Source organism: Heptranchias perlo, chromosome X, assembly GCF_035084215.1.
Source record: "Heptranchias perlo isolate sHepPer1 chromosome X, sHepPer1.hap1, whole genome shotgun sequence".
Classification (NCBI taxonomy): domain Eukaryota; kingdom Metazoa; phylum Chordata; class Chondrichthyes; order Hexanchiformes; family Hexanchidae; genus Heptranchias; species Heptranchias perlo.
The window spans coordinates 23,318,711-23,390,799 of record NC_090370.1 but is presented as its reverse complement, the minus strand read 5'-3'; the positions used below and the strand labels follow the sequence as shown (position 1 = coordinate 23,390,799).

The 72,089-nt window shown below is 44.8% G+C and overlaps 3 protein-coding genes, 1 long non-coding RNA gene, 2 other non-coding genes and 2 pseudogenes across 6 annotated transcripts; 3 read left to right on the top strand and 5 right to left on the bottom strand.

Moving 5' to 3' along the window:
- The first annotated feature begins 3,021 nt into the window (after positions 1–3,021).
- On the top strand, positions 3,022–3,111 carry trnar-ucg (transfer RNA arginine (anticodon UCG)). Its single transcript is given in 2 exon segments — positions 3,022–3,058; positions 3,076–3,111. It is a non-coding gene; the product is annotated as a tRNA-Arg (tRNA).
- Positions 3,112–9,594: 6,483 nt separating this feature from the next.
- On the bottom strand, positions 9,595–11,460 carry LOC137306971 (protein FAM200A-like; annotated as a pseudogene).
- An 11,784-nt stretch (positions 11,461–23,244) lies between these two features.
- On the top strand, positions 23,245–23,634 carry LOC137307296 (histone H2A.J-like). Its single transcript, XM_067976757.1, has one exon. The coding sequence runs from the start codon at positions 23,245–23,247 to the stop codon at positions 23,632–23,634; it is 390 nt and encodes a 129-aa protein (XP_067832858.1).
- Positions 23,635–26,104: 2,470 nt separating this feature from the next.
- On the bottom strand, positions 26,105–26,446 carry LOC137307071 (histone H4). The gene has a single exon (XM_067976409.1). The coding sequence runs from the start codon at positions 26,444–26,446 to the stop codon at positions 26,135–26,137; it is 312 nt and encodes a 103-aa protein (XP_067832510.1). The 3' UTR covers positions 26,105–26,134.
- Positions 26,447–27,454: 1,008 nt separating this feature from the next.
- LOC137307218 (histone H1-like) lies at positions 27,455–28,160 on the bottom strand. The gene has a single exon (XM_067976628.1). It carries the CDS (start codon positions 28,124–28,126, stop codon positions 27,482–27,484), a length of 645 nt encoding a protein of 214 aa, XP_067832729.1. The 5' UTR covers positions 28,127–28,160; the 3' UTR covers positions 27,455–27,481.
- A 7,631-nt stretch (positions 28,161–35,791) lies between these two features.
- On the bottom strand, positions 35,792–52,327 carry LOC137307069 (uncharacterized; annotated as a pseudogene).
- LOC137307070 (uncharacterized) lies at positions 39,248–49,438 on the bottom strand. The gene is made up of 4 exons (XR_010959016.1): positions 49,015–49,438; positions 48,553–48,638; positions 42,627–42,717; positions 39,248–40,338 (listed from the first exon to the last, which is right to left on the bottom strand). It is a non-coding gene; the product is annotated as an uncharacterized lncRNA (long non-coding RNA).
- A 580-nt stretch (positions 52,328–52,907) lies between the features above and the next one.
- On the top strand, positions 52,908–52,979 carry trnar-ucu (transfer RNA arginine (anticodon UCU)). The gene has a single exon. It is a non-coding gene; the product is annotated as a tRNA-Arg (tRNA).
- Positions 52,980–72,089: the final 19,110 nt, after the last annotated feature.

Genomic DNA, 72,089 nt, shown 5'->3' with positions numbered 1-72,089 from the left:
CCTCCTTTGCCATTTCATGCTTTCGCAAATCGCCCCTCTCTCCCGCCTATTAACAACTAAACTCACACCTGCTATTTCAATACGGCCGGCCAGAGGACCCAAAGTGCCCACATGAGAACAGTAAGGAGGAGATGCTTAATGGAACAGACCAGCTGTGCCTTGAACTCCGGTGGAAATATTCAGAGGCAAAAGGTTAAAATGCTCCAGGGGAGGATCGAATTCAACACTTCGGCATTCCTCGAGCCTGATACTATTATATAATACCGCGTGCTGACCGATTGCGCTGCGAAAGCTGCGTGGTATTAATACTCTCATTAAACACCCTCATTTTCGGCCTCGAAGTTTGGATGTTTTTTCAGACAGGTTTCCAAGTGGACACTTGCAGCCGATTGTCGTTCGGCTATTGGTGTTTTAGTTGTTGAATTCTTGCCTGCCACACGGGAAGCGGGAGTTCATTGCCGCCAAATGCAGGAACATTTTCTGCATTCATGACATCGCGTGAATTGGGATAAATTCATATTTAGCTTCAATCTGCAAAACATCTTGAGACATTTTCTTTTCTCCAGGTGTGTTGCGTTCACTTAACCTCGGCTTCTATACGCAAAGGGTGGGAGACGTTTGGAACGCAATTCTGCAGATGGTATTTAATGGTAGCTCACTTGTGAATGTAAAATCTGCGATTTATCGATTTCTGTGAACCAAGGGTATTAAGGGATATCGAGCTAAGCCGGGTGTCTGGAGTTAGGTCACAGGTCCATATCTAAATGCAACGGCCACTTGCTGCCTCCTGATATGCGCCACCTTCACCTGCAAGAAAGCGGGACGTGTGTCTGGGTGATGTTCCTGTCATGGTTTAATAGCTGCCAGTGTGTGTGACCTATCAGTTGTGGGTGGACGGCTTGCAACAGTGGTAATGTGTAAGAGTGAGAGGAATCCTCTGGTTACAATAGTTGAGTACTGATGGAAAGAGTTTGTTGGTTTGTGGGAGATGGGGGTGTATTGCATGGTGCAGTTGGTAGGTGATGCCACTTGAGAGTTGCCCTCACTCACCTTGACCACTCATGTCAAAGCATTGAACTTCTTCCTGCACTGCATCCATGTTCATGATGATGTGCGCCTGGCATTGAATTCGTCCCCCGCTGCCTCCCACTGCCTTTTGCATATATGTCTGGAGGGCCTCTTGCCCGCACCCACCCCTGCGGATACATCATGCTCCTCCTTCTGTTAATCTCCTGCACCACCGACTCTGAGCATCAGCAGAGAACCTTGGTGCATGCACCCTCCAGGCCTGGTACCAACTCAGATCGGCAGATTGGTGAGGTCTGGCGTGCAAATCGGAGGATGTGGGATTTCGTAGTGTGTAACTTTAATTCAATGTTTGAACATAACTCATCAGTGTGCAAACACAGGGATGGAACCTGCATCTGTGTTTTACGTGTGCAGCGTCTGATCTCCGTTCATACTCCGTTTCGACAGTCGGCTTTTATTTTAAGCAAATAACAGGTACCAGCTGCCTTGAAGCGATTTCCAAGAAACATCCTCCCTTTAAGAGATTGAGCTCCCCCAGGCGGTGGAAAATGTGAATTGAAAAGATTCTCCCTGCAAGGCCCGGAATGGAACGATGAATGCAGGTGACACTTCGGGCCAGCCGAATCTTGCGTCCTGCGTGCCCAAGGGTCATTGGGCGCGGAGTAACAGCGCATCACGCTACCTGCGCCCAAAAACTGCCCGTATCCAATTTCCCCCCAATGTTTCCTGTGTGCGCCAGCCGACAGGATTCGGATATGGTACCTGGCACATGGGGCCATACGAAAGAAGATTCCACTCAGATTGCGCTCTTCACCGCCTCGGACGTCCCAAAGTGCTTTACAGACAACGAACCACTCTTTGAAGTGCAGTCACTGCTGACATGTAGGAAACGAGGCAGCCAATTTGCACACAGCAAGATCCCAAACACAGCGATGTGACAATGACCAGATAATGTGTTATAGTGATGTTACTGGAGCGATAAATATTGAACAGGGTAGCAGGGAGAACTAATTACCATTAAAGGTGAAGACAAGGTGATTGTATCAGTTCGAGTTTGGACCTTTGTAATGTTTTTCTTTCGTCATTTTTATCTTCTTCAGATTCCAACTGATCAGAAAACTAACAACTGAACTCTCAATGAATTTTCGATCAATCTGTCACTCAAAATAAACAATGTTAGAAATAAATAAATAAACCGGATTGAGACGGTTCACTTCACTTCACTGAAACGTCTCATTCCAGTTAAACCGGCGCGGCGGAGTCACAGCAGCTCATCGCTGATCTGCACCTCAACTCCATTTAGCGAAATAGAAACTGGAAAATTCATGTTTCGAGACGAGTTTACTAATTTCCTGAAAAATGAATATCACTAAACCAGCAAAATATTCCCTGCCCTGATTAAACACACAGCAAGGGGATGTGTCGAACATATAGCAAGAAACCCGCGATTTTATTATTACACGGATGGAATACCGTGCTCAATATTAACATTAACACTGAGCGCTTTACCCCGTGGTGCGGGACCCCTGAAAATCAGAAAATCATAATCACACCCAGCAGAATTGGGGATTGTTCGTATTTTACAGGACAGACTGAGGCCACTCGGCCCGTCGGGCTTGGATAGTAAATTCTGTTCACATTCTCCGCTCGGTGTTGTTCTCCGTGTACATTTTTAGTTTACCGATTTGTCTTTTGTTTCATTTCCCTTCACTCTGTTTTGCAGACTGAGTGTGAAAGCGATTCGCATTGGAGGCGAAACATTTTGATCAAAGATTTGAACATTGTTTATTCTGATTGTCGGTTTCTCGGAGACCCGGCGGGAGTTCAGTTGTCAGTTTCCGGATCAGTCGGAAACAGCAGAGCCAACTTGCTGCAAGAGAGAAAACAACAAATGAACAACATCAACAAAGTGAAAGGAAGAGAAAGATACAAGCAGAGTCTTAACCATCCCTGCCCAGCGTTTAAGATCATTTCGTGAAGTAGATTGTCATCGGCCGCGTGGCCTAATGGATAAGGCGTCTGACTTCGGTGTTCCGTTAAGTTGTTATCAGAAGATTGCAGGTTCGAGTCCTGCCGCGGTCGTTTTACTCGCTGGGTGAAAATTTGTCCGACGTGCGCCCCAACTGTTTTGCACCCGACCGTTTCGAACAGTCGGATGGAACAGAAATCCCTAAATTACTTTGCTTTGAGAAATTGACTCCACATTTTCAACATTGTCGGTCTGGGTGCACGGGCAGGACATAGTGTCAAAGTGACTTTATATCTACTGTTTGGATTCAGAAATGGTCGGCGAATCCATTGCGCTCTTTCGGTATGGGTCCGAATCCCATCCGTGTCGTTATTGTATTGAACTTTTGTTACGGCCCTCCATAAGTTTTGTGCAATCAAAATGGGCTTGAAAGCTATTAATACCAATCCGACACCGGTGTTTTAAGTCTGTATCCCTGGATTGTTTCTATTTTGTTGAAATGGAGAGGGACAACTTGTCTTATCAACCATGATGTGGAGATGCCGGTGATGGACTGGAGTGGACGAATGTCAGGAATCTCACAACACCGGATTATAGTCCAACAGTTTTATTTTCAAATAAAACTGTTGGACTATAACGTGGTGTTGTACGATTCCTTGCATCTGTCTTATCAAGTAAGACTTTCTAAAATTTAAATGCTCTGAAGCAACATTGCCGTTTGTGTGAGAATAGATACACCAGGTTGACGAGCGCTGATACACATTTCCTAACGTAAAACACACACACATTAAACTATTGTGCAGAATTTGTAGGAGGTCACCCACAGGAGGAGGTCAGGGCCTGCTGTATCACAGACATTACTCACCAACATTTTGTGGGAAGAGATGAGAAATGTAATCGGATAAGACCAGATAGTCTGGAGAGAGTGTGGGAATACAACAGGATGAATAGAGCCAGATATAAGATGTACTGACAGGGGATAAGGAAGAGAAGATCATGACTGATACCCATGGTTTCCCATGCAGAGACCGATGAACAAATGATAGATGTTATTGCGCAGACGGATTGAGGGAGAAGGCTCAACAAAGTGGGTTGGCAAATGTATCAATACCATAACGTTTGGAAATAATTATAGTCAGGTGGTCGCCGTGGCTCAGTGGTTAAAACACTTTTCTTATTAAACCGAGTATCATAGATTCAAATCCCAGCGGTACCTTTCGCAAAGTATTCCTCAGTAACATCTGGGGACTTGTGTCAAAAATTCAGGCAGAGTTGTCCCACAGACTGGTCAAGTAATAGCCTGACATAAACATGCTCACAGAATCATAGCTTTCAGCCAATGTCCCCGACTTGTCCATCACCATCCTTGGGGAGCTCCTAACCAACCAGCGATGGCAGTACAGTCATGGAGAGCGAGAAGGGAGTGGCCCTGGGAGTCCTCGACATTGACTCTGGACCCCATCAGCCCAAATACGGGCGAGGGGGAGAGAAAGACGGAATGGGAAAGAGAGAGAGCGAACGGGGAGGGGAGAGTCTGGACTGCCTGTGTGGGAGGCTCGCGTTGGGAGAGGGAAAAGTGTGTGTTTGACGGAATGAGCGGGTGGGAGATTATGAACCGTCTGTGTCTGAGGTAACCGGCGTAACGGTGGGTGGGGCAGAGAGCGCAGTGGGTGAGAAACTAGTGCGAGTGTGTTGAATGGGGGAATCAAGCCGCCCACTTGGCTGGGGAGGGTAAGGCGGATCAACCTTCTGATGGGGTCTTCATATGCAGGAACCTCAATCTGCATATGGAACAATATTAATAAGACCCTTCCAGATTAACAGAGTTGTTTTTCAAAGAATTCCAGAAGGTCAGCTTGTTTTAACATCACTCGTCGATCCACGAGGCCCCTTCATCAAGGTTGTTTTCCAAGGTTGGCCAGTTTGTGTGACCGCGCTCGTCACGATCCCGGCCCACGCGCTGTCTTTGGGTTATTGTTCGGCTCCTTTGGGTCTTTGCGCCTCTTTGGTCACGTGGCTGCCTTGCCTCACACTGGGGGTGGGTGAGACGGGTCAGTCACCAATCAAAGTTTAAGAAAAAGACGTCAATATTTCCCTCCTGCCAATATTCTCCCCTGGGTCCCCACTCAGAGAGCCAGGGGACAGCTCCCTCAGACGGCTGGGCGAATGCACCGTCCAGCGCTGAGCCCCAGAGATTAGGAAAATCCCAGGCTCGAGCTCGGGCCTGCTGCTGAGGTTCGACTTCTTGCCTTTGACCTCGGCTGGACTTGGGCTCATTGGACTCGGGCTTGGTAGGGGGCGGGGGTTTGCGGGGACAACATGTGAGGAGGAGAGTGTGCCTGGCAGCTCTTTAAACTGAGGAGTGGGTGACGAGGAAATTGACTGGAATGGTGCCAGAGATGAGGGATTCCAGTTACGGGGAAAGACTGAAAAAGCTGGGGTTGTTCCCCCGAGAGCAGTGAAGGTTAATTACATGGAATCACTTTGAGAGTACAGAACAGGGACAGGCCATTCGGCCCATCAAGGCCATGCCGGTGTTTAAGCTCCACACGAGCCTCCTCCCTCCCTAATTCATCTCACCCTATTCTTCTATTCCTTTCTCCCTCATGTCTTTATCTGCTGTTCGCCCCAACCACTCCCTGTGGGAGTGAGTTCCACATTCTCACTACTCTCTGGGTGAAGAAGTTTCTCCTGAATTCCCTTCCTGTCTTAAATGTCTTTATATCTTCTTCGATCTCTCCTTCCAATGTCCTGCCCACCTTGCTGGTCTCTGTGATCAATAGAAACATCGAAAATAGAAGCAAGAGTAGGCCATTCGGCCCTTCGGGCCTGCTCCACCATTCAAAATGATCATGGCTGATCATCTAACTCAGTACCCTGTGCCCGCTTTTTCCCCATATCCCTTGATCCCTTACGCATTGAGAAATATATCCATCTCCTTCTTGAATACATCTAATGACTTGGCCTCAACTGCCTTCTGTGCAGGAGAAATCCACAGGTTCACCACCCTCTGAGTGGAGAAATTTCTCCTCGTCTCGGTTCTAAATGACATACCCCGTATCCTGAGACTGTGACCCCTGGTTCTGGACTCCCCAGCCATCGGGAACATCCTCCCTGCATCCAGTCTGTCTGGTCCTGTTAGAATTTTATATGTTTCGATGAGATCACCTCTTATTCTTCTAAACTTTAGTGAATATAGGCCGACTCGACCCAATCTCTCCTCATACGTCAGTCCTGCCATCCCAGGAATCAGTCTGGTGAACCTTCGTTGCACTCCCTCCGTGGCAAGGACATCCTTCCTCAGATAAGGAGACTAAAACTGCACACAATACTCCAGATGTGGTCTCACCAAGGCCCTGTATAACTGCAGTAAGACATCCCTGCTCCTGTACTCATATCCTTTTGCAATGAAGGCTGACATACCTTTCGCCTTCCGAACGGCTTGCTGCACCTGAATGCTCGCTTTCAGCGACTGGTGTACAAGGGCACCCAGGTCTCGTTGCACCTCCCCTATTCCCAATCCATCACCATTCAGGTAATAATCTGCTTTTCTGTATTTACAACCAAAGTGGATAACCTCACAAATACTGCGGCAAAGTAATTATTGAATATTCCCGCCATTTCCCTGTCATTACCTGTGAGTTTATCCTGTGTTTCCCTCAGTGGCCCGATCCCTATCCTGGTTTTTCTTCTGTAATTTATGTGTCTGTGGAATCATTAACTATTTTTATACTGCTTGATAATTTAATTTAATCTCGTCGTTCCTCTTTGCTTTCCGAATTATTTTTTGACGTCGTTCCCAATCTTCTCACATTCCCTTTTCCCATCCTCTCCTTTATTGTCTATGTACTCAGCGTAATCCTTTTTCTTTAGTTTTAATTTTATTCATTATTCGCGGGTGACTCACCTCCTGACTCCCCAAAGCCTATCCACCATCTACAAGGCACAAGTCAGGAGTGTGATGGAATACTCTCCACTTGCCTGGATGAGTGCAGCTCCAACAACACTCAAAAAGCTCGACACGGTGAAGGTTCCCATCTCTCGCTCTCTCTTCTCCCCTGAAGGTGCTGACGCTGGCTGGGTTCAGTTCTGCACTCACTGGTTCGCCGACTTCTCCTCCCCTGAAGGTGCTGGCTCTGACTGGGTTCAGTTCGACACTCACTGGTTCCCCTCTCTCTCCTCCCCTGAAAGTCCTGAATCTGACTGGGTTCAGTTCTGCACTCATTGTTTCGCTTCCCTCTCTCACCTCTCCCCCCTCCCCCACCAGGGAGGTCCAGGCTCTGACTGGGTTCAGTTCCACACTCAGTGGTTCCCCTCCCTCTCCTCTCCTGAAGAGGCTGACACTGGCCGGGTATATATGCTCTCCCCCTCATTTCGACATTACGTCCCTCCCGATTGCTGCCGGTAAGCTGTCCATCTGTGATATCTCCCACTTTTGGCGACGGACTCTCTCTGACCAGTCACCATGTCTCCGTCATTTAAAGACGGTCCCAAATCTGTCACTATTCTCCTTCATTTGCAGATTCTCCCAGACCCGTCACCATTTTTCCTTCAATTACAGACACTCACCGACCAGTAACTATTTCTCCTTCAGTTACAGACACTCCCTGACCCGTCACCATTTCTCCTTCATTTAAAGACTCTCCCTGACCCGTCAACATTTCTCCTTCATTTGAAGATTCACCCTGACCTGTCACTATTTCTCCATCATTTACAGACACTCCCTGACCCGTCACCATTTCACCTTCATTGAAAGACACTGCCTGACCCGTCAACATTTTTCCTTCATTTACAGACACTCCCAAACCAGTTCCCTCCTCTCTCCGCATCTCCCTCCAGATGTCCGTTCACTTGTGAACAAGGCCCTTGTCATCCACAACCTTATTGCGGGTGGCTGCATCTGGAAACATCGGGACAGGAGAAGGCCACTCCGCCCCACGAGACTGTTCCGTCATTCAATTAGACCATGGCTGATCTGTATCTTAACTCCATCAGCCTTGCTTGGTATCATAACCCTTAATACCCTGGACAAACAAAAATCTATCAATCTCAATTTTCAAATTTTCAATTGACCCCCAGCCTCAACAGCATTTTGGAGTGAGGAGAGTTCCAGATTTCCACGACCCTTTGTGTGAAGAATTGCTTCTGACATCACCCCTCAACGGCCCAGCTCTAATTTTAAGGTGATTCCACCTTGTTCCAGACTCTCCCAACACAGAAAATAGTTTCTCTGTATCTACCCTATCAAATCCTTTAATAATCTGAAACACCTCAATTCGATCACCCCTTAATCTTGTATATTCAAGTGAATACAAGCTTAGTCTATGCATCGATCCTCATAATTTACTGTAAATCACCCGTCCCACACTCTCCTTCCTTTTTCCTGTTGAGCTGTAAATCCCCCGTCCAATACTCTCCCTCCTTGCTCCTATTGATCTGTAAATCCCCTGGCCCACACACTCTCCCTCCTTGTTCCTATTAAACTGTAAATCCCCCGTCCCACACTCTCCCTCCTTGCTCCTATTAAACTGTAAATCCCCCGTCCCACACTCTCCCTCCTTGTTCCTATTAAGCTGTAAATCCCCCGTCCCACACTCTGCCTCCTTGTTCCTATTAAGCTGTAAATCCCCCGTCCCACATACTTTCCCTCCTTGACACGTCCTCGCTGTTTGAAATCCAAATTCATCGCAGCCTCTAATTTACTCCCTTTCTCTCCTGAAGGTGCAGCGTGATGGTGGGGTTCGGCCCCAGTCACTGTCTGCCCTCCAGTATTCGGCCAAGTGGTAATTCTGCACTTGTGAGCCGAAACAGCGACCTGCCGGTATTTCGACCATCGGTAGCCGCCGTCTCTGGCTGATTCTCTCCGGCAAAGCTGAGGCCAACGGTGGCAGATCTACAATAACCTGCATTCACACTGAGCGGAGTCTCAGCAACACCGAGTGCGGCTCAGGGCCCGAATCAGAGCAGGGGGACCCGGCGGACGGGCGCGCGGGGGACCCGGGCATGTATTAAACCGATCACCCAGCGCCTCACAAGTCCAACCCGCCGCTTCCCGATTTCTTCTCCCGTTTCCACCGAGTCCGACTCGAGACAAGAGACAGGGCAGAGGCGCTCCCAGAACGCGGGGCGGACCTGGGGAGCTTGCGCTGTCTGAGCTGGACGACAGCGCCTTGGAGAGATAGAGGGGTTTCTGGGGCGCGGGGGATTGTGGGGCCGGCGGCCGCCATTAGTCGCCGGGCGTCGTTCAGTGTTTTATTGCCCGCGTCGCGCACAGAACCGTTTCTCGAAATGCAGACTGAGGAGTTCAGAGCCGGTTAGCTGAACAGACACTGACCGTACAATGTCGAACAGCGTTTTTAAAACTATTTTTCTCGTGACCCAGTGAAAGAAAAACACTTCCCCCAGGGACCCAAAACAATAATATCTTCTGACTGGAGTTTTCATCAAATCCCAATGGAGGACAATCCATGCTCGCTCTTCACTTCACTTCACTTCACTTCAAGTAATAGCTAAAATTAGACATCGACGTTACTTGAAAAATATTTTAAATACAGTATTAATAAAGTAAAAAAAAGATCAGGTTGAGTTTCACTTTCTTAATGTGAAGGGTTGGACTGTCGCTTGTTCATGATCTCGTTCCAATCTGGATCACACGATGAAAGCTCCACACGCATATCAGGTGCGCTGTTGAGTCGGTTTCTTTCTCTTGTTTTTAACCTTGTCAAAGTCGAAAATCCAAGTTCGCTCATGTCGGTTGTTGTGAAGGGCAGCAAAAACAGAACACTAACCTTACTTAACAGAGAATATTCTTTGAAAATACTGATCCAAAATGATGACAAACTGAATGACTTGTGGCGTGTTTTCAGTGTGCGATCACAGGTGAGTCGCACCAGCTCGTTTTCTTGCTCAGGCATCAAGTTTAGCTTCATGATTGATTCAGGGTTTTCGAAAACAAAATTACCTTTTATTCAACACTTTGCCTTCAAATTTTCAAACCTCTCTGCAGGGAAGTAGCGACTAAAAATTTCAGACAGAGCATCGAGATGGAACTGTATGACACATTTCACTTCATTCCCTTTTTCTTCATTGATGCTGTTCTCCTCAGTGTGTTGTAACAATGTTGGGAACATGGAATAGCTCGGGCGATTACTTTTCACTCCGGCTTGCCACAGTTCTAATGATTTTTGAAAGTTTGTATCTGTTCACAATGTCGAAACAAATCATTGCCTCTTCCTTGTAACTTCAAATTCAGATCGTTTAAAATTGAGAACATGTCAGCCAGGTATGACAACTTCATTAACCAACTGTCATCGTAAAACAAATTTGTCATGTTAGACTGTTTATCTACGAGAAAAATGTGAATCCCTTTCCTGGGGTCGTACACCCTTGTAAGCACCCTGCCCCGTGACAGCCATCGTACTTCAGTGTGAAACAGTAAATGAATGAGCTCAGCTCCCATTTCTCAGCATCACGCTTCAAAAAAGTTTTTACTTCAGTGAGCTTCCTTCAATGAAATTAACAATTTTCATGACTTCCTTCATGATTGCCATAAGATCAGGGAGAATACACTTGGACGTCAAGGCTTCGTGGTGAATGAAACAGTGATTCCAAACATCATGATCAGCTGCCTCAGATATTCTTCTCATAATTCCACGATTTCTACCTGTCATATTTGCTGCTCCATCACTTGGAATTCCTTTGCAATTAGCCCAGTCCAATTTGTATTTTCCATCTACACAGTCATGCAGTGCTTCGAATATTTGTGCTCCTGTTGCATTTGTTGGTAAAGTTAGACAACACAGCCAAACTTCCATAAAGTCATCTTGCCCGACACATCTCACAGAAACTAACAGTGTTACACAATTTGAAATATCAGCACTCTCGTCAAGTTGGATCGCAAAATCCCCGGCTGACTGTAACCGAGTAATAATCTTGGCTTCTGAATCCTCAGCAATAGAACATATTCGCCGAGACATTGTGCTATCACTGAGAGGAACGCTTCTCAATTTTTCAGCAGGCTTCTCGTCGAAGATTTCCGCACCATATCCAGAGATGCTGAAATTCTTCCAGCATCTCTGAATAAGTTTTTCGGCAACTGTAAGGGCCATTTTCTCTTTTGCCACACTGTATGCGACCAAATATGACACCAGTTGTGCCTTATCATTCAGAGCAGTTGACCGATTAAGAACTGGTGCTGATAACTTTAATCCCCGTTGCTTCCTTTCAAAATATTCAAGCGGGTGATCAACGAGTTCCCCATGTTTTGTTTCAAAATGTCTTTTTAATTTTGACGGTTTTAAACTCTCGTTTACAAGCACCTCGCTACAAATAACACACTGGGGCTTTGGATCATGGTTTGCGTTTGCACAATTGATGAAACCACATTTCAAAAAAGCCTCACTCTCCTGCCTCGTCCACGATTTGTTTTTCTTCTCAGTGGACAGTTCAGGCCAGGACGACATGGCAGAAGTTTGTCCGTCATTTCTCGAACTTCCTGTTGCAGACGAAGCACTCACACATGTTGGTTTTATTGTCGGATGGAGATGGGTTTGAGAACTGTGTTTTTGAACTATTTTTCTTATTGTAAAATGATCAATTTTTGGGAATTAAGGTTTGGTGATTAAGCCGCCCCTGACTCCTTTCCCCGTGATACTGGGCCGAGACCAGCACCACTCACCGTGGCTTTGGTGGCGAGGAAGGGCGCGTCCTGGGTGATGCTCGGAAACACTAAACCTAACAGAATGACGATTCCACTGGAACAAGGTCATCGCTCCACAGAATGAAATGACTGTCTGTCATCTGCCCAACGGAAATTACCGAATAAAAACGTGAATGTAAACTTCAGTCCAACATTCAACCAATCAACGTCACGCAATCACAAGTTCTGACGACAAAACTGCCTGTGACATTTCATCTCTTTATGAAATAATTGTTTGTCCTTTTCTTATTTAATGTCCAGTTATGGTTCTTTTGATTTTCTTGGGTTTGTATTGTGACCGGACCCATTGAATGACAGTGAGCTGATATTGCCAATCGGGCTCAGCATTCTCTGGCGAGCAGTTACCTGCCCTATAAGCTCCGCTGATAACCTGATATCTGACGAATCTCCTTTCCTGTTCCATTACTATTTTGCTTTTCTTTTTAGGGTTCAAACGAGGGGGCACAAAGTTAAACACAAAACAATTTGGCAACATGCAGGTCTCCCTATCAATGCAAGAGCACGCAGAAGGAATCCCAATGGACCAAACCCCTTCACATTCACTGCCACTGGAAAAAAAATCCAAACAGACCAAACCCTTTCCTATTCCCTCTCATTGCATAGAATCAGAAAGAGAAAAACCCCTTCACAGTCCAAGCCATTATGGAGAGTGCGGTGCCCAGAACTGAACACAGTTCTCGAAATGAGGTCTAACCAGAGCTCTGTATAACTGTGACATAACTTCCACTCCTTTTCATTCCAGTTCCCTTGAGATAAAGATCAAAATTTAATCTCCATTTCACCTTATATTTTTTGTGAATTCTTTACTTGGACCCCGAAATCTCTCTCCTCCCCCACAGTTCCTTGCTTCTTGTCATTTAGAAAATACTCGGATCTATTTTTTAAGGTCCCAAGTGGATGACCTCACATTTCCCCACGTTGAACTCCATCTGCCACTGTCTTGCCCACTCACTTAATCTATCAATGTCCCTTTGCAACTTTCTGCTCCCATCTATAATGCTTACTGTGCCACCTAACTTAGTTTCGTCAGCACACTGGGTTATAAGGGTCTCTACATAAGAACAGAACAAATAGGAGCAGGAGTAGGCCCTACGGCCCCTCGAGCCTGTTCCGCCATTCAATCAGATCATGGCTGATCTTCAACCTCAACTCCACTTTCCCGCCCGATCCCCATATCCCTTGATTCCCCTAAAATCCAAAACTCGATCGCTCTCAGACTTGAATATACTCAACGACTGAGCGTCCAAATTCCTCTGGGTGAGAGAATTCCGAAGATTCACAACCCTTTGAGTGAAGAAATTTTTCCTCATGTCGGTCCTAAATGGCCGACCCCTTATCTTGAGACTATGACCTCTCGTTCTTGACTCTCCAGCCAGGGGAATCAGCCTCTCAGCATCGACACTGTCAAGCCGTCGAAGAATTTTATACATTGCAATGTGATCACCTCTCTTTCTTCTAAACTCCAGCGAATGTCGGCCAATTTTACACACTATCTCCTCACAGTAAAATTGCAGCAAGTCCTCCTTAATCTTATATTCCAACACCCTTGCAATAAATACGAATATTTTATTTGCCTTCCTCACTCTCATTAGACCCTTGGTAACTCACTATTTCCAGTATGTTTTTCCTCTATTCCTTCTGTTGGGAAAAGTAACCATTGTTGACAACATTTCACTCCAATTATACCCGTTTATGTTTGGGGAACAAAATCCAGCTGAACTGCAAACTTGGAGTTTCTGAACGTTGAATTGCGATGGCCGGGGATCGAACCCAGATCAATCACTTGGAAGGCAGCTATACTCACCACTATACCACCATTGCTGAAAAAAATCATCAATAATATGGTTCCCAACCATCAGATCCTGAACATCCACTGCAGGCTGTTGCATTTTGATCTTCATTTGAATTGGTTTCTGACGGATCTTTTCTCGCTCTATTCCAGTTCCCGTTTCCGCCCAGTTGATGATGCCAAGCCCCAATCAATGGAAATTACAAAACAGCCAGTAATTCTTCACCTAAAATCGGACTGAAGAGATAGTCGATACCTGCAATACTTGACCAGCTGGAAATACACATTGCTGCATCTCACATCAGCCATTGTGAAAAATTAAGTAATTTCTTTAAATCATTCTGGAGACCTGACTACGAACTGGGCACAAGTGGCAGCTTAATATTCAAGTCTATAAGATCTGTAGAAAGGACCGAGAAGTAGGGAAAGGAGGAGGAACAGCAATATTGCTAAAGGAAAATATTACAACAGTTGAAAGATAGAATATCAGTGAGGATGAGGGGGCAGTGTAAACACTCTGAGAGAGACTGATCAAAAGTGGCCCCACTGTACTCCTCCAGAAGGTATAAGAAGGGCGAGTTGGGGAGGATTTCTTCATTCTTTGTGAAAGTGTTTGTGAGATTGTGGAAATGTCTGAAAGAGGAAAATCCGGTGGAAAAACTCGGGCCAAGGCCAAGTCTCGCTCATCCTGGGCAGGACTGCAGTTCCATGTGGGCCGTGTTCACAGGTCCTGTGAAAGGGGAACAATGCTGAATGTGAAGGTGCCGGAGCTCCGGTCTATCTGGCTGCTGTGCTCGAGCACCTGACGGCTGAAATCCTCGGGCTGGTTGGTAATGCGGCCCGCGACAACAAGATGACGCGCATCATCCCCAGACACCTGCAACTGGCCGTCCGCAACGACGAGGAGCTCAACAAGCTGCTGTGAGATGTGACCATCGCTCAGGATGGAATGCTGCCTAATATCCAGGCCTGTTTCTGTGCCGTAATTTCGATGTAACCCGATGGAAATGCTCTTTTCAGAGCCACCCACTATATCTGTGAAAGGGCTGGTTACTGTCTGAAGGGAGACGCTGATATCATGCTACCAGTGTTGCTTTGAGCTGCTTTTTTCTCCTTGTGGACGAGATGAGGTATTAATGGGACTGGAGTCGGGGCACCGACCACATTCCGATACTTTAAACGGTAACTTATGGACCCCAGTCCACACATCACCCGATTTGTTGTATTTATTTAAACTACTTCTCATGCTGGGCTCGTAAAGCACCACCAGAACTGCTCGACTAAATTTTCCACATCTGTGGGATTCAGCGCTTCGCTCCGTTTCTGTTCTATTTTGTTGGATTATTCAAATAACTCATCAAACTCACTGGGGAATCACTGAAATGTAACTCTGTACAGAAACAAATGACAGTGAACGGCCTGGTGCCCAGGAGATCAGAAATATTATTCGCCTTTCGCCTTCTTGACGAGTAAACCGTGTTTCGAGTCCACCAACCCGCGTTGGTTCCACACGGGAATCAAATAGAGAGGGCGGGAGGGGAGGAGACAGAGTGACGGACAGAGCAGAGAGCGGCCTCTGATCTTCCAGCTCCACCTCCAGCTTTCTCCACTCGCCAATTTCAAACCGTTTATTGATAATAGAACCGAAACACAGCGGTCCGCACAAACCCTTACAGACTCGGGCTTCATATTCAAGGATTCCCAGGAACCCGGAGCTTTCAAATAAGCCGCGTTTCAATTAACAGACAGTAATATTCCTGACTAAATACAGTCCCTTCGATAACAAGTCAAACCGTCTCCTTCCATTTCAGTCTCACACCCGATTCTATCTCCCCACATATCCCCTCCCAGACGGGTTCAGCGTTTTACAAACACCTTATTCCAGCTGATTTGGAGAATCTCATATGTTGGGGTTTGAGTTATGACGCGGAGTTTCTCCGCCAGTGTTACCGTCTCACAGAGACTCTCGCCCTGAATCTGTGAAAAGAAAATGACCATGCACTGGGAGTGGAGCCGAACACACCCCCAGTTACAGTGAGGCTCGGACACCCCATTCTCTCTGTTTTATATCAGACAGTATCCGACCTTCGTGTCCAGCATTAGAGAGAGAGACACTGTCAGTCTTACACTTCCGATCAGTGTGTTCATATCACCCTCAATAACTGTATCCAACCTTCATATACAGCACCAGAGAGTGAGAGAGAAAGGGAGACAGATACGGTGACAGAGCGAGCAGAGAGGCACAGTATCAGTTCCAGACTGACCTGTAAAGTTGCGTTTTATCCAGAATATCCTGTTGGAGAAACAGAAGATGCATTCTTATCTCTCATGGATATACCAGAGACGGACACACTGTTAATCCCACACTCAAGGACAGTACAGAGAGTGACAAAAACAATGTGGGCCGAATTTAACCCTCTCTTGCCTGTTGTACTATATTCGGTTTTGCAGATCAGGTCCATTCGTTATTACTCTCAGTGACCGAGAGTTTCACTCTGATTATATTAATCTGGGACTGTTGCTGTCTGATATTCATCCTACACGGTCCCAGCAAATACACCGACTCCCGCTTTCCTCCAATGTTTCTCCAGGATTGGTTTGAGAAATCCTCCCTCCAGTTTCGGGTTCACGCGTTACTTTATCAGTAAAGGGACCAAGATTAAACAGAACCCATTGGCTCATTTCACAGCCGTCCACGTTATCTCTGATTGCCCCTTTACCATAACAAGATAACGAGAGAAACAGCAGGGATGGAAACATCTCGTTCAATGGTTGGAGATTGTAAAGTCAGTCTGGATTCCAGCGTCAGGCACTGGTGGAATCCCATCTGTTTCCCATTCTGGTGCCTGTTCCTGCACTGCCTGTGGACCCCATTCCCTCTGACCTTTCCCCCACTTCCTTTGCTCAGACTCTGAAAAATTCCAATTGGGGAAAGTTTCCATCGATTTTGGTATTGCGAATGGAACCAGATATCTGCGCATGCGTGACTCAGCCCCGCCCCCAGCGCTGCTTGCTGGTGAGCAGAAGAGCGCATGCGCGCTCCCCTCCCCCAGCTCGGCCTGTGGGCGCCATTCCCTCAGTGAGCGGAAGAAGATGGTTTAAAACAGCCGGGAATGGAGAGATCACGGCCCCCGGGGGAAGGGAGCAAAGAGCAGCCTCGTTACAGCAGCTCATCGCTTCGGGACCGTGTCCGCAGATGGGCTCAGAGATCGGCATTGAGTCCGGGGGAAGGTCAGGGGGAGTCCGGGGGCTGTTTGTAAGAGGCGGAGTGGATCAGGATCTCGTCCCGGAACATGGAGTGAGAGGGGGAAGGGAGAGGTCATTCTCGGGCTGTGTGTGTCCAGGGTGAGGGAGAGAGAATGGGAAGAGCAGGTTGCTTAAAATCATTGCTGCTTTCTCTCCCCAAACCAGTGGTGAATTGTTCCTGGTTTAGTTCCAGTCTCACCCTGTTTATTGTTATTGGACAGTGAACAGTGGAAACAGAGCCGGACAGTAAGGATATGGGGAGTTAAACAAAGAGCATCTATTGCAGGCACCAGGTGACAAGTGTGAACATATTTTAAACAGCGGCTTTATGTTTCGGTTGAACGGTTAGTCCCATGGTAGAGGGTATTAGAAACCTGACCTGTACAAAGGTCCCTGCCCCATCGGGTAGTGCCATTCATGGATCAGTGCAGGGGTTGTGTTGTGTCTGGATGTCACCAAATTGTTGTCAAACAGCCCAACACACCTGGTGTGCAGAAGCTGAGTGCTGCAGTACTGCAGTGGAGTACTGACACTGTTTGTATGTTTGTATCGCTGGTTTTCATTTTTGTCATTACAATGATTATGAACGGAGAGATTCAATTGATCACTTTTGTATTTTCTACTTCACCTGTTCTTGAGTTACAAGAGATACTTTTTCTTCCTACAGTCAAATCCTTGAAGGACCCAGAATCAGTGTAATGTTTACTCCACCCGAGCCACAAGGAGCAGTCAGTGCAGCCAGCTCCTTCTCACACACAGTAAGTACATTATCACTCACAGAGCACAGAGACACAGCCAGGTCATCAGTCCCACAGTCTCAGACAGCGGAAGTAGTCAGTCGCACACTGACCACAATCCAACACTCAAACAGAGCAGGAGAGACAGATGTAATTTCCATTTCACAACGACTCAGTACTGCTGACCGGCAGATAAATAATTCCCAGTCCAAAATCACACCCAGTATGAGATTGAAAGGTACTGTGTCAATCTCTCTTTATTTTAGCCTTAGCTACAAATTAAATACCAGATAGAACTGACACATGGCACTGATTGATCGGTACAGAATGAATCAGAATAGTGTGCTCCAAGATTCAAATTAAATACCAGCCCACAACTCTCACACATTATGAGTTTAAAGATGCAGTATTCATGCCACTGTTGTGCACTGAGATACAAATTAGATACCAGTTCAGATGTTACCCATTTTTGACTCACATATATGTCCAAAAACCTCATAGTGTCAGAATGAAATGTACAGTTTCAATTCATTCACTGCAGACTGAGGTACACATTAGATACCAGTCCAAAATTCTCATACAGTATAAGACTGAAAGAGAGAGTATCAAACCCATTAGTGCAGACTGAGCAACACATCACATACCAGTCCATAAATCTCAGTGTCAGATTGAAAGATACAGTATCAATTCCATAAGTGCAGATTGAGCTCCACATTATATACCAGTCCAAAATTCGCATAAAGTATCGTACTGGAAGATACAGTATCAATCCCATTAGTGCAGACTGAGGTGTACATTGGATACCAGTCCAAAAGTCACATTCAGTGTCAAATTGAAAGATACAGTATCAATTCCATTAGTGCAGACTGAACTACACCTTACAAACCAGTCTAAATATATTACACAGTAACAGACTGAAAGGTACAGTATGAATTCCATTAGTACAGACTGAGCTACACATTATATATCGTCCAAAAATCTGATATGTTATCATACTGAAACATACAGTATGAATCCTTTTAGTGTTGACTGAGCTACACATAACAAAGCAGTCCAAAAATCCCTCGCTGTGTCTGACTGAAAGTTAGAGTGTCAATTCCATTGGTGCAGACAGAACCACACATCACATATCAGTCCAAAAATAACATACAGTGTCAGACTGAAACATACAGTGTCAATTCCATTAGTACAGACTGAGCGACACCGAACACACCAGTCCAAAAATCTCATACAGTGTCAGACTGAAACATACAGTATCAATTCCATTAGTACAGACTGAGCGACACCGAACACATCAATCCAAAAATCTCATTCAGTGTCAGACTGAAAGATACAATATCAATTCCATTAGCCCAGACTGAGCGACACCGAACACACCAATCAAAAAATCTCATACAGTGTCAGACTGAAACATACAGTATCAATTCCATTAGCCCAGACTGAGCTGCACAATAAATACCAGTCCAATAATTTCACAGTAAAAGGTTGAAGTGAACATTATCTTCACAGAGATTAAGATAAAATCACACAACAAAACTCACACATTTTTTTGATTAAAACAAAATCCAAAATCGTATACATATTTACACATTAATGCTGGACAAAAGATTTGCATACATTTGTGAATTAAAGACACAGTTTCAAGCAGCATACTGCAACCTGAAATAAGAATACAGAACGAATCCAGACTTGCACTTTGCCCAGAGACTGAGTTACAGAATGAATCCCACACTGAGATAAAATACCAGAGATCGAGAGACACCGAATGAATCCCACACTCACAGATAGCACCAGAGATTGACAGATACCGAATGAATCCCACACTCACACACATTCCCAGAGATTGACAGAAACAGAATGAATCCCACACTTACAAATAGCACCAGAGATTGACAGATACCGAATGAATATCACACTCACACACAGTACCAGAGACTGACAGATACAGAATGAATCCCACACTCACACACAGTACCAGAGACTAACAGATACAGAATGAATCCCACACTCACAGACTGTACTGGAGACTGACGGATACAGAATGAATATCACACTCACATACAGTATCAGAGACTGACAGACAGAAAATTAATCTCACACTCTTATACAATCTGACATCTACTGGCCATAAGTGAGAACTGTAACAGAGTGGAATAAATTCACATTATCTGTCATTGTCACAGATTCAGGACAATGTGCAATGTGAGGAAATAGTTTCTCTCTGTAACTTCTACTCTCGTATTTTTTCATATTTTGTCAGTGAAAAATTGGACAATTGATTCATAATAAAGTTTTTGTTTTGCTCATTCGAAAGTTGCCCCATTGCATTTCACTCTGCATTGCGCAACATTTCTGTCTGATTTCTCAGGACACGATTTATATTAATCCAAATGAACCAAACTGAAACACAAATAAAAACTGAGCGCAAATCTGGAAGTTTGAATGGCGACCATCAAAAGTGAAAAGGATAAAATATAGAAAAAATTAAAACCGAAAATGCTGGAAAGACTCAGCAGGTCCTGCAGCATCTGTGGAGAATGGAAGCTCGGGTTAACGGTTCAGGACTATAACTCTTCTCTCGATCAGAAAGGTTAATCAGACACAAATTTAAATAAGGAACGGGAATCAGCAGAGGGAAAGCCTTCAGAAAATCAATTAATTTCACTGAATCCGAGGAATTGTGTCCCGTATCCACCATTCAGATCAGGGCAAATAATAATACAAAGAACAGAGTTAAATTCAACGTTATGGGGGAAATAAATGAATTTTAGAAGTATTTTTACACCAACACTGTCCCTCTGAACATCATCAAATTCAGTTCCAGTCTTGGTGTTTCTGAATTCAGCGTGCTGGGATTCAAACCATTTGGAATTAACTGCTTGGAAGGCAGCAACACTCACCATAAAAGCGCCTTATTTCACCAGGAGGGAGAAATAGAGTGTTTCTGTGGAGTTTCAGACTGAATTGCTCCCTTTGGGTTTCTGGCACTTTAATCATAGACAATAAATAGTTCCCAAACATCAGTCCCTGAACAGACACAACAAGCTGGTGGAATTTCTCATTCATAGATATTAAATAAGAGGATGGCAAAAGCGAATAGGAAGAGGTTCGGAAGAAGTCACCAAAACAATTAGGGAAGCAAACAGGAACCAGGTAATCAAATTATCAAGGAATATAAAAAGCAATAGTAAATTATTCCAATGACACAAAAATATCAAAAGGAAAATCAGAATATCTTGAGTGCCACTAAGGGATGCACAAGATAAACTCACAGATAACGTCAGCGAAATGGCAGACATATTGAATTGTTACTTTGCCTCAGTGTTTACCCGGGAGATTAACAGGGTGAATATATTAGAGGAAGAGGTCAATAAAGATATAAAGGTATTTAAGTTAGAAAGGGTGGTTAAACTCCTGGTCCAGATCGATTGCATCTGTGCATATTAAATGAAGCAAGGGTAGAGATAGCAGAGGCACTGTTACATATATAGGAAAAAATCATCACAAAAAGGAATAGTGCCAGAGGACTGGATGACAGCTAATGTGATTCTTATATTTTAAATCAGGTGATAGAACAAGTCCAGGGAACTATCGACCAGTTCACTAAAGGTCGGTGGTAGGATTGATCATGGAATCCTTCACTCAATGAAGCAACAGAAAAACATCCAGAAACCGAAAATATAATAAAACAGTTTGACAGAAGGTTGACAGTTTAATTGACAGTTCAACATAACTTATTTGATTTTCAATTCTATTCCGCTTGAAATAAACCCCAGTGCTGTGTTCGATTTTATGTCCTTATCATCCTGTGCTGCTACTTTTAATGATTTGTCAATCTGCACCCCGAAATCCCTTTGCTCTTTTACCCCATTTAGACTCTTATTTTCCAAGCAGTATGTGGCCTCCTTATTCCCGCAAGCAAAATGCACCACCTCACACCTTTCAATATGGAAATTCAATGGCCATTTACACCGCCTTTCGGCAAGCTTATTAATTCTTGAATTTTGTCGCATTCTTCCTCAGTATCGGCTATGCCCCCTAAATTAATTACAAGAATTTAACACAGCATTACAACTAATGTTTGATCTAACAAAATGTACTTGCAGCTCGTCTCCATTCCCAGTTTTTCTAAATCCCACTCGTGCATTATAATGTGAAGAATTAGTTTCTGTTCTGTCCCTCTCTCATCTGCAAACTTCACTGTCCCGGGGTTTGGGGACATCTACTGGCCGGAAGCAGAACTGCAACAGTTCGGAACAAATTGCTGAAACCGGACAATGTGCAGTGTGAGCGTGTTTGTGATTGGTGGCAGGTACTAAATCTGATTGGATATCTGAAGAAACCAATCAGAGAGTTACAGTTAATAATTATTATGACCTCACTCCCAATGACCCAATCACAATCATTAGCTTCCCCCATCCTTCATTACCATAGGGCTGTGGGGCTGCCTATTTAATCCGAGCTCGGAGCGGATTTGGGTCATTTCTCAGTCTGCAATTGAGTTTGAAAATGCCTGAGGACAAGAAAGCAGCTCCCAAGAAGGGCGCCAAGAAAACCTTGAGGAAAGCACCAGCCAAAGGCGGCAAGAAGCGTAGAAAGTCGAGGAAGGAGAGTTACTCCATCTACATCTACAAAGTGATGAAGCAGGTTCACCCCGACACCGGCATCTCCTCCAAGGCCATGAGCATCATGAACTCCTTTGTGACCGATATTTTCGAGCGCATCGCAGGTGAGGCTTCCCGCTTGGCCCATTACAACAAGCGGGCGACGATCAGCTCCCGGGAGATCCAGACCGCCGTGCGCCTGCTGCTGCCCGGGGAACTGGCCAAGCACGCCGTGTCAGAAGGGACAAAGGCGGTGACCAAATACACCAGCTCCAAGTAAAACTCCACAATGAACTGAAAAAAAAACAACGGCTCTTTTAAGAGCCACCCACAACCTCTCTGAAAGAGCTGCATTTTCTCTATATTTACTTAGGATCATTTTATTGCAGCAATATTATTATTCCAATCGAAAAGTGACTCAAACTGGCCCCAAGAATGAACACGAGTTTATGATCCGCTCCTTCCCATTTGCTTTGTTCTTAAAGCATTACTATTCTGGCCTCTCATCCTCTTAATGACCCCCTTCGCTGTTCCGTTCTATGAATGCAGTTTCTGAAATGTTTATGGACTGACGTGAAAATCCCCAGATTAACAGTAACCCCACCCCTTGCAGTAACAGCGGATTCGGGGCAGAATGAGAGCTCCGTCCTGGTCCCTCTTTTCACAGAAGCTCTCCCGGCTCTGAGAAGGGAACAATGCATAAAGTGTCACTTTTATAAAGACTAAATTCAAATGTGTCCTTTCACGGAATGCTGTGAATGGGGCTTTAGTCCCGTCCGGTGCAGTTTGAAAGCGATGGTCGAATGAGCCATAATTTGAAGCAGATTTTAAAACAGAGGAAGCGATTAGTGATGGGGAGCGCTGAATAAGACACGATACAAAGAACGGGTTTAAAATCTTGTGCTCAAGGCGACATTGATCGAAATCCGATCCTTCACTGCACTGAAATTGGCGGGCTTTTTGAAATTCATAAAATTCCTGGTCTGATCGTTGAGGCCGGTAAATCCCGCCCTCTTCTAATTTCCAGCTATCTGATTGGTTAACGAAATAGGCAAATGAGGTGTAATAAGGTACAACCAATCAGATGCTCTTTCAGACCATAAGAAGGGTAAATACAGAATTCATTCCTCATTCTTTGTGAGATTGTGGAAATGTCTGGAAGAGGAAAAACCGGCGGTAAAGCTCGGGCCAAGGCCAAGTCTCGCTCATCCCGGGCTGGACTGCAGTTCCCTGTGGGCCGTGTTCACAGGCACCTGCGAAAGGGGAACTACGCTGAACGTGTGGGTGCCGGAGCCCCGGTCTATCTGGCCGCTGTGCTCGAGTATCTGACGGCTGAAATCCTCGAGCTGGCCGGCAACGCGGCCCGGGACAACAAGAAAACCCGCATCATCCCCAGACACCTGCAACTCGCCATCCGCAACGACGAGGAGCTCAACAAGCTCCTGGGACGGGTGACCATCGCTCAGGGCGGGGTGCTGCCTAATATCCAGGCCGTGCTGCTGCCGAAGAAAACCAGCAATGTGAGCACCAAGAGCAAGTAAAGCGGCCAAGATTTAATCTGATAACCCAAAGGCTCTTTTCAGAGCCACCCACTGTATCCATGAAAGGGCTGGTTACTGACTGAAGAGAGTCAGGAATCAATTTAATAAGGACTTGATTCCGATTCTAGAACGAACAATAACTTGTTGATTATAAATGATCCAGATCGGTCTGTTGAAGTACTCGCTTCCGGACAGCAGATGTCGCCAACCTCCAATAGATTGATATTAGTTTTTATGGTCAATGAGACAAAATGTCAAAATTGTCATTAAACTGGGCGGGTGGGACACAGAAATACCAGGGCCGTTTGATCAACGGCATCAAGAGGCATTCTGTTGTGTTCCACCCAATATTATTCAGTCTCATCCTCCTACAACACTTGCTCGGTCTGTATTATTTTACCCAGATTTGTGCAACAGAAGCTGACTGATGTGTTGTATATTGTGTCAGCGATTGCTGAATCAAGAATGTGAGTGAAATTTGCCCGTGTTATTGGATGTGATTGAGGGATTAATTCTGCCCCTGTATCAGTTACGAGTGTTAATGAATGTTACACTCATGTTTTACACTGCTTCTGATTCGAGCGCTGATCGAGAGCAAGACACACTGCCTTTCGATCTATTGGTGCGAGTTGCATTGAAACAGCCTCTGCCACTATATCTGCAGGGGGACAACAGACTGAAACGTTATTTAATCCGAGTCTGGTTCCTCACATCCAGCATGGGTTTTCGGTCCCGTCCGATTGCACCTGTCCTTTCTGCAGCTGTTTGCCAGAACTTTCTCTGTCCGAATGAGGCACTGGTGGTGATGAGAGTCAGTCTGGTGGAATTCACCTCCCTCCAGTCCTGCGTGTGTGTGAAAATGAAACTTTCTCCGTTTCAAATGCCTCATGTTGGTTAGTCTGGAATTGGCACTCCTCTGTTTGGTGTTGGATCTTCGTCCAAAATGAACAGCTGCTGTTTCTGCCACAAAACGTGGATCGGCTCATGTTCCCATCTCTCCGCTTTTATGATGAGCCAACAGTCTGTCAGGCCTTCCCGTCTGACATCCGCTCACTCCCCTTTATGCATTTCCCGTTTAATCAAATTTCGGTGAACTGCACGGCCCTGCGATTTCAACCCGAGAGATCACAGCTCTTTCCTTTGCTGATTTGGTGGCTCTGAAAAGAGCCTTTGTTGCACTTGGTGCTGAAGGCGGGTCGGGTTTAAGCGCGCTCCCCGCGGATGCGGCGGGCCAGCTGGATGTCTTTGGGCATGATGGTGACTCGCTTGGCGTGGATAGCGCACAGGTTGGTGTCCTCAAACAGCCCCACCAGGTAAGCCTCGCTGGCCTCCTGCAGGGCCATGACGGCCGAGCTCTGGAAGCGCAGGTCTGTCTTGAAGTCCTGAGCGATCTCTCGCACCAGGCGCTGGAAGGGCAGTTTGCGGATGAGCAGCTCGGTGGATTTCTGGTAGCGGCGGATCTCCCTCAGAGCCACAGTGCCGGGTCTGTAGCGATGAGGCTTCTTCACTCCGCCCGTCGCTGGAGCGCTCTTCCGGGCCGCTTTGGTCGCCAACTGTTTGCGAGGAGCTTTCCCGCCGGTCGATTTACGCGCTGTCTGTTTGGTCCTGGCCATTTTCTGAACAGATCTCAACACAACCTGAGACACAGAAACTGTTAATAGCGAGCCGGCTCTGGGGCTGCATTTTAAAGTGTCTGTGAGGAACCGCCCCGGAACTGTGATTGGCTGCAGACCGACCCCAGTCAGGGAGGGACCGCCCCTGGCCTGTGATTGGCAGGTTTGAACCGAGCTCTGACAGTCAGAACGAAACGGCGGGAGGTCTTGAGCCCCAATTTCAAAAAGCCCGCCAATTTCAGAGCATCAAATAACAGTTTGAAGAAAATCTCATTTCCCTCGAGCAATTTAAGAATCTCTCTCTTTATAATCTCCATTATTTCCTACTCGTCAGCACAAATCTCAGGCTGATTCACATTCCGGTTCATTCTCTGACCTGTCTGTGAACGGGCGGGAATAAAGTCCCGGTCATTGCTTTCCGTCGGAAGCGGGACAAAGTCCAGCTTCGATTTCAAAAATCCCGCCAGTTCCGACCCGGTGAACGGCTCCTCAAACAGAAACTTCACATCGAACTGATAATTGAATGAGGGCAAGAAATAAACACCGAGCAGAGAGGACTCAGCGGGAGAGGGAGTGAGGAGGGATTTTACTCTGAGTGAAGAATGTAATGTCTGTGGAAAGACTCTGCATCCCCGCCTGTTCATTTATACCGTGAAACCGGGAATTCCGCTCCTTCTCTCGGGATGGCCGAGAACCCCGGCCATTTTTCTGATCTCCCTGTAACGAGTGCTGGAGAAATCTCCCCATAATAATAGAATATCGGAAACTACTTCCCCACCCCGAGATCGTCCCACTCCCCCTTCCCAGGTCACTGCTCTCTCTGTGAGGCGGTGGGTGGCTCTTAGAAGAGCCTTTGTTTTGTGTTTGGTTGGAAAGGGTCGAGTCGTTCAGCCGCCGAATCCATAGAGGGTGCGGCCCTGCCGTTTCAGAGCGTACACCACATCCATGGCCGTGACCGTCTTACGCTTGGCGTGTTCAGTGTAAGTGACCGCGTCCCTGATCACATTCTCCAAGAAAACCTTCAGTACCCCACGGGTTTCCTCGTAGATCAGACCCGAGATCCGCTTGACACCGCCACGGCGAGCCAGGCGGCGGATGGCTGGTTTGGTGATCCCCTGGATGTTATCACGAAGAACTTTTCGGTGCCGCTTGGCGCCACCTTTGCCCAGTCCTTTGCCTCCTTTACCTCTTCCAGACATGATAATTCTTCACTGAAATGAACAGCTAAATCGTGCTGGTTCCCTTTTTTATGCAGACTGCCCCGACCTGACTGAAACATGCACAGAGTGAAAGTGGGAGGGGAGGAGACAGAGTGAGAAATTAAACAGGGAGGGGAGGAGACAGAGTGAGATATTAAACAGGGAGGGGAGGAGACAGAGTGAGATATTAAACAGAGAGGGGAGGAGACAGAGTGAGAAATTAAACAGGGAGGGGAGGAGACAGAGTGAGATATTAAACAGGGAGGGGAGGAGACAGAGTGAGATATTAAACAGGGAGGGGCGAGAGAGTCAGAGTGATGAACAGAGCGGAGAGCGGTCTCTGATCTTCCAGCTCCACCTCCAGCTTTCTCCACCCGCCAATTTCAAACCGTTCATCGATAATAGAACCGAATCACAGCGCTCCGCACAAACCCTGACAGACTCGGGCTTCATATTCAAGGATTTACAGAAACCCGGAGCTTTTAAATAAGCCCCGTTACAATTATCAGTCAGTAATAATCCTGCCTAAATACAGTCCCTTCTATAACTGGTCAACCCGCCTGCTTCCATTTCAGCCCCAGACCCGATTCTATCTCCCACACATTCCCTCCCAGACGGGTTCAGCAGTTCACAAACACATTATTCCAGCTGATTTGGAGAATCTCATGTGTTGGGGTTTGAATTGTGATAGCGGCGGATCTCCGCCAGTTTTCCCCTGTCACGGACCCTGGCCCTGAATCTGTGAGAAAAAGAATGAACTGGGACTGGAGGTGAACACGCCCCCAGTTACAGTGAGGCCCGGCCCGGGTATCCCATTCTCTCTATTTTATATCAGACAGTGGGAGTGGGGCGGGGGGAGCGAATGTCAGCGAGTCACCAGGACCCTGTGTTTATTGTAAATGATTTCTATCTGAAATCTGAGCCCGGCCCCGGGACAGGAATCATCTGATTCCGGGATCAGCTCTTTTCTGAGAGACGTGGGTGGCTCTGAGAAGAGCCGTTGGGTTCAGATGGTCACAAGTTGCACTTGATTTTTTACTTCTTTTTGCCTGCTGCTTTCTTCGGTTTGGGCTTGGCGCTCGGTTTTTGTACCTTCTTCGCCTTCGCCTTTACTGGCTTGGGGGTCTTGGGCTTCTTCACAGCCGCTTTCTTCTTAATTGGTGATTTCGCCGCCTTCTTTGTGGTCGATTTCTTGACAGCTGTTTTCTTGACCGCTGGTTTCTTGGCCGTTAATTTCCTGGCCGCTGGTTTCTTGGCCGTTAATTTTCTGGCCGCTGGTTTCTTGGCCGCTGGTTTCTTTCCGGGAGATTTCTTGCTTCCTTGTTTCTTCACCTTCTTTCCCACTTTTTCCTGGGCTTCCTTCTTAGCAACTCTGAAGGAGCCCGAGGCGCCCGTGCCCTTGATCTGCACCAGGGAGCCTTTTTCCACATTTCTCTTGATACTTAATTTGATCTGGGTCCGGTGCTTCTCCACATCCAGGCCTTTGGTAGCCAGAATCTTCTTTATCGCGGCCAGGGATATCCCCTTGCGATCCTTGCAATCCGCCACAATCTTGAGGATCTGTTCGCCCAATTTGGGACCGGCTGTCTTGGGTCGGTGAACCGCCTTCTTCTTCTTCTTCGGAGCATTGGTTTGAGCGGCGGCGGGAGGTGCCGTTTCGGCGGCTGCAGTATCTGTCATGTCCGGGACTCTGAAGAAAATCTCTCTGACAGTCAGAGCTGGGTCAGAAATGAAACGAGAGGCGGCGGCACAGAGCAACTTAAAGGCCCAGAGCGGACGGGGCGGAGACACCCTGCTGTCAGCTCTCGGCACCTCCAGCCTCTCTGTGTTTCTCTCTCCTCTTAAACTACCCGATTCCAATTATAATCGGGCACTCCAGAGTCCCAGACTAGCCCCTTCTCATCTCCAACACCGGAATGTTTGCTGTCGAAAAACTTTCACCGGAATTAAAAGCACCAGTTTCGATTTAAACCCGTTTCATTGCTGCACTGATCGCGCTCTCTCACCCGATCGCTGACATGATTTCTGTTTTTCGGCTGAAATCTTGAATTGGACAAAAACCGTACCTTTAATTTTTACTTCGGGTCTCGGCAGGGGAGGAGGGCGATCCTTTGACAGGGATTTTTAAAAAAATACTCAAAAGGGACTGGGACATCTGGCGATGAGACCGGCCACACAAACACAGTGGCATTAATCTAACCCGCCCGCCCATTTCACACACTCTCTCTGACACAATGTTCACATCTGTACATTCACAGGACAAACTGTTCTCCAGATTGACAATTCCCGGGACAGACTTTCCTCCCCGCTCGGCCTGTGCTGCGGATTCTCGGGGGTTGGTTGTCGTTTCCCAGCTCAGGAACTGTTAAACACTCTGAGGCCGGCGCTCCTCACAGTCTCTGGTCTCCAGATTCAGGGACAGGAGCCAATCACAGCTCTGGCTGTGATAATCCATATCTGCTTTTACATTATTGTATTGTTCGCACACAGAAATATGTTTGGTTAAGTTGAAAATTCAAATTATCCGCTCTGGGCTCCTCCAGTCTCTCTGTGTTTCCTTCTCCTGCTAAACTGACTGACAGGCAATAGTAACTGGCGTCCGATCCATCCCATTCTCAACACACAGAGACGGCTGGTTACTGAATAAATTCAACACTCACAGACAATCCGGAGTCAGACTGTTACAGGCTGTTTCTCGCCACCTTTACTTTTCGGCAGATAAATGCACCGTCAGACCGGCTCATATACAGTAGAAGGGAGAGTAATCGTCTCACCAACAGCACACAGACACAGAATCAGTCTTTCACATTCCATCAGTGGGTCTATATTACGCTCAGTAACAGTGTCCCGCATTCATGTGCAGAAATTAAGCGAGAGAGAGAGAGAGAGACGGACCGGCTGATAAACGCACAGAGACACAGTCAGACAGACGCAGAATCAGTCTCACACATCCCATCAATGTGTCCGTTTCACGCTCAGTAAACATTATCGCAGCTTCATGTACAGCGCTCGAGAGAGAGAGAGATACAGACAGGCACAGTATCAGTCTCACACTTCCCATCAATGTGTCTGTATCATGCTCAATAACAGTATCGCACCTCCATATAAAGTACAAGAGAGACAGAGAAACTGAGCTGTAATGAGCGGTTTTCACCCAGTACCAAATAGGGAATCATTCCATTCCAATTACTATTCCAAGGTTGAATGACAGAAGATGCAGTCTCATCTCTAACTGATCTTATTCCAGAGACAGACACGTTATTAATCCCACTCTCAGGGACAGTGTCACACATTTAATCCTCTCTTGCAGATTGTACTCTCTGCAATCTTGCAGCAGAGGGCGGTTCAGTATTACTCTCAGTGACCGAGAGTTTCACTCCGATTGAAATAAACTGGGACTGTGGCCGTCAGATATTCATCCTGCACAGTCCCAGCAAATGCACCGAGTCCCACTTCCCTCCCATGTTTCTCCATGATTGGTTTGAGAAATCCTCCCTCCAGTTTCGGGTTAACGCGTTGCTTTATCAGTAGAGGAACCAAGAATGAACAGAACCCATTGGCTCATTCCACAGCCGCCCAAGTTATCTCTGTTAGACCCTTTACCATCAAAAGATACCGAGAGAAACAGCAGGGATGGAAACATCTCGTTTAACAGTTGGAGATTGTAAAGTCAGTCTGGATTCCAGCGTTCGGCACCGGTGGAATCCCATCTGTTTCCCATTCTGGTGCCTGTTCCTGCACTGCCTGTGGACCCCATTCCCTCTGACCTGTCCCCCACTTCCTTTGCTCAGACTCTGAAAAATTCCAATTGGGAAAAATTTCCACCGATTTTTGTATTGGGAATTAAACGAGATATCTGCGCATGCGTGATTCAGCCCCGCCCTCAGCGCTGGTGAGCAGAAGAGCGCATGCGCGCTCCCCCCCCCCCCCCCCCAGCTCGGCCTGTGGGCGCCATTCCCTCAGTGAGCGGAAGAAGATGGTTTAAAACAGCCGGGAATGGAGAGATCACGGCCCCCGGGGGAAGGGAGCAAAGAGCAGCCTCGTTACAGCAGCTCATCGCTTCGGGACCGTGTCCGCAGATGGGCTCAGAGATCGGCATTGAGTCCGGGGGCTATTTGTAAGAGGCGGAGTGGATCAGGAACTGGTCCCGGAACATGGAGTGAGAGGGGGAAGGGAGAGGGCATTCTCGGGCTGTGTGTGTGCAGGGTGTGTCCAGGGGAAGGGAGACTGAATGGGAAGAACCTGCTATTAAAAATCATTGCTGCTTTCTCTCCCCAAACCAGTAGTGAATTGTTCCTGGTTTAGTTTCAGTCTCACCCTGTTTATTGTGATTGGACAGTGAACAGTGGAAACAGAGCCGGACAGTTAGGGTGTGGGGAGTGAAACAAAGAGCATCTACTGCCGGCACCAGGTGAGAAGTGTGAAGGACACGATTTAAAAAGAGGCTGTTTGGTTTCGGTTGAACGGTTAGTCCCATTGGAGAGGGGATTAGAAACCTGACCGGTGCAAAGGTCCCTGCCACATCGGGTCGTCCCATTCATGGATCAGTGCAGGGGTTGGGTTGTGTTTGGATGTCACTAAATTGTTTTAAAATCGCCCAACACACCTGGTATGCAGAAGCTGAGAGCTGCAGTACTGCAGTGGAGTCAGACACTGACACTCTTTGTATCACTGGTTTTCATTTGTGGATATTCAAAATGATCATTAACAGATATATTAAATTGATCACTTTTGTATTTTCTACCTCACCTGTTCCTGAGCAACAAGATATAATTTTCTTTCTACAGGCAAATCCTTGAAGGACCCAGAATAAATGTGATGTTTCCTCCACCTGAGTCAGAAGGAACAGTGCAGCCAGCTCCTTCTCACACACAGTAGGTACATTATCATTCACAGAGCACAGAGACACAGACAGGTCATCAGGTCCACAGTCTCAGACTGCAGAAGTGGTCAGGCCCACTTAAATACTGGGAAAAATTATTTATACATTGAGGTATGAAAGATACAGTTTTGAACGCCATATTCTGAACTGAGATACAAATTAGATACAGATAAAGAATGAATCTCATACTCAGATCCAGTGCCAGAGACTGACATATGGAATGATTCTCACACTCACACAATGTACCAGTGATTGATAGATACAGAACAAATCCCACACTCACATACAGTAGCACAGACTGACAGATACAGAATTTATATCACTCATAGACAGTATCAGAGATTGATGGAAACGGAATGAATGTCTCAATCACATACAGCATCAGAGACTGACAGATATGGAATGAATCCCAAATTCACACACAGTGCCAGAGACTGATAGGAACAGAGAGAATCACAAGTACCACAGTCAGACAGATACAGAATGAATCTCACTTGCATACAGTACCAGGGACTGACCGAAATAGAATGAATCCCACACTCACACACAGTAGCACAGGTTGACAGATACAGAATGAATCTCACAGTCACATTATTGCAGACTGAGTTACACATAACAAGCCAGTCCAAAAATCTTACAGTGTCATATCGAAAGATAATGTTTGAATTCGATTAGTGCAGACTGAGCAAAACGTTACATAGCAGTCGAACAATTTCATACCATATCAGACTCAAAGATACAACATCAATTCCATTAGCATGCACTGAGCTATATGTTACACACCAGTCCAAAAATCTCATACAGTATCAGACTGAGATACTGAATTAATTCCATTATTATAGACTGAGTTACACATTATATTCCAGTCCAATAATTTCACCGTGAACAGATTGAAAGGTACATTGTCATTCACAATAAAGTTCAGAGATTAAGATGTAACACTACTCCAAAACTCTCACACATTGTTTGATTGAAGAAAATCCATAAGTGTCTCAATATTTACAAATTAAACACTCGACAAAAAAGCATGTACTTTAAAGTATTAAAGATATAGTTTCAAATACAATAATGTAAACTGAAATAAGAATACAGAGTGAATCCAGACTTGCACATTGCCTCAGAGACTGAATTGCAGAAATAATGCCACACTGAGATAAAGCAGCAGAGAATGGCTGATACAGAATGAATTCCACACTCACAGCCAGAACCAGAGAATGACAGATACAGAATGAATCCCATACTCACAGACAGTACCAGAGAATGTCAGTTACAGAATTAGTCCCACACTCATATATCGTATCAGAGACTGACAGATACAGAATAAAACCCACACTCATATACAGTATCAGAGAGTGACAAATACAGAATAAACCCCACACTCGCACACAGCACCGGAGACAGACAGATTCAGAATAAAGCCCACACTGGCTTACAGTACCAGAGAGTGAAAGATACAGAATAAACCCCACAAACATGTACAGTACGAGAGACTGACAGGCACAGAATGAATCCCACACTCACACACAGTACCAGAGACAGACAGATACAGAATAAACCCCACATTCATATACAGTACCAGAGACAGGGAGATACAGAATAAACCCCACACGCACACACAGTACCAGAGACAGATAGATACAGAATAAATCCCACATTCGCATAGAGTACCCGAGACTGACAGATACAGAATAAACCCCACACACATTGATAGTATCAGAGACTGACAGGCACAGAATAAACCTCACACTCGCATGCAGTACCAGAGACTGTCAGATACAGAATAAACCCCACATTCATAGACAGCACCAGAGACTGACAGATACAGAATAAATCCCACACTCATGTAAAGTACCAGAGACAGACAAATACAGAATAAACCCCACGCTCATATACTGTACAAGAGACAGGAGATACAGAATAAATCACACACAGCACCAGAGACAGACAGATACAGAATAAACCCCACACTCATATACAGTACCAGAGACAGGGAGATACAGAATAAATCCCACAATCACACACAGTACCAGAGACAGACAGATACAGTATAAACCCCACACTTATCTTCAGTACCAGAGACTGACAGGCACAGAATTAATCCCACACTCACACACAGTACCAGAGACTGACAGATACAGAATGAATCCCACACTCACACACAGTACCAGAGACTGACAGATACAGAATGAATCCCACACTCACACACAGTACTAGAGACTGAGAGAGACAGAATAAACCCCACACTCATATGCAGTACCCGAGACAGACAGATACAGAGTAAACCCCACACTCACACACAGTACCAGATGCAGACAGATGCAGAGTACACCCCACAATCATGTTAAGTGCCAGAGACAGACAGATACAGAATAAACCCCAAACTCATGTACAGTATCAGAGACAGACAGATACATTATAAAACCCACACTCACACACAGTAAATGAGACAGACAGATAAAGAATAAATCCCACACTCATGTACAGTACCAGATAACAACAAATACAGAATAAACCCCAAACTCATGTACAGTATCGGAGACAGACAGATACAGAATAAACCCCACTCTCATCTTCAGTACCAGAAACTGGCCTCCAATGGACGTAAGCGAGAACTGTATACGAGTGGAACAAATTCACTTTGTCTGTCGTGGTTGCAGAAACAGGACAATGTGCAATGTGAGGAAAGTTTCTGTCTGTAACTTCTACTCTCGTATTTTTGCACATTTTGATCGTGAAAAATGAGGACAATTTATTCATTAAAGTTTTGTTTTACTCATTCAATAGTTGTGAATTTTCCCCATTATATTTCACTGTACATTGCGCAGTATTTCTATCTGATTTCTCAGGTCGATTTACTTTGCTCCTCTACCCCGTTTAGACTCCTATTTTCCAAGCAGTATGTGGCCAACTTGTTCCCCTGGCAAAATGCACCAGCTCACACTTTCTATATTGAAATTCAGTGGTCATTAACACGGCCGTTCTGCAAACTGACTTTGTTGCATTCTTCCTCAGGATTGACTATAACCGCCTAAATCAATTATAAGAATGTAACACAGCATTACAACTAATGTTTGGTCTAACAAAATGCACTTGCAGCTCGTCTCCATTCCCAGTTTTTCTAAATCCCACTCGTGCAATATAATGTGAAGAATTAGTTTCTGTTCTGTCCCTCTCTCATCTGCAAACTTCACTGTCCCGGGGTTTGGGGACATCTACTGGCCGGAAGCAGAACTGCAACTGTTCGGAACAAATTGCTGAAACCGGACAATGTGCAGTGTGAGCGTGTTTGTGATTGGTGGCAGGTACTAAATCTGATTGGATATCTCAAGAAATCAATCAGAGATGTCTTTAGGGATGTCTTACTGCTGTTATACAGGTCTTGGTGAGACCACATCTGGAGTATTGTGTGCAGTTTTGGTCTCCTTATCTGAGGAAGGATGTCCTTGACATGGAGGGAGTGCAACGAAGGTTTACCAGACTGATTCCTGGGATGGCAGAACTGACGTATGAGGAGAGATTGGGTCGACTCGGCCAGTATTCACTCGAGTTAAAAGAATGAGAGGTGATCTCTTCAAAACATATCAAATTCTAACAGGACTAGACAGACCAAATGCAGGGAGGATGTTCCCGATGGCTGGGGAGTCCAGAACCAGGGGTCAGAGTCTCAGGATACGGAGTATGCAATTTGGAACCGAGATGAGGAGAAAATTCTTCACTCAGAGTGTGGTGAACCTGTGGAATTCTCTACCACAGAAGGCAGTGGAGGCCAAGTCATTAGATGTGTTCAAGAATGAGATAGATATATTTCATACTGCTGAAGGGATCAAGGGATATTAGAGCCAGACCTTTCAGGAGCGAGATTAGAAAACATTTCTCCACACAAAGGGTGGTAAAAGTTTGGAACTCTCTTCCGCAAACGGCAATTGATACTAGCTCAATTGCTAAATTTAAATCTGAGATGGATAGCTTTTTGGCAACCAAAGGTATTAAGGGATATGGGCCAAAGGCGAGTACATGGAGTTAGAACACAGATCAGCCATGATCTTATCAAATGGCAGAGCAGGCAGGAGGGGCTGAATGGCCTACTCCTGTTCCTATGTTTTTATATGGGGAAAAAGCGGGAACAGGGTACTGAGTTCGACGATCAGCCATGATCATTTTGAATGGCAGAGCAGACCCGAAGGCCGGAATGGCCGACTCTTACTCATATTTTCGATGTCAGGTGGCATCACTCCCATCCGTCCAATCACAATCATTGCCTTCACCCATCCCTCATTAGCATAGGGCTGTGGGGATTCCTATTTCATCCGAGCTCGGAGCGGATTTGGGTCATTTCTGGGTCAGAAATTGAGTTTGAACATGCCTGAGGACAAGAAAACAGCTCCCAAGAAATCCTTCAGTAAAGCACCAGCCAACGGCGGCAAGAAGTCGTAACTGACACAGGAACAGAATAATTCCCTCGCTCACATCCAATAACAGACAAATGTCATTCACTGATTCAGGATAAGACTGTAAATAATATTGGGTGGAACACAACAGAATGCCTCTTGACGCCGATGATCAAACGTCCCTGGTATTTCTGTATCACACCCGCCCAGTTTAATGACAATTTTGATATTTTGTCTCATTCACCACACAAACTGCAAATATCAATCTATTGGAGGTTGGCGACATCTGCTGTCCGGAAGCGAGTACTTCAACAGACCGATCTGGATCATTTGTCATCAACAAGTTATTGTTAGTTCTAGGATCGGAATCAAGTCCTTATTAAATTGATCCCTGACTCTCTTCAGTCAGTAACCAGCCCTTTCAAAGATACAGTGGGTGGCTCTTAAAAGAGCCTTTGGGTTATCAGATTAAATCTTGGCCGCTTTACTTGCTCTTGGTGCTCACATTGCTGGTTTTCTTCGGCAGCAGCACGGCCTGGATATTAGGCAGCACCCCGCCCTGAGCGATGGTCACCCGTCCCAGGAGCTTGTTGAGCTCCTCGTCGTTGCGGATGGCGAGTTGCAGGTGTCTGGGGATGATGCGGGTCTTCTTGTTGTCCCGGGCCGCGTTGCCGGCCAACTCGAGGATTTCAGCCGTCAGATACTCGAGCACAGCAGCCAGATAGACCGGGGCTCCGGCACCCACACGTTCAGCGTAGTTCCCCTTTCGCAGGTGCCTGTGAACACGGCCCACAGGGAACTGCAGTCCGGCCCGGGATGAGCGAGACTTGGCCTTGGCCCGAGCTTTACCGCCGGTTTTTCCTCTTCCAGACATTTCCACAATCTCACAAACACTTTTACAAAGAATGAAGAAATCCTCCCGAACTCGCCCTTTTTATACCTTCTGGAGGAATACAGTGGGGGCACTTGTGATTGGTCCAACTGTTCGCAATCTCATTGGGCTGTTCGTTGAACCAATCAGAGAGCTGCTTTATTCACCAATCAATAGCCGGCAATGAGAAAAGGGCGGAAAACACCGAACTGAACAGTTGATGAAATTTGAAAAGCCCGCCAATATATTTCCAACACAAGAAGCGGATTTAGTAAACAATGTCGCGTAAAGACAAAGATTTAAAAATCTCTCTCCTTTTACTCTGTTATTCCACATTTCCCGTCACAACTTCTAGAATCTTTTACAATCCGCCTTCATTCACCTTTCGCTTTCAATCGGGCGGGAATAAAGCCCCATTTTGTAACGGGACAGATTCCAGCTCAATCTTTGTAAAAGTAACAAACCACAGATTGTGGATTGATCCCTGTTCACAGGAGCTGCAGCGCGATCGAAACCGGAGCCGAGACTCCTGGTGCAAGAAGTCGAACAGTGACAGAGTCTTTAGACTGTTCTGTCCTCGGTGTGAACACCCTTTCGGGATTGCTGCTTCACAAAGGATTGCGGTTCTGAAAGTGATATTCCCGAATAATGAGCAAACAAAGGTGACAAGGAGAAAGAAATGACTGAAGTGTAATCCACCGCCTTAAAACGGCTCTGATGGGGCAGATGCGGGGGAAGGGGCGGAATATGAGCGGGAATGAGAGGATCAAGGACACGTTTTTAGTTATTGGGACTGATTAAAAAAGCGATCCACTGATTATACCGGGCAGTGATTGAGAGAATCTTACAGATTTCAAGAGAAATTTCAAAAGCACAAGAACATAGGAACAGGGAGTCGGCCATTCAGCCCCTCGTGCCTGCTCCGCCATTTGATAAGATCATGGCTGATCTGTGATCTAACTCCATACACCTGCCATTGGCCCATATCCCTTCATACCTTTCGTTGCCAAAAAGCTATCTATCTGATTTAAATTTAGCATTTGAGCTGGTATCAATTGCCGTTAGAGAGAACGTTAGTGTCAAATTATCTACAGTAAAATAATTCCATACAGAGGTGTCGGTACAGCGTCTTCAGAGAGACTGTGGGTGGCTCTTAAAAGAGCCTTTGTGTTTAAAATTTTTTCAGTTCATTGTGGAGTTTTACTTAGAGCTGGTGTATTTGGTCACTGCCTTTGTCCCTTCTGACACGGCGTGCTTGGCCAGTTCCCCAGGCAGCAGCAGGCGCACGGCGGTCTGGATCTCCCGGGAGCTGATGGTCGCCCGCTTGTTGTAATGGGCCAGGCGGGAAGCCTCACCTGCGATGCGCTCGAAAATATCGTTCACAAAGGAGTTCATGATGCCCATGGCCTTGGAGGAGATGCCGGTGTCGGGGTGAACCTGCCTCATCACTTTGTAGATGTAGATGGAGTAACTCTCCTTCCTCGACTTTCTCCGCTTCTTGCCGCCCTTGCCCGGTGCTTTATTCAAGGTTTTCTTGGCGCCCTTCTTGGGAGCTGCTTTCTTGTCCTCAGGCATTTTCAAACTCAATTTCAGACCCAGAAATGACCCAAATCCGCTCCGAGCTCGGATTAAATCGGCAGCCCCACAGCCCTATGCTAATGAAGGATGGGTGAAGGTAATGATTGTGATTGGGTCATTGGGAGTGATGCAACGTCGTCTATTATTTTCATTCTCTGATTGGATATCTGAAGAAACCAATCAGATTTAGTATCTGCCACCAATCACAAACACGCTCACACTGCACATTGTCCGGTTTCAGCAATTTGTTCCGAACTGTTGCAGTTCTGCTTCCGGCCAGTAGATGTCCCCAAACCCCGGGACAGTGAAGTTTGCAGATGAGAGAGGGACAGAACAGAAACTAATTCTTCACATTATATTGCACGAGTGGGATTTAGAAAAACTGGGAATGGAGAACATTTTGTCAGACAAATCATTAGTTGTAATGTTGTATTAAATGCTTGTAATTAATTTCGGGGTTATAGCCGATACTGAGGAAGAATGCAACAAAATACATGAAGACTTTTATAAGCTTGCTGAAAGGCGGTCGAAATGGCCATTGAATTTCCATATAAAAAGGTGTGAGGTGGTGCATTTTGCTCGGAGAAATAAGGAGGCCACATACTGCTTGGAAATTAAGAGTCTAAATGGGGTGGAAGAACAAAGGGATTTCGGGGTACAGATTGATAAATGATTAAAAGTAGCAGCACAGGATGATAAGGCCATAAAAAAGCAAACACAGAGGTTTATTTCCAGAGGAATAGAATTGTAAAGCAGGTAAGTTCTGTCGAACTGTAATTTAAACTGTCAAACCTTTGGCCAAACTGTTAAGCTTTCCTTTTCTGAAATCTGTGCTGAGTATTCTTTGTTATATTTTCGGTTTCTTGATGTTTTTCTGTTGCTTCATTGGGTAAAGGATTCCATGATCAATCCTACCACCGACCTTTCGTTAACTGGTCTTATGTTCCCTAGACTTGTTCTACATCCTGTTTTAAAATATAAGAATCACATTAGCTGTCATCCAGTCCTCTGGTACTATTCCTTTTTTGATGATTTTTTCCGATGCATGTAACAATGCCTCTGCTATCTCTTCCCTTGCTTCATTTAATATGTACAGATGCAATCTATCTGGACCAGGAGTTTAACCACACTTTCGAACATAAATGCCTTGATATCTTTATTGATCTCTTCCTCTAATACATTCACCCTGTTAATCTCCCGGGTAAATACTGAGGCAAAGTAACAATTCAACATTTCTGCCATTTCGCTGACGTTACCTGTGAGTTTATCTTGTGCATCACTTAGTGGCACTCAATCAATTCTGATTTTCCTTTTGTTATTTTTGTGTCAGTGGAATAATTTACTATTTCTTTTTATATTCCTTGATAATTTGATTTCCTGGCTCCTGTTTGCTTCCCGAATTGTTTTGTGACTTCTTCCGAACCTCTTCCTATTCGTTTTTGCCATCCTCTATGAATGAGAAATTCCACCAGCTTGTTGTGTCTGTTCAGGGGCTGATGTTTGGGAACTATTTATTGTCTATGATTAAAGTGCCAGAAACCCAAAGGGAGCAATTCAGTCCGAAACTCCACAGAAACACTCCACTTCTCCCTCCTGGTGAAATAAGGCGCTATAATGGTGAGTACAGCTGCCTTCCAAGCAGTTAATTCCAACAGGTTTGAATCCCAGCACGCTGAATTCAGAAACACCAAGACTGGAACTGAATTTGATGATGTTCAGAGGGACAGTGTTTCCAAAACACAAACGGGTTTAATTTATATTAAAAATACTTTTAAAATTCATTTATTTCCCGCATAATGTTGAATTTAACTCTGTTCCTTTGTATTATTATTTGCCCTGATCTGTACGGTGGATACGAGACACAATTGCTCGGATTCAGTGAAATTAATTGATTTTCGGAAGTTTTTCCTCTGATGATTCCTTTTCCTTATTTAAATTATATCGGATTAACCTTTCTGATCTATTGAAGGGTCATCGTCCTGAACCGTTAACCCGAGCCTCCCTTCTCCACAGGTGCTGCCGGACCTGCTGAGTCTTTCCAGCATTTTCGGTTTTAATTTTTTCTGTATTTTGTCCCTTTCACTTTTGACGGTCGCCGTTGAACCTTCCAGATTTGCGCTCAGTTTTTATTTGTGCTTCAGTTCGGTTTATTTGAATTAATATAAATCGTGTCCTGAGAAATCAGACAGAAATATTGTGCAATGGAGAGTGAAATATAATGGGGCAACTTTCGAATAAGCAAAACAAAAACTTTATTATGAATCAATTGTCTAATTTTTCACTGAAAAACATGAAAAAATCTGAGAGTAGAAGTTACAGAGAGAAACTATTTCCTCACATTGCACATTGTCCTGAATCTGAAACAACGACAGATAATGTGAATTTCTTCCGCTCTGTTACAGTTCTCACTTATGGCCAGTAGATGTCAGATTGTATGTGAGTGTGAGAGTAATTCTCTGTCTGTCAGTTTCTGGTACTGTGTGTGAGCGTGGGATTAATTCTGTATCCGTCAGTCGCCAGTTCAGTCTGTGAGTGTGGGATTCATTCTGTCTCTGTCAATCTGTGGGAATGTGTGTGAGTGTGGGATTCATTCTGTATCTGTCAATCTGTGGGAATGTGTGTGAGTGTGGGATTCATTCTGTATCTGTCAATCTGTGGTATTTTATCTCAGTGTAGGATTCATTCTGTACCTCAGTCTCTGGGCAAAGTGCAAGTCTGGATTCGTTCTGTATTCTTATTTCAGGCTGCAGTATGGTGCTTGAAACTGTATCTTTAATTCACTAATTTATGCAAATCTTTTGTGTAGCATTAATTTGTAAATATGGATACACTTTTGGATTTTGTTTCAATCAAACAACGTGTGGGAGTTTTTTTGTCGGATTATATCTTAATCTCTGTGAAGATAATGTACACTTCAGTCTTTTACTGTGAAATTATTGGACTGGTATTTATGGTGTAGCTCAGTCAGTACTAATGGAATTGACACTCTTTCTTTCAGTCTGATACGGTATGAGATATTTGGACTCGTGTGTAAGGTGCAGCTCACTCTGTACTCATGGAATTGACACTCTTTCTTTCAGTCTGACACTGTATGAGATTTTTGGACTGGTGTGTAATGTGTGGTTCAGTCTGCACGAATGGAATTGACAGTCCAACTTTCAGTCAGACACTGCAAGAGATTTTTGGTCTCGTTTTTAATGTGTAGCTTAGCCTACATTAATAGGATTCATGCTGTATGTTTCAGTTTGATAAAGTATCAGATTTTTGGACGGTATATAATGTGTAGCTCAGTCTGCACTAATGGAATTTATACTGTACCTTTCAATCTGATACAAACCAGCCTAAATATATTACACAGTAAGGTGTAGTTCAGTCTGCACTAATGGAATTGATACTGTATCTTTCAATTTGTTACTGAATGTGACTTTTGGACTGGTATCTAATGTATACCTCAGTCTGCACTAATGGGATTGATACTGTATCTTACAGTCTGATACTGTGTGAGATTTCTATACTGGTATGTAACATGTAGGTCAGTCTGTACTAATCACATCGATACCATATCTTTCAGTCTGATATTGTACCCGATTTTTGGACAGGTATCTGATGTGAACGTCTGTATGCAGTAAAGGAATTGATACTGTACTTTCAGTTTGACACAATGTGATTTTTGAACAGGTAACTAATGTGTACCTCAGTCTGCACGAATGGGAATGATACTGTATCTTCCAGTACAATAATTCATGTGAATATTGGTCTTGTATATAATGTGTAGCTCAATCTGCACTTATGGAAGTTATACTGTATCATTCAACTTGGCACTGTGATTTTTGGACTGGTATGTGATGTGTTGCTCAGTCTGCACAATTGGGGTTGATACTGTGTCTTTCAGTCTTATACTGTATGAGAATTTTGGACTGGTATCTAATGTGTACCTCAGTCTGCAGTGAATGAATTGAAACTGTACATTTCATTCTGACACTATGAGGTTTTTGGACATATATGTGAGTCAAATATGGGTAACATCTGAACTGGTATCTAATTTGTATCTCAGTGTACAATAGTGGCATGAATACTGCATCTTTAAACTTATAATGAGTGTGAGTTGTGGGCTGGTATTTAATTTGAATCTTGGGGTGCATGATTGTGATTCATTCTGTACCTATCAATCAGTCCAATGTGTCAGTTCTATCTGGTATTTAATTTGTAGCTAAGGCTGAACTAATGTGAGATTGACAGAGTGCCTTTCAATCTGATACTGGGTGTGATTTTAGACTGGAAATTATTTATCTGCCGGTCAGCTGTAATGAATCGTTGTGAAATGGAAATTACATCTGTCTCTCCTGCTCTGTTTCACTGTTGGATTGGGATCAGTGTGGGACTGACTATTTCCGCTGTCTGAGACTGTGGGACTGATGACCTGTCTGTGTCTCTGTGCTCTGTGAGTGATAATGTACTTACTGTGTGTGAGAAGGAGCTGGCTGCACTGACTGCTCCTTGTGCCTCGGGTGGAGTAAACATCACACTGATTCTGGGTCCTTCAAGGATTTGACTGTCGGAAGAAAAAGATTCTCTTGTAATTCAAGAACAGGTGAAATAGAAAATACAAAAGTGATCAATTGAATCTCTCCGTTAATAATCATTGTAATAACCAAAATGAAAACCAGCGATACAAACAGTGTCAGTGTCTGACTCCACTGCAGTACTGCAGCTCTCAGCTTCTGCACACCAGGTGTGTTGGGCAGTTTTACAACAATTTAGTGACATCCAGACACAACCCAACCCCTGCACTGATCCATGAATGGGACTACCCGATGGGGCGGGGACCTTTGATCATATCAGATTTCTGTTTCCCACTCCCTTGGGACAAACCATTGAACTGAAACAAAACAGACGCTGTTTAAAATGTGTCCTTCAACCTTCTCACCTGATGTCTGCCATAGATGCTCTTTGTTTCACTCCCCATATCCTTACTGTCCGGCTCTGTTTACTTTTCAGAAACAAACACTACAGGTTAATGGGCAGGTTTAAAAAATCAGATTTAGTACCTGCCACCAATCATAAACACGCTCACACTGCACATTGTCCGGTTTCAGCAATTTGTTCCGACCAGTTCTGCTTCCGGCCAGTAGATGTCCCCAAACCCCGGGACAGTGAAGTTTGAAGATGAGAGAGGGACAGAGCAGAAACTAATTCTTCACATTATATTGCACGATTGGGATTTAGAAAAATTGGGAATGGAGGCGAGCTGCAAGTACATTTTGTTAGACCAAACATTAGTTGTAACGCAGTGTTAAATTCTTGTAATTGATTTAGGAGGTATTGTCAACACTGAGGAAGACAGCGGCAAAATAAACTTGCAGAACGGCTGTGTAAATGGCCAGTGAATTTCAATATCGAAAGGTTTGCGGTGCTGCATTTCGCTGGAGGGAATAAGGAGGCCACATACTGCTTGAAAAATTACAGTCTAAATGGGATAGAGGAACAATGTAAATCGTGTCCTGAGAAATCAGAGAGAAATACTGCGCAATGTGGCAAATTCACAACTATTGAACGAGTGGAACAAAAACTTTATTATGAATAAATTGTCTTCATTTTTCACTGTCAAAAAGTGCAAAAATTCGAGAGTAAAAGTTACAGACAGAAACTTTCCTCAAAATGCACATTGTCCTGTTTCTCTCACCACGACAGATAATGTGAATTTGATCCGCTCTTTTACAGTTCTCGCTTACGTCCATTAGAGGTCAGTCTCAGGTACTGTATATGAGAGTGGGGTTTATTGTGTATCTGTCTGTCTCTGGTACTGTGCGTGAGTTTGGGATTCTTTCTGTATCTGTCAGTCTCTGGTGCTGAGTGTGAGCATGGGGTATATTCTGCATCTGTCACTCTCAGGTACTATATATAAGTGATGGATTCGTTCTGTATCTGTCAGTCTCAAGTGCTTTATGTGAGTTTGGGAATAATTCTGTATCTGTCAGTCTCTGGTACTGTCTGTGTGTGGGGGGGATACATTCTGTATCTGCCATTCTCTGCTACTTTATCTCAGTGAGGGATTCATTCTGTAATTCAGTCTCTGAGACAATGTGCAAGTCTGGATTCATTTTGGGTTCTTATTTCAGTTTACAGTATCGTATTTGAAACTGTATCTTTACCACTTCAAAGTAGATACAGTTCTTCGTCGAGTATTTGATTTGTTAATATAGATACACTTTTCGATTTTCTTTAATCAAGCACCATGTGTGAGTTTTGGCTCAGTGTTACATCTTAATCTCTGAACTCTATTGTGAATGATAATGTACCTTTCAATCTGTTCACGTTGAAATTACTGGACTGGTATATAATGTGTCGTTCAAACTGCAATAATGGGATTAATTCTGCATCTGAGTCTAACACTGTATGAGATATTTGGACTGGTGAGTAACATATAGCTCAGTCTGTGCTAATGGAATCGATATTGTATCTTTGAGTCTGATATTGTATGAGATTGTTGGAATGCTCTATAATGTGTGGCTCAGTCTGCACGAATAGAATCGATACGGTATCTTTCAGTCTAAAAGTGTATGAGATTGTTGGACTGTTATATAATGTTAAGCTAATAGAATTTAAACGATATCTTCCAGTCTGATCATCTATTTGATTTTTGGACTCGTATGCAATGTGTAGCTCAGTCTGTACCAATGGTATTGATAATGTTTATTTCAGTATAACACGAGTATTTACCAATATATCGAATATGTAGCTCAGTCTGCACCAATGGAATTGATACTGTATCTTTCAATCTGACCCTATGAGATTTTTGGACTGGTATGTAATGTGTAGCTCAGTCCGCAGTAATGCGAGTGTGAGATTCATTCTGTATCTGTCAGACTCTGGTACTTTGCGTGAGTGTGAGATTCATTCTACAACTGTCAGACTCTGGAACTGTGTGTGAGTGTGGGATTCATTCTGTATCTGTCAGTCTCTGATGCTGTGTGTGAGTGTGGGATTCATTCTGTATCTGTCTGTCTCTGGTGCTGTGTGTGAGTGTGAGATTCATTCTACAACTGTCAGACTCTGGTACTGTGCATGAGTGAGATTCGTTCTGTTCCTGGTACTGTATGTGAGTGTAGGATTCATTCTATATCTGTCAGTCTCTGGTACTGGCTGTGAGCATGGGGTATATTCTGCATCTCTCAGTCTCAGGGGTACTATATATCAGTGATGGATTCATTCTGTATCTGTCAGTCTCTGATACTGTGTGTGAGTGTGGGATTCATTCTGTGTCTGTCAGTCTCTGGTACTTTATCTCAGTGTGGGATTCATTCTTTAATTCAGTATCTTCCAGTCTGAACATTTGAGGTTTTTGAACGAGTATGTAATGTGTAGCTCAGTCTGTATCAATGGTATTGATACTGTTTATTTCAGTATAATACTCTGAGTATTTACCAATATATCTAATATGTAGCTCAGTCTGCACTAGTGGATTTGATACTGTATCTTTCAATCTGACACAATGAGATTTTTGCTCTGGTACGTAATTTGTAACTCAGCCTGCACTAATGTAGGTGACTATGAGATTCACTTTGTATCTCTCAGTCTCTTGGTACTGCGTGTGAGTGTGGGATTCATGCTGCATCTGTCACTCCCTGGTACTCAATTTAACTGTGGGATTCATTCAGTATATACATTCTCTAGTACTGTGTGTGGGTGTTGAATTACATCCATATATGCAGTTTCTCATAATGTATGTTAGTATGGGATTCATTCAGTATCTGCCATTCTCAGGTACTGTGTGTGAGTGTGGGATTCATTCAGTATCTGTCAGTCTCTGGTGCTGTGTGTGAGCGTGGGATTCATTCTGTATCTGTCTGTCTCTGGTGCTGTGTGTGAGCGTGGGATTCATTCTGTATCTCTCAGTCTCTGGTACTGTTTGTGAGTGTGGGATTCATTCTGTATCTGTCTGTCTCTGGTGATGTGAGTGAGTGTGGGATTCATTCTGTATCTGTCAGTCTCTGGTACTGTTTGTGAGTGTGGGATTCATTCTGTATTTGTCTGTCTCTGGTGCTGTGTGTGAGTGTGGGATTCATTCTGTATTTGTCTGTCTCTGGTGCTGTGTGTGAGTGTGGGATTCATTCTGTATCTGTCAGTCTCTGGTACAGTGTGTGAGTGTGGGATTCATACTTTACCTCTCAGTCCCTAGTGCTTTATGAGATTGTGGGATGAACTCAGTACCTGTCAGTCCTTGGTGCTGTATGCCTGTGTGGGATTCATTCTGTATCTATCATGTCTGGTACCATATTTGAGTGTGGTACTTACTCTGTGTCTGTCTGTCTCTCGTACTGTATGTGAGTGTGGGATTCATTCTGTGTCTGTGTGTCTCTGTACTGTATCTGTGTGAGAGATTCATTCTGTATCTGTACATAGTTATTCTCTCAGATTACATTATCATGTTCAATATTGTAGGATTAGTACCTTAATGCTTAAATAGTTTTTCTCATTATTTAATTGGTAAATATGGACACACTTTAGAATTTGATGCTGGAGCTTTTAATCTGATAATTTGTGTGCTTTTTGAACTGCTATTAAACCTGTATCTCTGTGAGTAATATTGTGAATGATAATGTATCTTTCAAAATGATATGGTGACATTTTGGAATTGGTCTATAATGTGTAGATCTGTCTGCACGAAAGGAATTGATACTGCATCTCTAAATTTTATTTGAGAATATTTTTGGACTCATGTGTAATGTGTATCTCAGTCTGTGCTAATAGAATTGATACTGTATCTTTAAATCTCATACTATGAGTATATTATAAACTGGTATCTAATTTGTTTCTCAGGTTACACTGTCACAGCATTTCTCAATCTGATACTGTACATGAGTTTTGACTTGCAATTTGTATCTCTTGATACGCTATTCAAATGGATACTGCATTAATTAAACTCACGTGTTTGTGAGAGTTCTGGGCTGGTATTCAATTTGGTCGGTTGTTATATAAAGTTAAATTTCACGGGATCCAAGGTGAGGTAGCCAATTGGATAAAAAAATTGGCTTGGCGACAGAAGACAGAGGGTGGTTGTGGAGGGTTGTTTTTCAAACTGGAGGCCTGTGACCAGCGGTGTGCCTCAGGGATCGGTGCTGCGTCCGCTGTTATTTGTTATGTATATTAATGATTTGGATGAGAATTTAGGAGGCATGGTTAGTAAGTTTGCAGATGACACCAAGATTGGTGGCATTGTGGACAGTGAAGAAGGTTATCTAGGATTGCAACGGGATCTTGATAAATTGGGCCAGTGGGCCGATGAAAGGCAGATAGAGTTTAATTTAGATAAATGTGAGGTGATGCATTTTGGTAGATCGAATCAGGCCAGGACCTACTCCGTTAACGGTAGGGCGTTGGGGAGAGTTATAGAACAAAGAGATCTAGGAGTACAGGTTCATAGCTCCTTGAAAGTGGAGTCACAGGTGGATGGGGTGGTGAAGAAGGCATTCAGCATGCTTGGTTTCATTGGTCAGAACATTGAATACAGGAGTTGGGATGTCTTGTTGAAGTTGTACAAGACATTAGTAAGGCCACACTTGGAATACTGTGTACAGTTCTGGTCACCCTATTATAGAAAGGATATTATTAAACTAGAAAGAGTGCAGAAAAGATTTACTGGGATGCTACCGGGACTTGATGGTTTGACTTATCGGGAGAGGTTGGATAGACTGAGACTTTTTTCCCTGGAGAGTAGGAGTTCTAGGGGTGATCTTATAGAAGTCCATAAAATAATGAGGGGCATAGATAAGGTAGATAGTCAAAATCTTTTCCCAAAGGTAGGGGAGTCTATAACGAGGGGGCATAGATTTAAGGTGAGAGGGGAGAGATACAAAAGGGTCCAGAGGGGCAATTTTTTCACTCAAAGGGTGGTGATTGTCTGGAACGAGCTGCCAGAGGCAGTAGTAGAGGCGGGTACAATTTTGTCTTTTAAAAAGCATTTGGACAGTTACATGGGTAAGATGGGTATAGAGGGATATGGGCCAAGTGCAGGCAATTGGGTCTAGCTTCGTGGTATAAACTGGGCGACATGGACATGTTGGGCCGAAGGGCCTGTTTCCATGTTGTAACTTCTATGATAATCTCGGGGTATCTGGTATTTAATCCATGGCTAATGTTGCCCTTTTGTGAAATTGACATCCTGAAAGCGTGACTTTGTACTGGGATTTTTGTATCTTCCTGTCAGCAGGACTGAGTTCGGGGGAAATGGAAACAGCGTCTGCCTCACCTGCTCTGTTTGACTGTTGGATTGAAAATGTGTCTCTGGAACCTGGGATCAGTGTGGGACTGACCGCTTCTGCTGTCTGAGACTGTGGACCTGATTACTGTCTGTGTCTCTGTGCTCTGTGAGTGACAATATACCAACTGTGTGTGAGAAGGAGCTGGCTGCACTGTTCCTTTGCCTCGGGTGGAGGAAACTTCACATTCATTCTGGATCCTTCAAATATTTGCCTGTAGAAAGAAACGTATCTCTTGTAACTCAAGAACAAGTGAGGTAGAAAATGCAAAAGTGATCAGTTTAATATCTCTGTTAATAATTATTTTTAATGTTCACAAATGATTTCCAGTGATACAAAGAGTGTCAGTGTCTCACTCCACTGCAGTACTGCAGCTCTCAGCTTCTGTACACCAGGTGTGTTGGGCGGTTTTAAAATAATTTAGTAACATCCAGACACAACCCAACCCCTGCACTGATGCATGAATGGGATTACCCGATGGGGCAGGGACCTTTGTGAAGGTCAGGTTTCTAATCCCCTCTCCCATGGGACTAACCGTTCAACTGAAAGCAAACAGCCGCTGTTCAAAATGTGTCCTTCACACTTCTCACCTGTTGCCTGCAATTGATGCTCTTTGTTTCACTCCCCACATCTGTTTCCACTCTTCACTGTCCAACCAGCACCATTCACTCCTGGTTTGGGGAGAGAAAGCAGCAATGGTTTTAATAGCAGGTTCTTCCCATTCTCTCTCCCTCACTCTGGACACACCCTGCACACACACAGCCCGAGAATGACCTCTCCCTTCCCCCTCTCACTCCATGTTCCGGGACCAGTTCCTGATCCACTCCGCCTCTTACAAACAGCCCCCGGACTCAATGCCGATCTCTGAGCCCATCTGCGGACACGGTCCCGAAGCGATGAGCTGCTGTAACGAGGCTGCTCTTTGCTCCCTTCCCCCGGGGGCCGTGATCTCTCCATTCCCGGCTGTTTTTAACCATCTTCTTCCGCTCACTGAGGGAATGGCGCCCACAGGCCGAGCTGGGGGGGGGGGGAGCGCGCATGCGCTCTTCTGCTCACCAGCAAGCAGCGCTGGGGGCGGGGCTGAATCGCGCATGCGCAGATATCTGGTTTAATTCCCAATCCAAAAATCGATGGAAACTTTCCCCAATTGGAATTTTTCAGAGTCTGAGCAAAGGAAGTGGGGGAAAGGTCAGAGGGAATGGGGTCCACAGGCAGTGCAGGAACAGGCACCAGAATGGGAAACAGATGGGATTCCACCAGTGCCGATCGCTGGAATCCAGACTGACTTTACAATCTCCAACTATTCAACTAGATGTTTCCATCCCTGCTGTTTCTCTCGGTATATTTTGATGGTAAAGGGGCTTTCACAGATAAAGTGGGACGTTTTGAAATGAGCCAATGGGTTCTGTTCATTCTTGGCCCCTTTACTAATTAAGTAACGTGTGACTCCGAAACTGAAGGCAGGTTTTCTCAAACCAATCCTGGAGAAACATGGGAGAAAAATGGGAGTCGGTGTATTTGCTGGGACCGTGTGGGATTAACATCAGACTGCAACAGTCCCAGATTAATGTAATCAGAGTGAAACTCACGGACACTGAGAGTAATAGCGAACGGAACTGGTCTGCAAAACCGAATATAGTACAACAGGCAAGAGAGGGTTAAATTCGGCCCACATTGTTTTTGTCACTCTCTGCACTGTCCCTGAGTGTGGGATTAATAGTGTGTCCGTCTCTGGTATATCAGTGAGAGATAAGAATGCATCTTCTGTCTCTCCAACGGGATTTTCTGGATAAAACGCAAGCTCACAGGTCAGTCTGGAACTGATACTGTGGCACTGTGCCTCTCCGCTCGCTCTGTCACCGTATTTGTCTTCCTTTCTCTCTCACTCTCTGATGCTCGATATGAAGGTTGGATACAGATATTGAGCGTGATATGAACACACTGATAGGAAGTGTAAGACTGACAGGCTCTGTCTCTCTCTCCAGTGCTGGACATGATCCCCATATGGAACCAACGCGGGTAGGTGGACTCGAAACACGGTTTACTAGTCAACAAGGCGAAAGGCGAGTAATATTTCTGATCTCCTGGGCACCAGGCCGTTCACTGTTATTTGTTTCTGTACAGAGTTACATTTCAGTGATTCCCCAGTGAGTTTGATGCGTTATGTAAATAATCCAACAAAATAGAACAGAAACGGAGTGAAGCGCTGAATCCCGCAGATGTAGAAAGGTTAGTCGAGCTGTTCTGGTGATGCTTTACGAGACCAGCATGGGGTCCAGAAGTTACCGTTTAAAGTACCGGACTGTGGTCGGTGCCCCGAATCCAGTCCCATTAATACCTCATCTCGTCCACACCGAGACAAAAGCAGCTCAAAGCAGCACTGGTAGCATGATATCAGCGTCTCCCTTCAGACAGTAATCAGCCCTTTCACAGATACCGTGGGTGGCTCTGAAAAGAGCCTTTACATCGAGTTACATCGAAATTACGGCACAGAAACAGGCCATTCGGCCCAATTGGTCTGATGCCGGCGTTTCTGCTGCTCACGCGCCTCCTCCTTCCTTACTTCATCTAACCCTATCGGCATATCCTTCCATTCCTTTCGCCCTCATGTGCTGATCTATCTTCCCCTTAAATGCATCTATGCTATTGGCCTCAGCTATCCTAAGAAACCCTATCATTAATGAAAATCAGCCTTGTCTTTTCTAATGAAACGAGACCCAGTCTGCTCAGCCTTTCCTGATAAGAATATCCTCTCATTTCTGGTATCATCCTTGTGAATCTTTTTTTGCATCTTCTCCAATGCCCCTATGTCTGTAATATGGTGACCAGAAATGTTCGCATTATTCCAAATGTGGTCTCACCAAGATCCCATACTAGTTTAACATAACTTCTTAGCTTTTCAATTCTATCCCTCCAGAAATTAATCCCAGTGTTTGATTTGCCTTTTTATCACCAGCGTCGCTACTTTCAGTAATTTGTTCATCTGCACCACGAGATCCCTTTGCTCCTCTATCCCGTTTAGACTCTTATTATCCAAACAGTATGTGATCTCCTTATTCTTCATTCTGCAAGTTTATTAATGTCCTCTTGAATTTTGACACATTCTTCCTTTGTATTAAATACACCCCCCAATTTGATGTCATCAGCAAATTTTGAAATTGTACATCCGATTCCGGAATCCAAATCATTATTGTAAATTGTGAAAAACAGTGTTCCCAGCACCGATCCCTGTGGAATTCCACTTCCCAACTTTTGCCAATCTGAGTACCGACCCTGGACCTCTATTCTCGGTTTTCTGTTTTGTCGCCAGCTTCCGATCCATTCCACCACCTGTCCACTGACTCCACGTGCTCTGAACTCAGCCATGCGTCAACAATGTGGTACATTATCGAAGGCCTTCGGAAAATCCAAATCTATCACATCTACTACATGAACCTTGTCTTTCTGTTCCTTCCTCAAATGATTTAATAAGTTTGTTCGTGTCCTTGCCCTGTTATTAGATTAAATCTTGGCCGCTTCACTTGTTCTTGATGCTCCCAGCGCTTTTCTTCGGGAGCAGCACGGCCTGGATATTAGGCAGCACCCCGCCCTGAGCGATGGTCACCCCTCCCAGCAGTTTGTTGAGCTCCTCGTCGTTGCGGACGGCTAGTTGCATGTGTCTGGGGATGATGCGGGTCTTCTTGTTGTCGTGGGCCGCATTACCGACCAGTTCGAGGATTTCAGCCGTCAGATACTTGAGCACAGCAGCCTGACAGACCGGAGCTCCGGAACCCACACGTTCAGCAGAGTTCCCCTTTCTCAGGACCTGTGAACACGGCCCACAGGTAACTGCAGTCCGGTCCGGGATGAGCGAGACTTGGCCTTGGCCCGAGTTTTACCACCGGATTTTCCTCTTCCAGACATTTCCACAATCTCACAAACACTTTCACAAAGAATGAAGAAATCCTCCAGAGCTCGCCCTTCTACCTTCTGGAGGATTGCAGTGAGGGCCACTTTTGATGGGTCTCTCTCAAAGTGTTTACACTGCCCCCCCACCCTCACTGATACTCTATCTTTCAACTGCTGTAATATTGTCCTTTAGCAATATTGCTGCTCCTCCTCCTTTCCCTGCTTCTCTGTCCTTTCTAAAGATCTTATAGACTTGAATATTAAGCTGACATTTGTGCCCAGTTGGTAGTCAGGTCTCAGTAATGATTTCATGAAATTATTTAACTTTACTCGATGGCTGATATGTGTTGCGGCAAAGTGTATTTCCAGCTGGTCAAGTATTGCAGGGATCGAGGATCTCTTCAGTCCGATATCAGGTGAAGAATTACTGGCTGTTGTGTAATTTCCATTGATTGGGGCTTGGCGTCATCGACTGGACGGAAACGGGAACTGCAACAGAGCGAGAAAAGATCCGTCAGAAACCAGTTTAAAGTAAGAACAAAATGTGTGTTCAGGATCTAATGGGTAAAAACAATTTTATTGATGATTATTTCCAGCGATGGTGGTATAGTGGTGAGTATAGCTGCCTTCTAAGCAGTTGACCCGGGTTTGATCCCCGGCCATCGCAATTCAATGTTTACATTCATCTGCTTTCTTCAGAAACTCTAAGTTTGCAGCCGAATTTGTTGCAGTTCAGCTCTGTCAGCCCGAAGATTGGGAAAACTTTAAAAACCAGCATAGAATGACTAAAAGAATAATAAAGAGAGACACAATAAATTATGAGAGTAAACTAGCAAGAAATATAAAAACTGACAGTAAAAGCTTCCACAAGTATATAAAAAGGAAGAGGGCAGCTAAAGGAAACATTGGTCAAACAGCGGCCAAAGGTGGAGGAGCAGAGGGAAGGGCTGTGGAGCAGGAGGAGATTACAGAGATAGGGAGGGTAAGGACGACGATAAGCCATGATCTTATTGAATACGGGAGCAGCTCGAGGGGCTTCATGGCCTCTTCCTGCTCCTATTACTTGTGTTCTTATACAAGAAAGAAAAATTAAACTGCAGGCTCAGGAGACAGGAAGCCATTGCAGGTCAATGAGGACTTGGGTGATTGGTGAGGGACTTAGTGCGGGATAGGATACGGACAGCAGAGTTTTGGATGAGCTGAAGTTTGTGGAGAGGCCGGAGAGGAGAACAAAGGCCAGAGACGTTTCAAACCCATGGCTGAGGGTTTTAGTTGCAGATGGGCTCGGCAGGTGGGACGTTACGGATGTCGAAGTAGGCGGTCTTTGGTATGGAGCGGGTATGGGGTCAGAAGCTTCGCAGTTATCAACAGTCAGGATCAGCCTCAGACGAAAGCCAGGCATGGGGTTGGAATCAGTGGCAATGATGTGGAAGTTGTGGGACCAAAGACTCTCCAATTGTAACCAGAGGAAATTGTGGCTCATCTGAAACACGATGTCGGTCTGATAAAACAAAGACCTGGAAGGATCAAGAGAGGCGGTGGTTTTGTCAGCGTACATCTGAAAGCTGGTCCGTGTCTGCGATGATGTGCCCCATTGTCCAGTGTGCATTACTCCTAAGTGCTTCACATTGTTCAGATGTGACCCAGTATCCAGTGTGCATTATTAAATGTTACACGATGTGATGCAGTGTCCGGTGTGCATTAAGATTCGATGTTTCACATTGACCATAGTTGGCCCAGTGTTTAATGTGCATTATTACTAAATGCTTCATATTGACATTGCAGTGTCCAATGTGTATCATTATTAATAAATGTATCTCATTGACCAGATGTGGTCCAGGGTCCAGTGTGCATTATTATTAAATGTTACACGTTGACGAGATGTGGCAGTGTCCAATCTACATTATTAATGAATGTTTCACATTGACCAGATGTGGGCTAGTGTACATTGTACATTGTTGTTAAATGATTGACAGTGACCAGATGTGACCGAGCGGCCAGTGTGCATTATTATTACATGTTTCTCATTGACCAGATGTGGTTGAGAGTCCCGTGTGCACTGTTATTAAATGTTTCAAATTGGCCAGATGTGAGCCAATTTCCAGTGTACATTAGAATTACATGTTTCACATTGACCCGTTGTACCCCATTGTCTAGTGTGCATTATTATTAAGTGTATTACAATGGCGATATATGCCCCAGTCTCCAGAGTGCATCAGATTGTCCAGATGTAGCCCAGAGTCAAGTGCAGATTATTAATAAACGTTTCTCATTGACCAGATATGGCCCATTGTCCACTGTGCATTATTATTAAATGTTTCACATTGACAAGATGTGACCCAGTGTCCAGTGTACAATATTACTAAATGTTACAGTGGTCAACCAGATGTAACCCAGTGCCCAGTGTGCATTATTGTTAAATGTTATAGGTTTTCCATATCAGACCCAGTGTTCAATGTGCATTATTATTAAATGTTTACGTTGACCAGATATGCCCCAGTGACCAGCGTGCATTATTAGTAAATGTTTCACTGAGGCCAGTTATGCGCAAGTCTCCAATGTGAATTATTAGTAAATGTTTCAGATGGACCAAATGTGGCCCAATGTCAATTGTTCATTATTATTAAATGTTTCTCATTGACCAGATGAGGTCCAGTGTGCATTAATATTGCATGTTACAGGTTGGCCGGATGTGAAACAGTGCCCAATCTTCAGGCTTACCAGTAATCTTTGCCATGTTGTATGCTTTTTCTTTTAACCTGATACCATCCTTGACTTCGTTAGTTAGCCATGGTTGGTTCACCCTTTTTGTGGGGTCTTTCCTCCTCACAGGGATACATTTTTGTTGCGAGTCATAAAATATATTTTGAAATGTTTGCCACTACTTATCCATCATCATACCATCTAATCTGTTTACCAATCCACTTTAGCCAATTCCGCCCTCATTCCTTTATAATTGCCCTTATTTAACTTTTATACAGTAGTTTCAATCCCAAGATTCTCGTTGTCAAACTGGATGTGAAATTCGATCATGTTATGATCACAGCTTCCCAAGGGATCCTTCACTTTGAGATCATTAATTAATCCTGTTTCGTTCCCCATTACCAAATCCAAGATGGCCTGTTCCGGTTGGTTCCCCGACGTATTGGTCGAAGAAATATTCCCTAATACACTCTATGAACTCCTCTTCAAGGTTATTTTTGTCAATTTGATTTGTCCAATCTATATGAAAGTTAAAATCGCCCATGATTATTGCATTACCTTTTTTTAAAAAAAGGTATGAAACATTTCATTTCATTTCCTTTTTCTTCTTTGATGCTGTTCTCCTCAATGTGTTGTAACAGTTTTGGAACATGGAATAGCTCGGGTGATTAATTTTCAGTCAGGCTTGCCACAGTTCTAATGACTTTTTGAATGCTTGTATCTGTTCACAAGGTCGAAACAAATCATTGCCTCTTCCTTGTAACTTCAAATTTAGTTCGTTTAAAATTGAGAACATGTCAGCCAGGTATGACAACTTCATTAACCAGCTGCCATCGTAAAACAAATTTGTCATATTAGACTCTTTCTCTACCAGGAAAAAATGTGAATCTCTTCCTGAGGTCGTACACAGATCTAAGCACTCTGCCCCGTGACAACCATCATACTTCAATGTGAAACAGTAAATGAGTAAGCTCAGCTCCTGATTTCTGAGCATAACACTTCAAAAAGCCTGCAGTTCAGTGTGCTTAATTTTTAAAAATTAACAATTTTCACTACTTCCTTCAGTATTGCCATAAGATCAGGGGGAATACACTTGGACGGCAAAGCTTCGTGGTGAATGAAACAGTGATTCCAAACATCATGATCAGCTGCCTCAGATATTCTTCTCATGACTCCACTATTTCTACCTGTCATATTTGCTGCTCCATCACTTGGAATTCCTTTGCAATTAGCCCAGTCCAATTTGTATTTTCCATCTACACAGTCATGCAGTGATTCGAATATTGTGCTCCTGTATTTGTTGGTAAAGTTAGACAATACAGCCAACCTTCCGACCTATCTCACATAAACTCACAGTGTTGTACAATTTGAAATATCAGCACGATCGTGAAGTTGGATAGTAAAATCCCCGGCTGACTGTAACCGAGTAATAAGCTTGGATTCTAAATGCTCAGCAATAGAACATATTCGCCGAGACATATAACTGCGAGAAATGCTTCTCAATTTTTCAGTCGGCTTCTCGTCGAAGATTGTACGCACAATATCCAGAGATGCTGGAAAAATAAGTTTTTCGGCAACTGTAAGGGCCATTTTCTCTTTTGCCACACGGTTTGCGACCAAATATGACACCAGTTGTGCCTTATCATTCAGAGCAGTTGACCGATTAAGAACTTGTGCTGATAACTTTAATCCCCGTTGCTTCCTTTGAAAATATTCAAGCGGGTGATCAACGAGTTCCCCATGTTTTGTTTCAAAATGTCTATTTAATTTTGACGGTTTTAAACACTCGTTTACAATCACCTCGCTACAAATAACACACTGGGGCTTTGGATCATGGTTTGCATTTGCACAATTGATGAAACCACATTTCAAAAAAGCCTCACTATACTGCCTCGTCTACGATTTGGTTTTCTTCTTAGTGGACGGTTCAGGCCAGAAGTTTGTCCCTCATTACTCGAACTTCCTGTTGCAGACGACGGACTCACACATGTTGGTTTTATTGTCGGATGTTGATGGGCTTGAGAACTGTGTTTTCGAACTTCTTTGTTTTATTACCAAATTATCAATTTTGGGAATTAAGGTTTGGTGATTAAGCCGCCCCTGACTCCTTTCCCCGTGATACTGGGCCCAGACCAGCACCACTCACCGTGGCTTTGGTGGCGAGGAAGAGCGCGTCCTGGGTGATGCTGAGAAACACTAAACGGAACAGAATGACCATTCCACTGGAACAAGTCATCGCTCCACAGAATGAAATGACTGCCTGTCATCCGCCCAACGGGAATTACCGAATAAAAATGTGAATGTAAACTTCAGTCCAACATTCAACCAATCAACGTCACGCAATCACGACTTCTGACCACAAAACTGCCCGTGACATTTTATCTCTTTATGAAATAAATATTTGCCATTTTCTTATTTAATGTCCAGTTATGGTTCATTTGATTTTCTTGGGTTTGTATTGTGACCGTACCCATTTAATGGCAGTGAGCTGATATTGCCAATCCGGCTCGGCATTCTCTGGCGAGCAGTTACCTGCCCTATAAGAACATAAGAACAGAAGAAATAGGAGCAGAAGTAGGCCAATCGGCCCCTCGAGCCTGCTCCGCCATTCAATAAGATCATGGCTGATCTGATCCGAACCTCAAATCTAAATTCATGTCCAATTTCCTGCCCGCTCCCCGTAACCCCTAATTCCCTTTACTTCAAGGAAACTGTCTATTTCTGTTTTAAATTTAAGAACATAAGAACATAAGAACATAAGAAATTGGAGCAGGAGTAGGCCAATCGGCCCCTCGAGCCTGCTCCGCCATTCAATAAGATCATGGCTGATCTGATCCCAACCACAAATCTAAAGAACACAAGAAGTCGGAGCAGGACCCGGCCACACAGCCCCTGGGCCCTCTCCGCCACCCACAGGGCATTGACCGATCCGAACTCAGCTTCATGTCCAATTTCCTGCCCGCTCCCCATAACCCCTAATTCCCTTTACTTCTAGGAAACTGTCTATTTCTGTTTTAAATTTATCTAATGATGTAGCTTCCACAGCTTCCTGGGGCAGCAAATTCCACAGACCTACCACCCTCTGAGTGAAGAAGTTTCTCCTCATCTCAGTTTTGAAAGAGCAGCCCCTTATTCTAAGATTATGCCCCCTAGTTCTAGTTTCACCCATCTTTGGGAACATCCTGACTGCATCCACCCGATCAAGACCCTTCACAATCTTATATGTTTCAATAAGATCGCCTCTCATTCTTCTGAACTCCAATGAGTAGAGTCCCAATCTACTCAACCTCTCCTCATATGTCCGCCCCCTCATCCCCGGGATTAACCGAGTGAACCTTCTTTGTACTGCCTCGAGAGCAAGTATGTCTTTTCTTAAGTATGGAGACCAAAACTGTATGCAGTATTCCAGGTGCGGTCTCACCAATACCTTATATAACTGCAGCAATACCTCCTTGTTTTTATATTCTATCCCCTTAGCAATAAAAGCCAACATTCCGTTGGCTTTCTTGATCACCTGCTGCACCTGCATACCAACTTTTTGATTTTCTTGCACTAGGACCCCCAGATCCCTTTGTACTGCAGTACTTTCCAGTCTCTCGCCATTAAGAAAATAACTTGCTCTCTGATTTTTCCTGCCAAAGTGCATAACCTCACATTTTCCAATATTATATTGCATCTGCCAAATCTCCGCCCACTCACCCAGCCTGTCTATATCCCCTTGCAGGTTTTTTATGTCCTCCTCACTCTCTACTTTCCCTCCCATCTTTGTATCAACTGCAAATTTTGATATGTTGCACTCGGTCCCCTCCTCCAAATCGTTAATATAGATTGTAAAGAGTTGGGGACCCAGCACCGACCCCTGTGGAACACCACTGGTTACTGGTTGCCAGTCCGAAAATGAACCATTTATCCCAACTCTCTGCTTCCTGTTCGATAACCAATCCTCCACCCATGCCAGAATATTACCCCAATCCCGTGATTTTTTATCTTAAGTAATAATCTTTTATGTGGCACCTTGTCGAATGCCTTCTGGAAGTCTAAATACACTATGTCCACTGGTTCCCCTTTATCCATCCTATACGTTATATCCTCGAAGAACTCAAGCAAATTTGTCAGACATGACTTCCCCTTCATAAAGTCATGCTGACTTTGTCCTATTAAATTATGCTTATCTAAATGTTCCGTTACTGTCTCCTTAATAATAGACTCCAAAATTTTACCCACCACAGATGTTAAGCTAACTGGCCTATAATTTCCAGCCTTCTGCCTACTACCCTTTTTAAATAACGGTGTTACATTAGCAGTTTTCCAATCTGCCGGGACCTCTCCTGAGTCCAGGGAATTTTGGAAAACTATCACCAAAGCATCCACAATCCCTACTGCCACTTCCCTCAAGACCCTAGGATGGAAGCCATCAGGTCCAGGGGATTTATCCGCCTTGAGTCCCATTATTTTACTGAGTACCATCTCCTGAGTGATTTTAATCGTATTTAGCTCCTCCCCCCCGAGAGTTCCCTGTTTGTCCAGTGTTGGGATATTCTTAGTGTCCTCTACTGTAAAGACTGAAACAAAATATTTGTTCAGCATTTTTGCCATCTCCATGTTTCCCACCATTAATTTCCCGGTCTCATCCTCTAAGGGACCTATGTTTGCCTTAGCCACCCTTTTTCTTTTTATATAACTATAGAAACTCTTGCTATCTGTTCTTATATTTTTTGCTAATTTCTTTTCATTATCTAACTTCCCTTTCTTAATCAATCCTTTAGTTACTTTTTGCTGTCTTTTGAAGAATTCCCAATCTTCTATCCTCCCACTAAGTTTGGCTACCTTATATGTCCTTGTTTTTAGTCGGATACTATCCTTGATTTCTTTACTTAGCCACGGATGGCTGTCATTTCTTTTACACCCTTTTTTCCTCAGTGGAATATATTTATTTTGAAAGTTGTAAAATAACTCCCTAAATGAACACCACTGCTCATGTACCGTCTTACCCTTTAATCTATTTTCCCAGTCCACTTTAATCAATTCCGCTCTCATACCATCATAGTCTCCTTTATTCAAGCTAAGTACGCTTGTTTGAGAATCAACCTTCTCACCCTCTAATTGGATATGGAATTCAACCATGTTGTGGTCGCTCGTTCCAAGGGGATCCTTAACTAGGACATTATTAATTAATCCTGACTCATTACACAGGACCAGGTCCAAGGTTGCCTGCCCCCTTGTAGGATCAGTTACATACTGCTCAAGAAATCCATCCCTGATGCACTCAATGAACTCGTCCTCAAGGCTGCTCTGCCCAATTTGATTTGTCCAGTTAATATGATAATTAAAATCCCCCATAATTATGGCTGTTCCCTTATTTCATGCCCCGACTATTTCCTGATTAATACTTCTTCCAGCAGAGTTGCAACTATTAGGAGGCCTATATACTACGCCCACTAATGTTTTTTTTCCCCTTATTATTCCTTATCTCCACCCAAACTGTTTCATTATCTTGATGCTTTGTCCCAATATTATTTCTCTGTATTACAGTGATTCTTTCCTTTATTAACATAGCCACCCCACCTCCCCTTCCTTCCTGCCTGTCCTTCCTGATTGTTAAATACCCTGGCATATTTAATTCCCAGTCGTTGTCACCCTGCAGCCATGTTTCTGTAATGGCCACAAGATCATACCCATACGTAGTTATTTGTGCCGTTAACTCGTCCATTTTATTACGAATGCTACGTGCATTCAGATAAAGAACTTTCAAATCTGTTTTGTGACGCTTAGTTCCTGCTTTTTCCTTTTTTAACACTTTACCTATTACTCCATACCTTCTGTCCCTTCCTGTTACGCTTTCCTCCCTCTCCCTGCTCAGGTTCCCAACCCCCTGCCACTTTAGTTTAAACACTCCCCAACAGCACTAGCAAACACTCCTCCTAGGACAGCGGTCCCGGCCCTGCCCAGGTGCAGACCATCCGGTTTGTACTGGTCCCACCTCCCCCAGAACCGTTTCCAGTGTCCCAGGAATTTGAATCCCTCCCCCTTGCACCATTCCTCTAGCCAGGTATTCATTTGAAATATCCTCCTATTTCTACTCTGACTAGCACGTGGCACTGGCAGCAATCCTGAGATTACTACCTTTGAGGTCCTATTTTTTAATTTACCTCCTAACTCCCTATATTCTGCTTTTAGGACCTCATCCCCTTTTTTACCTATATCGTTGGTGCCTATGTGCACCACGACAGCTGGCTGTTCGCCCTCCCCTCCAAAATGTTCTGTAGCCGCTCCGAGACATCCTTGATCCTTGCACCAGGGAGGCAACACACCATCCTGGAGTCTCGGTTGCGGCCGCAGAAACGCCTGTCTATTCCCCTTACAATTGAGTCCCCTATCACTATAGCTCTGCCACTCTTTTTCCTCCCAGCCTGTGCAGCAGAGCTACCCGTGGTGCCAGGAAGTTGGCTGCTGCTGCCTTCCCCTGATAAGTCATCCCCCCCAACAGCATCCAAAGTGGCATATCTGTTTGAGAGGGGGATGGCCACAGGGGACCCCTGCACTACCTGCCTGCATCTCTTACTCTTCCTGGTGGTCACCCATTCACTTCCTGCCTGTATACCCTTTACCTGCGGTGTGACCAACTCGCTAAACGTGCTATCCACGAGTTTCTCTGCATCGCGGATGCTCCACAGTGAGTCCACCCGCAGCTCCAGCTCCGAGATACGATCGGTCAGTAGCTGCAGGTGGACACACTTCCCGCACACATGGTCGGCAGGGACACTGGTAGTGTCCATGACTTCCCACATCTTGCAGGAGGAGCATATCACTGGTGCGAGGTCTGCTGCCATGACTTGCCTTAGCTGAGTTACCCCTTTTAAATTACGTTGAAATTAGAAAATGTTAACTATACTAGGGACCTAGGTTCACTAAAAAAAAAACACTATCTGCTATAAAACCTGCAGATCTTCCCTTTCTTATTACTTTACTTACAGTAAAATGGTAGAAATACTCACCTGAACCTACTCACCAATCAGCTGCCTCCCCTGTGCCGCGTCACTTTCTGACTGGTGACGTCACCCCGAACTGCCGCTGTTTTTCTCCCCGCTCTGGTCTCGCTCTTTACCGCCGCTCACCGACTTTTAATGATGTAGCTTCCACAGCTTCCTGGGGCAGCAAATTCCACAGAGCTACTATCCTCTGAGTGAAGAAGTTTCTCCTCATCTCAGTTTTGAAAGAGCAGCCCCTTATTCTAAGATTATGCCCCCTAGTTCTCGTATCACCCATCCTTACTCCTTACACATAAGCTCCGCTGATAACCTGATATCTGACGAATTTCCTTTCCATGTTCCATTACATTTATGCTTTTCTTTTTAGGATTCAAACGAGGGGGCACAAAGTTAAACACAAAGCAATTTGGCAACATGCAGGTCTCCGTATCAATGCAAGAGCACGCAGAAGGAATCCCAATGGACCAAACCCCTTCTCATTCACTGCCACTGGAAAAAAATCCAAACAGACCAAACCCTTTCCTATTCCCTTCCATCACAGAGAATCACAAAGAGAAAAACCCCTTCTCATTCCAAGCCATTATCGAGAGTGCGGTGCCCAGAACTGAACACAGTTCTCGAAATGAGGTCTAACCAGAGCTCTGTATAACTTCCACTCCTTTTTATTCCAGTTCCCTTGAGATAAAGATCAAAATTTAATCTCCATTTCACCTTATATTTTTAGTGAATTCTGTACTTGGACCCCGAAATCTCTCTCCTCCCCCACAGTTTCTATCTTCTTGCCATTTAGAAAATACTCGGATCTATCTTTTTAAGGTCCCAAGTGGATGACCTCACACTTTCCCACGTTGAACTCCATCTGCCACTGTTTTGCCCACTCACTTATTCTATCAATGTCCCTTTGCAACTTTCTGCTCCCATCTATAATGCTTACTGTGCCACCTAACTTAGTTTCGTCAGCACACTGGGATAGAAGGTTCTCTACATAAGAATAGAACAGATAGAAGCAGGAGTCGGCCCGACGGCCCCTCGAGCATGTTCCGCCATTCAATCAGACCATGGCTGATCTTCGACCTCAACTCCACTTTCCCGCCATCCCCATATCCCTTGATTCCCCTAAAATCCAAAACTCGATCGATCTCAGACTTGAATATACTCAACGACTGAGCGTCCAAAGTCCTGTGGGTGAGAGAAGTCCGAAGATTCACAACACTTTGAGTGAAGAATTTTTTCCTCATGTCGGTCCTAAATGGCCGACCCCTTATCTTGAGAATATGACCTCTAGTTCTTGACTCTCCAGCCAGGGGAATAAGCCTCTCAGCATCTACACTGTCAAGCCGGCTAAGAATTTTATACATTGCAATGTGATCACCTCTCTTTCTTCCAAACTCCAGCGAATGTCGGCCAATTTTACACACTATCTCCTCACAGTAAAATTGCAGCAAGTCCTCCTTATTCTTATATTCCAACACCCTTGCAATAAAGACTAACATTTCATTTGCCTTCCTCACTCTCATTAGACCCTTGGTAACTCACGATTTCCAGTATGTTTTTCCTCCATTCATTCTATAGGGAAAATAAATCATCGTTGAAAACATTTCTCTCTAATTATACCCGTTTGTGATTGGGGAACAAAGTCCAGCTGAACGGCAACAAATTTGGAGGTTCTGAAGAAAGTAGATTAATTGCAATCGCCGGGGATCGAACCCGGGGCAGCTATACTCACCACTATACCACCATCGCTAAAAATAGCCATCAACAAAATAGTTCCCAACCATCAGATCCTGAACAGGCACTGCAGGCTGTTGCATTTTGCACTTCATTTAAACTGGTTTCTGACGGATCCTTTCTCGCTCTGTTGCAGTTCCCATTTCCGTCCAGTCGATGACGCCAAGCCCCAATCAATGGAAATTACACAACAGCCAGTAATTCTTCACCTGATATCGGACTGAAGAGATCCTCGATCCCTGCAATACTTGACCAGCTGGAAATACACTTTGCCGCAATTCACATCAGCCATCAAGTAAAGTTAAATAATTTCATGAAATTATTACGGAGACCTGACTGCCAACTGGGCACAAATGGCAGCTTAATATTCAAGTTTATAAGATCTTTAGAAAGGACAGAGAAGTAGGGAAAGGAGGAGGAGTAGCAATATTGCTAAAGGACAATATTACAGCAGTTGAAAGATAGAGTATCAGGGAGGGTGAGGGGGCAGTGTAAACACTCTGAGAGAGACCCATCAAAAGTGGCTCCACTGTACTCCTCCAGAAGGTATTAGAAGGGCGAGTTCGGGAAGATTTCTTCATTCTTTGTGAAAGTGTTTGTGAGATTGTGGAAATGCCTGGAAGAGGAAAATCCGGTGGAAAAACTCGGGCCAAGACCAAGTTTCGCTCATCCTGGGCAGGACTGCAGTTCCATGTGCGCCGTGTTCACAGGTCCTGCGAAAGGGGAACTATGCTGAACTCTGAAGTCCTGTCACATCCAGTCGTGAATGGTGGTGGATAATTAAACACATAACGGGAGGTGGAGGCTCTGTAAACATCCCCATCCTCAACGATGGCGGAGTCCAGCACGTGAGTGCAAAAGACAAGGCTGAAGCGTTTGCAACCATCTTCAGCCAGAAGTGCTGAATGGATGATCCATCTCGGCCTCCTCCCGATATCCCCACCATCAGAAAAGCGAGTCTTCAGCTAATTCGATTCACTCCACGTGATATCAAGAAACGGCTGAGTGCACTGAATACAGCAAAGGCTATGGGCCACGACAACAACCCGGCTGTAGTGCTGATGAATTGTGCTCCAGAACCAGTTGCGCCTCCAGCCAAGCTGTTCCAGTCCAGCGACAACACTGGCATCTACCCGACAATGTGGAAAATTGCCCAGGTATGTCCTGTTCACAAAAAGCAGGACAAATCCAATCCGGCCAATTACCGCCCCATCAGTCTACTCTCAATCATCAGCAAAGTGATGGAAGGTGTCTTCGACAGTGCTATCAAGTGGCACTTACTCACCAATAACCTGCTCACCGATGCTCAGTTTGGGTTCCGCCAGGATCACTCGGCTCCAGACCTCATTACAGCCTTGGTCCAAACATGGACAAAAGAGCTGAATTCCAGAGGTGAGGTGAGAGTGACTGCCCTTGACATCAAGGCAGCATTTGACCGAGTGTGGCAGCAAGGAGTCCTCGTAAAATTGAAGTCAATGGGAATCAGGGGGAAAACTCTCCAGTGGCTGGAGTCATACCTAGCAAAAAGGAAGATCGAAGTGGTTGTTGGTGGCCAATCATCTCAGCCCCAGGACATTGCTGCAGGAATTCCTCAAGGCAGTGTCCGAGGCCCAACCATCTTCAGCTGCTCCATCAATTACCTTCCCTCCATCATAAGGTCAGAAATGGGGATGTTCGCTGATGACTGCACAGTGTTCAGTTCCATTCGCAGTCTGAGCACGCATGCAGCAAGACCTGAACAACATCCAGGCTTGGGCTCATAAGTGGCAAGTAAAATTCGCGCCAGACAAATGCCAGGCAATGACCATCTCCAAAAAGAGAGAGTCTAACCACCTCCCCTTGACATTCAACGGCATTACCATCGCCACCATCAGCATCCTGGGGGTCACCATTGACCAGAAACTTAACTGGACCAGCCATATAAATACTGTGGCTACAAGAGCAGGTCAGAGGCTGAGTATTCTGCGGCGAGTGACTCACCTCTTGACTCCCCAAAGCCTTTCCACCATCTGCAAGGCACAAGTCAGGAGTGTGATGGAATAATCTCCACTTGCCTGGATGAGTGCAGCTCCAACAACACTCAAGAAGCTCGACAACATCCAGGACAAAGCAGCCCGCTTGATTGGCACCCCATCCACCACCCTAAACCTTCACTCCCTTCACCACCGGCACACTGTGGCTGCAGTGTGTACCATCCACAGGAGGCACTGCAGCAACTCGCCAAGGCTTCTTCGACAGCACCTCCCAAACCCGCGACCTCTACCACCTAGAAGGACAAGAGCAGCAGGTACATGGGAACAACACCACCTGCACGTTCTGCTCCAAGTCAAACACCATCTCGACTTGTAAATATATCGCCGTTCCTTCATCGTCGCTGGGTTAAAATCCTGGAACTCCCTTCCTAACAGCACTGTGGGAGAACCTTCACCACACAGACTGCAGCGGTTCAAGAAGGCGGCTCACCACCACCTTCTCAAGGGCAATTAGGGATGGGGATGAAATGCCGGCCTCACCAGCGACGCCCACATCCCATGAACACATAAAACAAAGATTTAATCTAATAACAGGACCAAACTTATTAAATCATTTGAAGAAGGAACAGATCGACTAGGTTCATGTTGTAGATGTGATATATTTGGATTTCCCGAAGGCCTTCGATAATGTACCGCATTGTAGACTCATGGCTAAGTTCAGAGCACGTGGACAGGTTTTAGAATGGATAGGAAGCTGGCTACAAAACAGAAAACCGAGAATAGAGGTCCAGGGTCGGTACTCAGACTGGCAATAGTTGGGAAGTGGAGTTCCACAGGAATCGGTGCTGGGAACACTGTTCTTCACAATTTACAATAATGATTTGGATTCCGGAATCGGATGTACAATTTCAAAATTTGCCGATGACATCAAATTGGGGGGTGTCTTTAATACAAAGGAATAATGTGTCAAAATTCAAGAGGACATTAATAAACTTGCAGAATGAAGAATAAGGAGATCACATACTGTTTGGATAATAAGAGTCTAAACGGGATAGAGGAGCAAAGGGATCTCATGGTGCAGATGAACAAATTACTGAAAGTAGCGACGCTGGTGATAAAAAGGCAAATCAAACACTAGGATTCATTTCGAGAGGGATAGTATTGAAAAGCTAAGAAGTTATGGTAAACGAGTATGGAATCTTGGTTCGACCACATTTGGAATAGTGCGAACAGTTCTGGTCTCCATATTATAGACATAGGGGCATTGGAGAAGATGCAAATAAGATTCACAAGGATGATACCAGAAATGAAAGGATATTCTTATCAGGAAAGGCTGAGCAGACTGGGTCTCGTTTCAGTAGAAAAGTGAAAGCTGAGGGTTGACCTGATAAAAATTTTTAAGATAATGATAGGGTTTCTCAGGATAGCTGAGGCCAATAGTATTGATGCATTTAAGGGGAAGATAGATCAGCACATGAGAGAGAAAGGGATAGAAGGATATGCCGATAGGGTTAGATGAAGTAAGGAAGGAGGAGGCGCGTGAGCAGCAGAAACGCCGGCATCAGAGCAATTGGGCCGAATGGCCTGTTTCTGTGACGTAATTTCGATGTAATTCGATGTAAATGCTCTTTTCAGAGCCACCCACTATATCTGTGAAAGGGCTGGTTACTGTCTGAAGGGAGACGCTGATATCATGCTACCAGTGCTGCTTTGAGCTGCTTTTGTCTCGTTGTGGACGAGATGAGGTATTAATGGGACTGGATTCGGGGCACCGACCACATTCCGGTACTTTAAACGGTAACTTATGGACCCCAGTCCACACATCACCAGATTTCTTGTATTTATTTCAACTACTTGCCATGCTGGGCTCGTAAAGCATCACCAGAACTGCTCGACTAACCTTTCAACATCTGTGGGATTCAGCGCTTCGCTCCGTTTCTGTTCCATTTTGTTGGATTATTTACATAACGCATCAAACTCACTGGGGAATCACTGAAATCTAACTCTGTACAGAAACAAATAACAGTGAACGGCCTGGTGCCCAGCAGATCAGAAATATGATTCGCCTTTCGCCTTATTGACTAATACACCGTGTTTCGAGTCCACCCACCCGCGTTGGTTCCACATGGGGATCAAATAGAGAGGGCGGGAGGGGAGGAGACAGAGTGATGGACAGGGCGGAGAGCGGCCTCTGATCTTCCAGCTCCACCTCCAGCTTTCTCCACCGGCAATTTCGAACCGTTTATCGATATTAGAACCGAAAGACAGCGGTCCGCACAAACCCTGACAGATTCGGGCTTCATATTCAAGGATTCCCAGGAACCCGGAGCTTTCAAATAAGCCCCGTTACAATTAACAGTCAGTAATATTCCTGCCGAAATACAGTCCCTTCGACAACAAGTCAACCCGCCTGCTTCCATTTCAGTCCCACACCCGATTCTATCTCCCCACACATCCCCTCCCAGACGGGTTCAGCATTTCACAAACACCTTATTCCAGCTGATTTGGAGAATCTCATGTGTTGGGGTTGAGTTGTGACGCGGAGTTTCTCCGCCAGTGTTACCGTTTCACAGAGACTCTCGCCCTGAATCTGTGAAAAGAAAATGACCATGAACTGGACTGGAGCCGAACCCATCCCCAGTTACAGTGAGGCCCGGACACCCCATTCTCTCTGTTTATATTAGACAGTATCCCACCTTCATGTCCAGCACCAGAGAGAGAGAGACACACACATACACACTTTCAATCTTACACTTCATTGTGTTCATATCAACCCCAATAGCTGCATCCAACCTTCATATGCAGCATCGGAGCGGGAGAGAAAGAGAGACAGATACGATCACAGAGCGAGCGGAGAGGCACAGCGCCACAGTATCAGTTCCAGTCTGACCTGTAAAGTTGCGTTTTATGCAGAAAATCCCGTTGGAGAGACAGAAGATGCATTCTTATCTCTCACTGATATACCAAAGACGGACACACTATTAATCCAACAGTCAGCGACAGTGCAGAGAGTGAGAAAATCAATGTGGGCCGAATTTAACACTGTCTTGCCTGTTGTACCATATTCGGTTTTGCAAATCAGATCCGTTCGCGATTACTCTCAGTGACCGAGAGTCTCACTCTGATTATATTAACCTGGGACTGTTGCTGTCAGGTATTAATCCTGCACAGTACCAGCAAATACACCGACTCCAACGTTTCTCCCATGTTTCTCCAGGATTGGTTTGAGAAATCCTGCCTTCAGTTTCGGAGTCACACGTTACTTAATCGGTAAAGGGGCCAAGAATGAACAGAACACATTGGCTCATTTCAAAACGTCCCACTTTATCTCTGAAAGTCTAATTACCATCAAAAGATACCGAGAGAAACAGCAGGGATGGAAACATCCAGTTTAATGGTTGGAGATTGTAAAGTCAGTCTGGATTCCAGCGATCGGCACTGGTGGAATCCCATCTGTTTCCCATTCTGGTGCCTGTTCCTGCACTGCCTGTGGACCCCATTCCCTCTGACCTTTCCCCCACTTCCTTTGCTCAGACTCTGAAAAATTCCAATTGGGGAAAGTTTCCATCGATTTTTGTATTGGGAATTAAACCAGATATCTGCGCATGCGTGACTCAGCCCCGCCCCCAGCGCTGCTTGCTGGTGAGCAGAAGAGCGCATGCGCGCTCCCCTCCCCCAGCTCGGCCTGTGGGCGCCATTCCCTCAGTGAGCGGAAGAAGATGGTTCAAAACAGCCGGGAATGGAGAGATCACGGCCCCCGGGGGAAGGGAGCAAAGAGCAGCCTCGTTACAGCAGCTCATCGCTTCGGGACCGTGTCCGCAGATGGGCTCAGAGATCGGCATTGAGTCCGGGGGAAGGTCAGGGGGAGTCCGGGGGCTGTTTGTAAGAGGCGGAGTGGATCAGGAACTGGTCCCGGAACATGGAGTGAGCGGGGGAAGGGAGAGGTCATTCTCGGGCTGTGTGTGTCCAGGGTCTGTCCAGAGTGAGGGAGAGAGAATGGGAAGAACCTGCTGTTAAAATCATTGCTGCTTTCTCTCCCCAAACCAGGAGTGAATTGTTCCTGGTTTATTTCCAGTCTCACCCTGTTTATTGTTATTGGACAGTGAACAGTGGAAACAGAGCCGGACAGTCAGGACGTGGGGAGTGAAACAAAGAGCATCTATTGCAGGCACCAGGTGAGAAGTGTGAAGGACACAATTTAAACAGCGGCTCTTTGCTTTCAGTTGAACGGTTAATCCCATGGGAGAGGGGATTAGAAACCTGACCGGTACAAAGGCCCCTCCCCATCGGGTCGTCCCATTCATGGATCAGTGCAGTGGTTGGGTTGTGTCTGGATGTCACTAAATTGTTTTAAAATCGCCCAACACACCTGGTATGCAGAAGCTGAGTGCTGCAGTACTGCAGTGGAGTCAGACACTGACACTCTTTGTATCACTGGTTTTCATTTGTGGATATTCAAAATAATTATTAACAGAGATATTAAACTGATCACTTTTGTATTTTCTACCTCACCGGTTCTTGAGTTACAAGAGATACGTTTCTTTCCACAGGCAAACCATTGAAGGATCCAGAATGAATGTGAAGTTTCCTCCACCCGAGGCAAAGGAACAGTGCAGCCAGCTCCTTCTCACACACAGTAGGTATATTATCATTCACAGAGCACAGAGACACAGACAGGTCATCAGTTCCACAGTCTCAGACAGCAGAAGTGGTCAGTCCCACACTGATCCCAGGTTCCAGAGACACATTTTCAATCCAACAGTCAGACAGAGCAGGTGAGGCAGACGCTGTTTCCATTTCCCCCGAACTCAGTCCCGCTGACAGGAAGATACAAAAATCCCAGTCCAAAGTCACGCTTTCAGGTTGTCCATTTCACAAAAGGGCAACATTAGCCATGAATTAAATACCAGATACCCCGAGATTCAAATTGAATACTCGCCCAGAACTCTCACACACACTTGAGTTTAATTCATGCAGTATCCATTCGAATAGCATATGAAGAGATACAAATTGCAAGTCCAAAACTCATGTACAGTATCAGATTGAGAAATGCTGTGACAGTGTAACCTGAGAAACAAATTAGATACCAGTTTATAATACACTCATAGTATGAGATTTAAAGATACAGCTTCAATTCTATTTGCACAGACTGAGATACACATGACACATGAGTCGAAAAATCTTATAAAATAAATTTAAAGATGCAGTATCAATTAATTTAGTACAGACTCATCCACACATTATATTCCAATTCAAAAATATCAGTTTTAAAGATACATTATCATTCACAATATTACTCACAGAGATACAGATTTAATAGGAGTCCAAAAAGCACACAAATTATATGATTAAAACCTCCAGCATCAAATCCAAAAGTGTATCCATATTTACCAACGACAAAATGAGAAAAAAATATTTCAACATTAAGGTATTAAAGTTACAGTATTGAACACCATAACATAATCTGAGCGAATAATTATATGCAGATACAGAATGAATTTCACACACAGATACAGTACAGAGACACACAGACACAGAATGAATCCCACACTCAAATACCATACCAGAGACTGACAGAAGCAGAAGGAATCCCAAACTCACATCCAGCATGAGAGGTTGCCAGACAAAGAGTGAATCCCACACACAAGTATGGTACCAGAGATGACAGATAGAGAATGAATCCCACACAGGCATACAGCACCAAGGACTGACTGATACCGAGTTCATCCCACACTCTCATAAAGCACGAGAGACTGAGAGGTAAAGTAAGAATCGCATACTCAAACATAACACCAGAGACTGACAGACATGGAATGAATCCCACACTCACACACAGCACCAGAGACTGACAGATACAGAATGAATCCCACACTCACAGACAGCACCAGAGACTGACAGATGCAGAATGAATCCCACACTCACACACAGTACCAGAGACTGTCAGATACAGAATGAATCCCAAACTCAAACACAGCATCAGACAGTGACGGGTGCAGAATGAATCCCACACTCACACACAGGACCAGAGACTGACAGGTGCAGAATGAATCCCAAATTCACACACAGTTCCAGAGACTGAGAGATACAGAATGAATCCCAAACTCACATTCAGCACCAGACGCTGAAAGATACACAATGAATCCCACACTCACACACAGTGCCAGCGACTGACAGATACAGAATTAATCCAACACTCACACACAGGACCAGTGACTGACAGACACAGAATGAATCCCACACTCACACACAGTACCAGAGATTGACAGATGCAGAATGAATCCCACACTCACACAGAGTACCAGAGACAGAGAAATAGAGAATGAATCCCACACTCACACACAGTAGCAGAGACTGACCGAGACACAATTAATCCCACATTCACAA

Coding starts and splice junctions, on each gene's coding strand:
- LOC137307296 (XM_067976757.1), top strand. CDS start 23,245: ATGTCTGGAAGAGGAAAAACCGGCGGTAAAGCTCGGGCCAAGGCCAAG.
- LOC137307071 (XM_067976409.1), bottom strand. CDS start 26,446: ATGTCTGGAAGAGGTAAAGGAGGCAAAGGACTGGGCAAAGGTGGCGCC.
- LOC137307218 (XM_067976628.1), bottom strand. CDS start 28,126: ATGACAGATACTGCAGCCGCCGAAACGGCACCTCCCGCCGCCGCTCAA.